General features: G+C 31.8%; 4 protein-coding genes, 1 non-coding gene and 1 pseudogene across 5 annotated transcripts; 4 read left to right on the forward strand and 2 right to left on the reverse strand.

Moving 5' to 3' along the window:
- Positions 1-1,110: 1,110 nt before the first annotated feature.
- Positions 1,111-7,333, reverse strand: LOC137810496 (formin-like protein 3). The gene is made up of 6 exons (XM_068611805.1): positions 6,470-7,333; positions 4,784-5,489; positions 3,906-4,488; positions 3,601-3,794; positions 2,825-3,060; positions 1,111-2,717 (listed from the first exon to the last, which is right to left on the reverse strand). Exons 1-6 carry the CDS (start codon positions 6,614-6,616, stop codon positions 1,845-1,847), a joined length of 2,739 nt encoding a protein of 912 aa, XP_068467906.1. The 5' UTR covers positions 6,617-7,333; the 3' UTR covers positions 1,111-1,844.
- Positions 7,334-17,926: 10,593 nt separating this feature from the next.
- TRNAA-AGC (transfer RNA alanine (anticodon AGC)) lies at positions 17,927-17,999 on the forward strand. The gene has a single exon. It is a non-coding gene; the product is annotated as a tRNA-Ala (tRNA).
- Positions 18,000-18,026: 27 nt separating this feature from the next.
- Positions 18,027-20,821, forward strand: LOC137828051 (putative pentatricopeptide repeat-containing protein At3g11460, mitochondrial). Its single transcript, XM_068634461.2, has one exon. It carries the CDS (start codon positions 18,111-18,113, stop codon positions 20,211-20,213), a length of 2,103 nt encoding a protein of 700 aa, XP_068490562.2. The 5' UTR covers positions 18,027-18,110; the 3' UTR covers positions 20,214-20,821.
- A 994-nt stretch (positions 20,822-21,815) lies between these two features.
- Positions 21,816-24,769, reverse strand: LOC137828056 (beta-amylase). The gene is made up of 7 exons (XM_068634475.2): positions 24,528-24,769; positions 23,994-24,392; positions 23,301-23,465; positions 22,928-23,191; positions 22,643-22,852; positions 22,289-22,528; positions 21,816-22,187 (listed from the first exon to the last, which is right to left on the reverse strand). The coding sequence occupies exons 1-7, from the start codon at positions 24,588-24,590 to the stop codon at positions 22,035-22,037; spliced, it is 1,494 nt and encodes a 497-aa protein (XP_068490576.1). The 5' UTR covers positions 24,591-24,769; the 3' UTR covers positions 21,816-22,034.
- An 18,299-nt stretch (positions 24,770-43,068) lies between these two features.
- Positions 43,069-43,609, forward strand: LOC150023073 (uncharacterized; annotated as a pseudogene).
- Positions 43,610-60,439: 16,830 nt separating this feature from the next.
- LOC137827209 (putative dehydration-responsive element-binding protein 2H) lies at positions 60,440-62,251 on the forward strand. Its single transcript, XM_068633443.2, has 2 exons — positions 60,440-60,718; positions 61,369-62,251. Exon 2 carries the CDS (start codon positions 61,433-61,435, stop codon positions 62,030-62,032), a length of 600 nt encoding a protein of 199 aa, XP_068489544.1. The 5' UTR covers positions 60,440-60,718; positions 61,369-61,432; the 3' UTR covers positions 62,033-62,251.
- The last annotated feature ends 9,838 nt before the right edge of the window (positions 62,252-72,089 follow it).

Below are 72,089 nucleotides of genomic sequence, written 5' to 3' on the forward strand. Positions count from 1 at the left end.
AGATTAATAACTTCTTGCTTAATACATAAATTAGACCATAACTTGGTTATAGATTACTAGCGGTTATAGGTTACTATTATAAAATCCATTTATATCTCATGATAACTATTTAATGTATTTAATATTTTTCTTAATTAATGGTGTGAGTCCAATCAGACCTATAAATAAGTTATATATGACTCTCATAGTAAGGATACATTAATCACTTCATATTCTTACTCTCTCCTACTCACAAATATTTTATATTTTATATTTTTATTAATTTAAACATCAGATAATTTTTTGCAAGTGGATCTTCCTTCTCTACTTGTGATCGATCAACAGTACAAAGTTTGGTCTAGATATAAGTCTCTTCTACACCTCTTAACTCTCTTAATCCATTTTTAAAGATCAACCTTTATTTTAAGAACCACTTTTTAGAATACACTTTGAAAAATACATTTTTTTATCTTTTCAGAATACATTTTATTAACTCAAAAATTATGTTTCAAATAATTCAAAAGTCGTCAATAAGAATAAGAGTAAAACAATTTTTTTTTAAAAAAAATTGATGGGTTACAGTAAGAATTGATATTTGCAGGAAGGAAGACCCTTCCAAGATTATGTTTACACCTTTCCTACAAAGAATGAATCTTTCGTCCCCGATTAAATTACTTTTTTTTCTTCTGAATATTAGATTCTTGAGAATAGCATTCTTAAAAGAATTTTAAAATGTATTTGTTTGTTTTTAAAATTTTTAAAATACAATACATTTAGCATAAACGTTCTTGAAAAATGTTAGTAATTTTATATTCAATTATTTTGGAAAAGTTCAATTTCTATCTCTAAAAGTACAGTTTTTGGAGAGGAAAACAAATATTTATCCTTTCGTAATATTGTATTTCATGATTCTCGATCAGCCCCTCCAACATATAACTTCTTATTTTATGCCTTATATTTGAGATGGATTATGCTGTTTGTGTTATTTTTTTATTTTAGTAAGTTGTATATGTAAAAATTTTAGTTAAGTACTTAAGTATTCTCATATATATTATTCTTTATTATTGATTAAAAAAAAACATAGAACTTCTTATTGCTGGGATGAAGTACAGTCCGTGAAATACAATATTTCAAAAGAAAATGTTTTATGAACATTCAAAATAATATCTATAACTGTTGCAATGACTAGAACATTCTCTCGTTACAAACCCAACATATATGGAGCAACTCATAATAAGATAATGAGATGCAGGAAAAGGACAGAACAAAGGGTTTATTGTTGCCACTCTTTTTGTTTAGATTTTTCAGACAGACTAATACACAAGAAATCAAGAGGTGCCACAACTATAGACCCGAATGCTTCTTTTTCAGTGTGTTTGCTTCCAACATCAGCTAAACAATATCATTTGAACAAGTGGAGAGAGAAAAAGAAACAACAAATTCACACCAGAACTTCATTCTTGTAATCTTGTTCGCTTTCCATGTAAAAGGTTAAATAAGGAAAACTTTTGAACGTTGAAGAACAAGACCATGCTAAGCATTGATCAGGAGTCCACACGGAAATGTTATGATGATCATTACACATGTCCCTTGAGATAATCAGAGGCAACTTGCAGCACACATGAAATAGGCTTTGTTTCCTTAACTTTCCATGTCATGAAGCATTACAACAACATGCTTTCTAATCAAAGCCACTTACATAAGCATAGAGCCACAATCACCCCTCCCCTTTTTCCATCCCTCAAATTACAAAACAACACCACAATATATAAAAGCAAAAGACCAACAAATCCTTGAACTGGTGTCATTTTGATGTGATTTTAGATCATATGCATACCAATATGTGAGAGCTATGGAGGTGGAAGTTAGAAGTCCTCATCATCAGAACTAGAATAATCCATTCTCCTCTCAGCTATGGCAGGGAAGAACTTTCTGTGGAAGTCAGAGGGTGGATTTGGCGAGTGTTGACTGCGCGCGTCAGGTGAAGAAACCGAAGAAGTCGTCCTAGTCTCCTTCTTGCTACTGCTGGAAGCCTTGGCCTGCTTTATGATGGCGTCCTTCACTTCTTTGCAAACCTTGTCTAATATGATCAAGAAATCACGCACGATCAAGAACAAACGCAACCCTTCATCCTTCCCGGCATTGCCGTGAAAGTAATCGGCAGTGCTCTTAACCAGCGTCATTATCCTCTTCTCCTCCTCCACCATCCACACCACCTCCTTCCTCGCGTTCACCATGAACCGCTCCATGCTGCGTTGGAACTCGCTCTCTTCGACCAGGTTCTTCATGTCCTTGTCAAGAAAATCCTGCGTCTTCACCAACGAGTGCCCCAGCTTCGATACCGCCGACGTGAGTGCGTCGCCGTCTATCAGCGCCGCCTTCTTCACGTCCGCGAGTTCCGTGCTGAGGCCCGACACCACCTGGAGGCCGACGCTGTGGTAGTGTTCCTCGGACTCCTCGCCGCCCTCGTTGATGTTGACGCTGCTGGTACTCCGGCTGGCTCTTTTGTTGCGCACGGTGCGGATTCCCTCGGAGCGGATGATCTCCTCGACGACGAAGTGCAGGAGTGTGGTCTTGCCGTCTGTTCCCTTGACGTCGGAGAGTTTGAGGAGGGTGTCGAGCCTGAATGCTTGCGCGCCACCGCGGTAGGTTCCATCATTCATACGATTGCCGGTTTTCAGAACTGCTTCTAGGAGTTTCAGGAACAGCCTGCTCTCTCTCAGATCATTGCAAGCCACCTGCCATTCTCATGCAACAACTACGTAAGCCTTTACCACTTACATGCATGAACTTGTAACGAAATCACATGAGACAAATATCACAAACATGCCTTGCTTGGTCTTACCTCTAATGTGGCAAAAGAATCCTTAATGCTTGAGAAATCTTCTTTAAGGTTATACACGAACATCAGACATTCAAGACGTTTGAAAGCGAATGGAATTTCAACCAACACTTTGAGAAACCTCTCTGCTGGCCCTAGTTCATGCAGTTGTCCTGTGAACAGCCTTAGCTTTAGTTCCTCGTCTTGCGTAGGTGCCATCTTCAACAACGTCTGGATCAGCTCCATGGGAATCTCATTACCTGATTCAACCAACATATTGTAAGTCCTTCCTAAGAAATGCAAATCCTAATCTCATAGAAAAATGCTAAAAAATTTAATACTTTTGGATTCTTTTTATGCTAAAACCAATGAAGCAACTCATAACGAGAGAACACCCTTATGAATGTAACTTCAATATGTGAGTCCTGACACGTTCCCCAAATAATTATCATAGATTCAAAGTCAAAGTATAGTCCTGTCCTAAGAATATATAAATGAAAGAGAAGAGTATTTCAAATTATTGGTATCATGAACACATGTGCCAAATGAACAGCGTATATAGTTAATTAACAGAACTGAGTGGCCTTAAAGTGATACAAGACCTTCCTAAATTGAATTGATCAGGGGAATAAACTAATTTATCAGGAATATCAACCGTGTGCCAAAAGAAAAATACCAATCCATATATGAATTAAACTCAAAAGTTCAACAGAAATTAATAACAATACACATAAACCCAATAAAATATTAATTAGAGCTAGTCAGCTAAAGAGTTAGTCGCAATAGACAAAGAGAGTCACCTTCTATAAGAGCATCGACAACTTCTTCTGTCGTCACATTCAGAGCTCGCAAAAGAATTGATAAGTTTTGTGCTTTCCTAGGATCAATAATCTTAATATATTGCACTGAATTATCTAATGATGTATCTCTTCTGCGATCATTCTTGTTCTGGTTGGCGCAGCCAAATAAAGACTCCATCATTTCCTCATTGATCCTGAGAAGTTGTTAAAAAGATAAATCAGTGCAAGCAATCTTTCTGGTATATACGTTCTACTTTGTTCATTCAAATTATATTTTGATCTTCGACAAGAGTTAATGTTCTTACACGAATGATCCTGAACTGATCTCATGCCACACCATTGTTTGGCCAGGTTTTGCATTAACCTTGTCCCAGAAAAATGGCTTTAGTTTTGGTTTTGGAGCATCACCCTCATTTGAACTTCCTTCTTTAGAATGTAGTGGTCCTTGATTCTTACCTCCAATTGGAGGAGCTGGTGGAGGATTAGCACCTTTTGCACCAAACGGTAAACGAGGGGCGGGAGGTGGCTGTTTCGGAGGAGGAGGTGGTTGTGGTCCAGAAGAAGAAGAAGAAGGAGGAGGAGGAGGAGGAGGAGGAGGAGGAGGAGGAGGAGGTGGAGGAGGAGGTGGTGGTGGTGGTGGTGGTGGTGGTGGTGGTGGTGGTGGTGGTGGAGGAGGAGGGGCAGGTTTTACACTAGGAGATACTGTTAGTTTTCGTACGCCTACTGATGATGATGATGATGCTGCTGTGTCAACCATTGAGACTTTGATATCTCCACCCTTCCTAGCGGACAAATTTCTAACATTAGAAACATTAGAAGGGTTCTTTCCATTGCCAATGTCATATTCTTCTCTTTCAGAATCTCCCAATTGAACAACCTTCTTTGAACCTGAAGAAAAAAAATTAACGATTGATCCAAGTATAATGTTTCAAAATCATGTGTAACTGGATGATAACAACATTAAAATAATTTAAACTGATTCAAGTCTTGAAGAAATTGATTTGTCAACTTAAGAGTTTGCTCTTCACTCTTCAGGTTTCATATATTATAAAGAAAAAAATAGTATATTTTACACTGTCATGTCATAAACTGTCACGATTGATTAGTTTATCAATTTCAACAAACACTACTATAGAAGTCATAACATAACAAAAATCATGTAGAAAGAACAACATGAGCATACCGCCAGGATAATCATTTGAGGTTAATACGAGCAAAGGCCTGTCATCGCTATCAGTTTTGTTGCTTCTGGCCTCACGATAGCACAGGGCCAAGCCTATCAAGATTACAACACCTGATAAAGCGGCAGCTAAAATAGTTGTTTGCTTCTTTTTCTCATCATTGCTAGTTGGTGGAGTAACAGGAGTCTGTAATTTAGGTAGAGAATTTTTGGGAAGAGAACGAGGCATAGGGGGTGAAGGTGGCAATGGTGCGAACATATCTGGAGGGAGTGGTAAATCCTTTTTGGGAGTTGGAGTTGGTGGTGATGGTGATGGTGGAGAACTGGCTGGTGTTGGACCATGACTTGGTGATAATGGAGGACTGGCTGGTGTTGGACCATGACTTGGTGACAATGGAGAACTGGCTGGTGTAGGAGAATGACTTGGTGCCATTTGATTATTTGGTGAATCAGCAAGCAAGCTTCTTCCATGACCACTTTCTGCACCCAAGGTTGACCCCGAATGCTCTGTTGACAAATATCTAAAGCTACCCTTTTCTGAAACAGGACTACAGTCCAAAGTTTTTCTTTTTACTTGAAGAGGCAGAGAATTAGTTTCTATGTTTTTGCTACTTTTTATAGTCTTTATGTCACCACTCCCTTCCAGGGGATGCAACTCATTGTTCCTCTCTATCAATTGTTTCCTGCACAGTGTCCCGTCATTTTCTACCTGTATCAACCAAATACGAGAATAGCGCCCTTCATTCAGAGTAGTGTGAAAAAAAAACAGATTAACTAATACGTCTACAACAAGTTTCACTTGAAATTTAGAACTACCTATCACTGTCATACTTTATCAAAATTAAAGTAACAAGGTATGCTCCTTTATTCTATCAATGTATAGTCAAAAGCAGTATTTTAAACATAATTGGATCATCTTTTATGTGTGGTATTCCTGTTAAAATACAATGGTATAAACATTCTTGGGTTTCTTACCAGTTTTAAGATAACATACAGTAGGAATGTACTTAAAAGTGCTTCATTTCTTCTAATCCAACTTCAATATGCAGAGGCGAAATGGTGGTATTTAACAAATTTGAATATTTAGAATAAAAATATGACCTTTTTATACTCGTAGCATCCTTTACTGAATCCTATAACCACAGGCTGATATTAAGGTGTTTTTTAAACAAAACATGCATCCATAGTTTTCCTAAAATTAGGCAGAGATATCCTTTTCTGTGATACTACTTTTCAGTCATGCAACTCAAACGAATGGATTTCTTCACTGTGATTCCTTTCTATGAAAGAGATCGAAAGACTGTGTATGAAGTGATATTGTAGACCTTGTGTGTGAACTTTGATATACAAACAGGTAACTCTATGCAGCCAAGTAATCACATAATACGCATGTAGTTCGCAAAGCTTGAGCCAGTTTAACATACATGTAAAACCAGGGGAAGTTCTACATAACCACAACCCAAAAACAAATAGAATTACCAACCAAATTAGCCTATTACTATGAAACCAAACAGAAGAATATGGTACTCAAAATTAAAACCACTATTTGGTAACAAATTAAAAAGGGCCATTAAACATTCATTCAGAATAGAAAGAGGAATCATGAGCAAACAAAAACCCAGACAAGAAATTCCAAAGAAAAACGACAAAGAAGGGACACGAATTTCGATAAAAAAAAAAAAGCAATACCTTTGTTCTAAAAACATAAATGGCTGATGCCGCTCCACCATCTCTAGGAAACTCCTCTTCTCCCCCTTTCCCCTCTGAGCCCCCTTGGGCCAACGCACAAAGGAGAATGACATAAACAACAGCATAACTGGGTCTTGTCAATTCCATTATATTTTTCAACTTCAGCAATCGAAAGGCAAAATTCCCGTCTCATCTCTCATTCAACATGAGTCCTCCCAAGTTTTCTAACGTGCAAATCCAACACCTTGCCAAAGAGCTTCCTTGCCTTCTAAATCAATAAAAATAATAATGTATCGCTCGTTCCAAACTTCGTGATCGCTCAACTTTTCCAGAAACCCACGAAGGTTGGAGTTTGGAAATTCAACTGGATGGATCTCAGAAACTCGGGAATCAGGTTGGAACGAGAGACAATATAATCACAGAGAAGGAGAATGAGGCAAAATTTGACGAAGCTGAAGAATGGGTTGGTATTTGATAAGATAAATATTACGAATAACGCACGTTGGAGAAGAACCAATGAAATGAACGTTACGTACTCAATTCATGCAAAGGTATAACAAGTGTTGAACCCACGTTGAAAGTTTGAGTTTGATATTTGGTGATCTTCTTTTGTTTTTGCTTTCGTTTTTCTCTTCTTTTTTGCGTTTTGCTGAAAAATTCTATAGAATTGTAATACCAGTACAAGAATTTGCGTCTCTGGGAATTTTGATCATTCAAAGGTTTGTTTCTTGTGCTGGGTGTGGGAGGGGGCGTCAGAGGAGAGAGAAAGACAACGATGCATTGAAAGTCCTAATAGGGACGTGGGGAGAACAATGTGGGACACCCATTCATCAACCACCATGCCATGTCTTGGATCCTTCTTTTGCTTTCCTACCCTCCAACTATGTCTTTTTTATATATGCCTCCACCACCATTTTTTTTATTTTATTTTATTGTCCCTCTACTCACTTTATTTAATATCATCCTCATTCTTCCACTGGTTTGTTTCTGATTTTTTAAAGTATTTTTTTTTTTATGTTTTCATCTAATCTACTTATGTAAAATTAAACCTTTTTACTTTATTTTCATAAGTAAATTGAAAAGCGATTTTTTAATTATTTATTTTATACAATACTTACTTTAAATTTAAACAATTTGATTTATAATATTGAATAAGTTTCGTTGAGTTTAACATAAGTGTTTTCGAAATAAGTAATTTTAAAAAAAAATACTTATTTAAATTTTCTTCTTCAAATAATGCAGTTGTCGGAAATACAGATAATTTCTTGTTTTTAAGCAGTTTAAACGAATCCTAATTTTTGTTATTTTTATTATAAACACCTTTTTAAAAGGGTAATTAGAAACGAACAATAAAAATATTTTCTTTAAAAAGTGCAAACAAACTCACCTATTATATGAAAGTGATATTTTGTATAAAAATATTATGTTCATCCATGAATTTTTGTAGAGACTTGTAATATATGCTATATAAGAAAAAAAAAAGAGAGAAGTTAATCTTTGCATAATTATTTTTTGTATGAAAAAAAAATACCAAATGATAGTCGAAGGCTAATTCTTTTAAGTGTAGAGATTATCTAATTGTGTTTTACCTCTCTCTTTTTTCCATACACATGATCACAATTTGAACTTCTAACCATGTTCAAAAATTCGAGTTATATATCAATTACAATTGATATAAGACTTTCTATATATATATATATATATATATATATATATATATATATATATATATATATATATATACTCTGTTCATAAAATAATTAACTCTAATACAATTTCTAATTACACTCTCACATACAACGTGTATTGTAGAGAAAAGAAACGAAAAAAAAAGAATTTATATTTTTCATGAGTTAATGTAAATTCTTAGATTATTTATTTTCCTTTTACTGTATAATATTCTTTCATTAAATTAAACATCAAATAATCTTATCTATATAATCTCCTCGCTGTATATATAACATATATGTAAATTTTAACATTTAAGAGAAAACTAATAATATTTAATAAGTTTTAAGAAAAACTATAGTGGCCTAATGCTAATACCACCTAACACTACCAGAAAATCATGAAATAGAAACCAATTTGTAGATACCAAAATAATTAGTTATAATAGGAACTAAAATAGAGACCATATTAGAAACTAAAAAAAGAATTAGTTTCTAAATTAGTTTCTATTATTTCCTATTATTGTTAAATAGTTTCTAAATTGATATTTAATTAGCAATTAAAATTTTAACTACCAATTATTTAGTTTCTAAATTTGGTAGCAAAAACTTTGGTTGGTAATTAGATACCAATTTAGAAACTATTTAACATTAATCAAATTTCTTTTTAGTTTATAAAATAATCTCTAATTTAGTTACTTAATTATTTTTGTTTCTACAAATTGGTTTCTATTTCATGATTTTCTTGTAGTGTAAAACAAGTTTTTAACATATTCAACTTTTATATTATTTTTAAAAGAAATTCTAAATTAAATATGAAAATAATTTCTAAAGTTATTAATTAAAAATCAACAATTTTAGGACGTTATCTATGATGGGATGTCAATATAACTTTTATATGTTATTAATATATTTAAATAAATTTCTTTTTAAATACTCATGATATGTCAAGAAAGTATATATTTTAACATACTAAATATCAATAAAATATTATAAAATTTTAACAGTTGATAAAACGTGTACGACTAATAATTTCAAAAAAATAAATTAAGTATGAGTTAAATTATTTTGATGGAGAAAAATCAACAAAATTAACTTGACGCGTTAAAATTTAATAGACTACCATCGTTATCATATATGAAAGGGTAAATTATGCTCTCTCTTTTATTGTAATATATGAAAATATCTCTTTAAAATTTTTGTATTAATTTATTTTATGTAAAATTTAAGTATGACTTTTAGATTTGATTTTGTAACTTTACTATAATGGTGGATTATATGATGGACCAAAATAATGACATGTATTTTTTTATTTAATTTAATAGAATTTGTATTTTATAACTATAGATTTTTTTTAGTTTGTATCTTTTATTTCAAAATTTACGAGAATGGATCGAGGTTTTATTATTAAGTATTTGTGATTGTGAGGTACAAGATTAATGTTTCGAGAGTTAGTTTATCATATGAGTATGAGACAACGCGAATATGATGAGAATGTTGTGTTATTGACGTGGAATAGTGTAAGGAATCTAGGTAGATAATCTTGATAATGATAAAATTAGAATGTAATTTGTTTTGTGAATATTTGTTTCATGACCAATAGTTTAGGGATTTTTTTTGTTACTTAGTTGACTTGCATTTTGGTTTTATTTAGGAACCACATAGTTGTACTTTTATCAGGTTGGTTGATTGATGAAGAAGAAGGTGAAGAAAATGACATGTGTAATGAAGAATATGTTATGTGATACATTGTTGTAGTGGGTGCGATATCAAATGAAACTAGGGGAACACAACAAGATTTGGAAAATTGCAAGGAAAAAAATTAATAATTTGCAAAACAAATTTATGATGGAGGGGAAATTTTTTTGTTACTGTTGTTGTTTTAGTTTAGCAATGGTCCTTATTTAGTATTGTTGGTATATTGTATTTTTTAGAGAAAGAACTTAGTTAGGTATTTTGTATGGTTGGTGTATTCTTCATTACAGGCATTTAGGTTTGGTCATATCTATATAACAATACTTCAAATGGGTGAGTTAAACTTAAATTTTATTTTTATAAATGTTATCATGGTCATTCAAAGTCTATCCTAATGAAATTAGTTGAGTCAATCATGTCACCTGTTATTAGGCTCGACTCTCCACATTCAATGTTTTCAACATGAAATGATGTATTAGAGATCCCATATTGTCTAGATATATGATCAAATAACAATATATAAACCTCATATTACTAAGCCAAATTTGTAAGATTGAGTTAAACTTAAAGTTCACTTTTAAGATGATATCAAAATTTATTAATGATTTATCCTAATGAGATTTATTGGACTTACTTTATCACCTATTACTGGACACCTATCTATTTCCACATTCACAGTTGGAAAACTAAGCGTGTAATGAATTTTTGGTATTTTGTTGCTCCAATATTGGTTTTGATTTGACATGGGACCATATGAGAAAGGAGAGGTAAACATTTATGCATTCTCTCTAGAAATATAGTATTGAGTGAATATAAACAAATTTCTTTGTGCTCATATTTCAAATATTAGTAGAAAAAAAAGAAGAGAAGTAAACATTGTCACAAATATAACATTTAAAATTAAGGATAACAAAATGAGTCTCAACTAGCTCATCACTAACATGCTTTAGCTCGCTTCACCTAGTCTGCCAAATTAGAGGAACAAGGTGGATTGACCACTCAACTTACTATTTTTAAATTTAAAATAAAAAATAGTTTAGAAGATTAACTTTTTTATATTATATTATTTGAATGATCCAAATATGTAATAGTATTATAACTTAAATCATTAACACTTACAAATTAAGTTTCAATCATCAATTAATTAATTAAAAATTTAGAAAATATTTATATAATTAAATGAGCTTTTAAATGTGTTTTTAATACAAAATTTTAAAACACAAAATTTGAAAAACAACATTTTAAAAAGAAGTTGGCAAGTTGGCTAGCGAGTCTAACATTTGTAGAACAACCTAAGATTTTTAACTCGCTTTCTTATAAAGGGTCAACTCGTCCCGTCCTATTTTTGACAAACCAATACCTTATCAAGTTGATTTGTTTTGTTACCTATGTTTATAATAATGATATAATTATTCATTTGCATTTGTATAATATATATATATATATATATATATATATATATATACTTTATTTATTGTTCTCTGTTGTATATATACATTACATATATGATAAAAGGGAATTAAAATATTTATATTTTTTTATTTATTTAATTTTTAAAATTTAATGAATGAAAAACTAATACTAGAAATTATCTTTTTTTAATTATATTATTATCATTATTATTATATTTCCTCATTCTTTATATCTTACAATTTCTCATTTTCAAAATTATTTTAAAAAATGAGTATTGAAAATGGTAATATCTCAATATCATTAGTAGTTGGTGACATTTGCTTTTTATTTATTGGAAAAATTAATTAACTATAACACTTTAGATAAGCTTCTATTTTGTATTAAGAATGTACATAGTTCTGGACATTGTGTTTATACGAGATTTCAACAAGATTAAAAAATTTAATAAGAATAGGAGTAACGTTCAAATATATTATAAACTTATGTGTAACATCAAAACAATTAAGTACTTAAATGTTTCTAGAGGTAGAATATAGTTTAAACCATATGAATATATTTTTTACCATCATTATTGTTATTAAAAAAATTGTCATTTTGAATCTTCATCCTCAACAATTAAAGTTTGACCTTCATACTTTGTTTTCATATGTCATTAGTCAATGCAATGAAATGTGTACATTTCTTAATAAATATGTTTATATAGTTGTTCAAAAATACATTAAGGGATCCAAATCTTGGTTGCAAAAGTAACTTTGGTTTGGTAGTTGAACTTTGTAAGTATGGTGCAGGTTGTGTTAGAAAAAACGGGTAATTTTCCCACTAAAACAGAACCCTAATAGAGCTACCCGACAAATAATATTGAATAAATAAAGCGGAATAATAAAAGAGATAAAGAGGAAAAAAACACACCAGAAAATTATTAACGGAGTTCGGCCAATTTAGCCTAATCTCCGAGCACAGCAAAAACAGCTCACTTTTATTATTATAGGAGAAAATATTACAAATTGGGATATATAACAGTGAAGGAGGAGCGTTTAATTTATAACCCTCAAACCTCCTTCCCAAACAATGAACTCACCGATGTGGGACTCGGGATTAAGCTAAAATCAACAAATCTCCACCTTGGCTTAATTTCAAATCTCACCTAAAACAAATATTCTCAAAACATAACAAAAACAAACTTTGCAGTGCTTCAAATTTGCGCTTCCAGGCGCCAACTTCAAATGTGCAAGATATTAACCAAGTCTAAACAGTGTTCAAACTTGGTCCTTGTAACTACCTTGGTGAGCATATCTGCAGGATTCTCCGTAGTGTGAATCTTCTGGAGAACAATCTCCTCTTCTTCGAGAATCTCACGCACAAAGTGATTACGAACATCAATGTGCTTCGTCCGTGCATGAAAGACTTGATTCTTTGCTAAATGAATAGCACTTTGACTGTCAGAATATAACTCAAGTTGTTTCTGACCAACTCCCAAGTCTTTAAGCAACCCATGAAGCCAAATTGCTTCCTTCACAGCCTCTGTAATCGCCATATACTCTGCCTCTGTCGTAGACAAAGCCACCGTAGACTGCAAGGTAGACTTCCAACTAACTGGCGCTTTTGCTAAAGTGAACAAATAGCCAGTTGTAGACCGTCGCGCTATCCAAATCACCTGCATAATCAGAATCACAATATCCAACTATGCATTGACCAAGTGATTCATCTTGCTCAAATGTCAATCCAACATCTAAGGTATTTTGGAGGTACCGTAGAATCCATCTCACAGCTTGCCAATGTCCCTTGCCTGGATTATGCATGTACCTGCTAACAACACTCACAGCCTGTGAAATATCTGGTCTTGTACACACCATTGCATACATCAAGCTTCCAACTGCATTTGCATATGGGACTTTTGCCATGTATTCTCGTTCTTCATCAGTCGTCGGAGATAAACGACTACTCAATTTTAAATGAGCAGCAAGTGGGGTACTTACAGGTTTTGTATCTTCGTGTATACCAAAACGTTGTAGTACCTTCTGCAAATACTGCTTCTGTGACAGCCAAAGTTTTCCCCTCTCCCTGTCCCTATTTATCTCCATGCCGAGAATCTTCTTGGCTTCCCCCAAATCCTTCATCTCGAACTCTTTACTCAACTGAGCCTTTAACCTGTCAATCTCAACTTGGCTCTTTGCTGCAATCAGCATATCATCAACATATAAGAGTAAGTAAATGTAGGAACCATCTTCAAGTCTGCGCAAATACACACAGTGATCATATTTGCTTCTCTTGTACTTCTGATCCTTCATGAACTTATCAAATAGTTTGTACCACTATCTCAGAGATTGTTTCAGTCCGTACAACGATTTGCTAAGTTTAGAAACCCAATCTTCTTTACCATCAACCTTGTATCCTTCTGGTTGAGTCATATAGATTTCCTCCTTCAAATCACCATGTAGGAACGCGGTCTTTACATCAAGTTGAGCAAGCTCCAAATTCAACTCTGCTACCAAGGCCAACAAAATTCTAATGGAGGAATGTTTAACAACTGGAGAAAATACCTCATTATAATCAATTCCCTCCCTCTGAGCAAAGCCTTTAGCAACCAACCTTGCCTTGTAGCGAACATCTTCTTTATTAGGAAATCCTTCTTTCTTTGCAAATACCCATTTGCACCCAATTGCCTTCTTACCTTTTGGTAATTGTGCCAGCTTCCACGTCTTGTTCTTCTTCAAAGACTGCATCTCCTCTTCCATCGCACCTGCCCAATTACCACTCTCTGAACTCAGAATGGCTTCTGGGTAAGTCGATGGAATGTCATCAACAACTGGAAGTGCATAGGCAACCATATCCATGAAACGAGCAGGCTTCTGAATATCTCGTCTCTGTCTTCTAACTGCAATTGGCGCTGATTGCTGTTGAGATTCTTGGGTAGGAACCTCTTCCTCATCTGACTCTTCTTCTACCATAGGAGAGTCACTTGTGGTATTTCGTGTTGGGATCACCACTGTCGGCTCAAACTCCACCTGCTTCCGGGCACACTCCACCTGTTGTGGAGTACTATTAGCTCATTCTGGATTTACCTTCTTTAACATGGAAGATTCATCAAAGGTAACATCCTTGCTGATAATCGTCTTCTTTGCCTCTAGACACCACAAACGGTATCCCTTCACTCCAGGACTAAAGCCCAAGAAAAGAGCCTTCTTTGCCCGTGGATCCAACTTTGATTCAATCACATGATAATATGCAATAGAACCAAAAACATGCAAAGAATCATAATCAGTTGCAGGTTTTCCAGACCATACCTCTAACGGAGTTTTGCCATCTATAGTAGATGATGGAAAACGATTGACGAGATGTTGAGCGTATGTCACAGCCTCAGCCCAAAACTCTCAGCCTAACTCAGCATTAGACAACATACAACGAACTTTCTCCACAAGTGTCTTGTTCATACGCTCCGACACCCCATTCTGCTGTGGTGTTTTTCTAACAGTGAAGTGCCGAACTATGCCACAATCTTGACATACCTTCAGGAACGGATCACTCTTGTATTCTCCTCCATTGTCTGTTCGGAGAACCTTAATCTTCCTTCCTGTCTGGTTTTCAACTTGAGCTTTCCACTTAAGGAAAATTTCAAGCACATCATTTTTGTTCTTCATAGTAAACACCTAAACTCTCCTGGAAAAATCATCCACAAAAGTGACAAAATAATGCCTACCTCCGATTGATGGAGTCTTGGCAGGTCCCCACACATCTGAATGCACATAATCCAGAATACCCTTGGTATTGTGAATTGCAGTGCCAAACTTCACTCTTCGTTGTTTTCCCAGAACACAATGCTCACAAAATTCAAGTTTGCAAGCCTTCGTACCTTTCAACAGTCCCTCCAGCATGTCCCAACCTCATATGCCACAACTTCGTTGCCTCGACATCCTTCTTAGTGCTAGAAGTTGCTACCGCTACTACCCCCACCACTGTACTACCTTGATAGTAATATAGATTGTTCTTCCTCACGCCTTTCAACATCACCAGTGCTCCTGAAGTTGCTTTAAGAATTCCATCTCGCATCGTCACAACTAGGCCTTTAGATTTTAAAGCCCCCAATGAGATGAGATTCTTCTTCAACTTTGGCACGTACCGTACATCCCGCAAAATTCTGGTGGATCCATCATGATTCCGCAACTTGATTGAACCTATCCCAGCTGTCTTACATGGATTATCATTACCCATGTAAACAACCCCGCCATCGAGTTCTTGAAATTCAAAGAACCATTCCCGAATGGGACACATATGATAGGTACAACCTGAATCCAATATCCACTCATCTGGATACGATGATGCTGAAAGCGAGACAATTAAATAGATATCTGATTCCACATCATTTTTGCATTCTGTAACATTTGCATCTTGCGGAGCTTTCCCTTTCTTCTGCAGTTTTGGACAGTCTTTCTTCCAGTGTCCTTTCTCATGACAGAAAGCACACTCATCTTTGGCAACGGCTCGACCTTTAGACTTAGACCTTCCTCTTCTCCCCTTTGTCTGGCTTTGCTGGCGACCTCTTGCCACCAATGCTTTTTCTGATGTCGTTGATTTGGTTTTCATCTTATCCTGCTTTCTCAATTCATGACTATATAAAGCAGAACAAACAGCATCTAACGACACATTCTCCTTCCCGTGAAGGAGCGTAGTCTCCAAATGTTCAAATTCATCAGGAAGAGATGATAACAACATCAAAGCCAAATCCTCATCCTCAAACTTCACATCTAAATTCAACAGGTCTACTACTAATTGATTAAACATAGTGATGTGTGCATTCATAGTAGTACCTTGTTGGTAGTCAAATCGGAACAACCTTTTCTTCATCAGGAGCTTGTTCTTACCACTCTTCTTCAGAAACTTGTCCTCCAATGTCTTCCACAGTTTGTGTGCAGAAGTCTCATTTTTTACAGCATACTTCTGCTCTCTGGACAGGCAGGATCAAATAGTTCTGCATGCCAACCGGTTGATGATGCTCCAGTCTTTCTCCTCTACCTCTTCTGGTTTCTCTCCTTCAATAACAATATCAAGACCCTGCTGAAAAAGAGAGTCCAAGACCTCTCCTTGCCACATACCAAAATGTCCAGTGCCATCAAATATTTCCACCGCCAATTTCAAAGTGGACACCGGGAACCTCGACCATGATGACGAGGAGCCTGACACTTTGGATACATCCTTCGCTTCTTCTTCTTGATTTGCCATTACAAACTCAAAATATAGTATTCAATATTACAAATAATTTCAAACAACCCAAGGCGAACCTTCGGCTCTTGATACCACTTGTTGGGAAAAACGGGTAATTTTCCCACTAAAACAGAACCCTAATAGAACTACCCGACAAATAATATTGAATAAATAAAGCGAAATAATAAAAGAGATAAAGAGGAAAAAACACACCAGAAAATTATTAACGGAGTTCGACCAATTTAGCCTAATCTCCGAGCACAACAAAAACAACTCACTTTTATTATTATGGGAGAAGATATTACAAATTGGGATATATAACAGTGAAGGGGGAGCGTTTAATTTATAACCTCAAACCTCCTTCCCAAACAATGAACCCACTGATGTGGGACTCGGGATTAAGCCAAAATCAAGAGGTTGATTCTCCTCAATTCAATGTTGTAACTCCATAATTGAGAGTACTATTTTGTAGCATTAGCTTTTACCATTGCTTATGCAATCTTTCAAAGAGCGGCAAAATTATCTATTATAATACTAACTAAAAATCTTTTTTTAAAATCATCTATTATCTCTGTCAATTTTATTCTTTTCTTTAAATTGAATATATCCATAAGAACTTTTTGTTATTCATTTTTTTTTGCATTTTGATTCTCAAACACCATTGCAAGAGTGTGATTGAGAACATAAGTCTTTAAAGTAAAAAGCATAAACTCCCCTTATGTATAACTTATACTATAGTTTTATATTTTTTTTTTTATAAATTACACTTCCTTACTATTTAGAACAAAATGTTCTAAAATGACATATTTTTTAACTTTTAATACATTTTCTTAGTTTTAAATAACTTTGTTGTAGTCTTATACCCGTATGTTTCTTCTTTATCTTTATTAAAATCAAAATCTATAACATCAGTCCCATAATTCGTTTCTAACTGAAAACATTAGATTATAAAGATATAATTTAACATCTCAAATTTAATTTATATTCGTCCTCTTTTTGTCAAATGCTTTCTTCTTTAGGGGTAACTGTTCGTAAATTTTGACAATAGAACTTCTCATTAGGACCAACAACATTTTGAACATATATCTCAAATTCACAATTTCCTCATGTAGAAAAACAAGACAAATTCAAAACAACTATTGCATTAACTAACTCCTTAAGATTATCAAATTGTTCATTGTTTCCCTTTCCACTATATAAATAAAATATATATACTTAATATATATACATAGTATATATAAATAATATAATATAAATGAAATAATCATAAATAATATTAAAATTAATTTTGATTACACAACAATTCTCAACCCACCTCTGAATACGCCAAATTCTATTTGCATTACATTTTTTTTTTCATAAAAAATGACTTCCTTCATTACACATCAAAAGTGTTCTTTAAGTATAAAAAACTAAAAAAAAAAATCAAAATATAGATTGTTGTTCTAGTATTATTAAACTTTACATGTAATAAATATTACATGGGGATGTAGCTCAGATGGTAGAGCGCTCGCTTAGCATGCGAGAGGTACGGGGATCGATACCCCGCATCTCCAATTTTGTATTTCATTTTTTTTTGTATTATTTTCAATAATCCTTCATTACTCTTGTTCCTGGTATTTGTTCCTCTCCTTCTTTTGATTCATGGAAGAACACCCTGAATCTCAATGTCACTACTCAAGACAACAGCTCTTCTTCCCAAACCTTGTTCCACCACCACCCTCAGTTCTCTACAATGTGGAATCTTGCTGCAATCACTCTCCAATTCCAAATCCTTAACCCAAGCTCAGCAACTCCACGCCCAAGTGACCACCGGCGGCACCCTCCGCCACAACACCTATCTCGCCACCAAGCTCGCCGCATGCTATGCCGCCTGCGGCCACATGCTCCATGCCCAACTCATCTTCGATCAAATTGTGCTAAAGAACTCGTTTCTCTGGAACTCCATGATCAGGGGCTACGCCTGCAACCACTCTCCCACCAAGTCCCTTGTTCTCTACGGTGATATGTTGCGTTTTGGACAGAAGCCTGACAATTTCACCTACCCTTTTGTCCTCAAGGCCTGTGGGGACCTTCTGTTTCGCAGAATTGGTAGAAAGGTTCACGCTTTGGTGGTGGTTGGTGGGTTGGAAAAGGATGTTTACGTGGGGAACTCGATACTTTCGATGTACTTTAAGTTTGGTGACGTGGCAGCTGCGCAGGTGGTGTTTGATAAAATGCCTATGAGGGACTTGACTTCTTGGAACACCATGGTGTCGGGTTGTGTGAAGAATGGGGAGGCTGAGGGTGCTTTTGAGATTTTTGGGGAGATGAGGAGGGTTGGCGTTGTGGGAGACGGGACCACCTTGCTTGCTCTTCTCTCTGCTTGCGGGGATGTTATGGATTTGAAGATGGGTAAAGAGATTCATGGTTATGTTGTTAGAAATGGTGGGAATGGGAGAGTGCATAACGGGTTTTTGGTGAATTCAGTTATTGACATGTACTGCAATTGTGAGTCTATATCTTGTGCCAGGAAGTTGTTTGAAAGGTTGATAGTGAAGGACATTGTGTCGTGGAATTCTTTGATATCCGGGTATGAGAAACGTGGGGATGCTTTTGAAGTTCTAGAGCTTTTTGGCCGGATGGTTGAGGGAAGTGCAGTGCCGGATGAGGTGACTGTGATTTCAGTGCTTGGGGCTTGTAATCAAATCTCGGCTTTGCGGTTGGGCACGTCTGTTCATTCATATGTTGTTAAGAGGGGTTATGGAGTGAATGTAGCTGTTGGAACTGCACTTATTGGCATGTATGCTAATTGTGGGAGTTTAATTTGTGCGTGTTGTGTGTTTGATGAGATGCCTGAGAAAAATTTGGCTGTTTGGACTGTTATGATTACTGGCTTTGGAATTCATGGAAGGGGAAGAGAGGCCGTCTCCATTTTTTACGAAATGTTAGGTACAAATGTGACTCCAGATGAGGGCATTTTCACTGCAGTTTTATCTGCTTGTAGTCATTCTGGATTAGTGGATGAGGGTAAAGAAATTTTCTATAAAATTACTAGAGTCTATAATGTAGACCCTGGACCCACTCATTATTCATGTTTAGTGGATCTACTTGGCAGAGCAGGGTACTTAGATGAAGCATATGCAGTAATAGAGAGTATGAAATTAGAACCCAATGAGGATGTGTGGACTGCTCTTCTTTCAGCATGCAGATTGCATCGAAATGTCAAGTTAGCAGAGATCTCGGCACATAAGCTTTTTGAATTGAATCCAGATGGAGCGAGTGGATATGTTTGCCTTTCCAACATCTATGCTGCTGAGAGACGGTGGAAGGATGTAGAAAATGTGAGGGCATTGGTGAAAAAAAGCAGATTGAAGAAAGCACCTAGTTACAGTTTTGTTGAGCTAAAGAAGATGTTTCATCAATTTTTTGTTGGGGATACTTACCACCAACAGTCGGATGATATTTACGCCAAATTGAAAGACATGAGTGAGCAGCTGAAGAAAGCTGGATACAAACCTGACACTACTTCAGTTCTTCACGATGTTGAGGAGGAAATAAAGGAGAAAATGCTTTGGGATCATAGCGAGAGGTTGGCACTTGCTTTTGCTCTTATTAACACTGCTCCGGGGACCACAATCAGGATAACCAAGAATCTTCGTGTGTGTGGAGATTGCCATACAGTAATTAAAATGATTTCTAAGCTCACAAATCGGGAGATTATCATGCGAGATATTAGTAGGTTCCACCATTTTAGAGATGGCATATGCTCATGTGGTGGATATTGGTGAGCTGATGCAAGTTTGATGAAGTAGTAGATAAAATTCAAATGAAAATACAAAATTTTGGTCCATGGAAATTTGATAGCTAGAAAAAGAAGCTAATTATGAAAGGAAGTTGATAAAAAAATTCAATAAAAACTGAAATGTATTCTTCCCATTGTTAAGGAGGCCGACTGTAAATTCGCTGACAATATGTCTACGCTAGTTCAGATTCAGCTTGGTGAAGAATTTGCCCATCCACTATGAAATCCTATGATCCATTTAGATGAAGTTGCTGATTTGTTATCTGATATGAAAAGATATCTTTGGATGTTTTGCAATTACAAATGTGGCATCATCAATTCACCATTGGCATTGCAGATGAAACAAAACTGTCTCCGTAATCTGAAGTGTTTGTTTTGCCTCAAAGCCCCAATACTAGGAGGCACTTTCTAACTATAAAAGAAGCTCAAGTTTCCAGTAGTTGGACAGAAGAACTCAACTCCCTCCTGGCTGTTGTACCAAGCATGTCAAACTCAAATTCAACCAGACATCGTACCTTAACATCCAAACCGTTTTGTCTTGTGCTCAAATAGATGGATATGATATATTTATTACTAAATCATTTTCTGTGTGCTTCTCTAGAAGTCCTAACAACAGCCACACCCAAGTAAGTTCTCAAATAGTTGTTATTCACAAACAAAATGCTCTTGAAGTATAGTAACCGATTACGGCGACAACTGAGATGGAAAGACCAAAGAATGGAAGGATTTTAGAATACAGGAGGTGTGTTAGGAATAACAGACGACAGGAATAGAAAGAATGACAGATTAAATAATGGAGTAAAGGAAAACTAAAATAAGATGACAGTGAACCATTAAAATGGAATGCAGCTTAGAAATTCAAGTACATATAATCTATAGTGGAATCAAACTTATATAATGAATTGCAATTGAAGGCAAAATCATCCCCTTCCAACCCCACCCCACCATCTAGACCAACCAGGAAATTTTAACCTGATAGTTTTTTGCAAATATGCCGGAACCTTTTATTTAAACTAGTTGTGCGGTTTCACTTCTAGAGAAAAAACTTGAGGAAGACAAGGACTTTAAGGAAATAATGTCTTGTAAATTTTAAATAAATAGCAATGAAATAGTCTACACATAATAAAACCCAAATTCCATATAACTTCAATATGTATGCGTTATCACGTTATCACATCGGGATGTGGTATGCCAAAGCATCATTGCTAATATATGTCATAAATTTGTTACTTGCCTGTAGTTATAGATCTGTCTAAAATTAGTTAATCATGTGTTCTAAGCTCTAAAATATTTATTCTTCTCGTAGTTAGAGACTATATCTGAATTTATTTGTCATGGAAAGCTAATTTGTAATAGGATTTTATTCCCCTGGATAAGGTACTTGTGATATAATTTACAGTTATTTGGATTGGGCCATATAGTTTTTAAAAGATTAAGTTTCTTTTAAACACTTAATCACATTTGGAGAATAATAATAATAATAAGGGTTTAAGATCATTCGCAGGTGTCAGTTGATTCTCAAATATGTGCTGCATGAGCAAGTTTCACCATTTTAGAGACAGATAATTTTGGGTTGCAATAATCAGCATTGATGCATGTTTGACAAAGTAGTTTATTAACTTCATACATAGGAATACACACATGAAAAGTACACACACGAGTACTGCCTCTTAGATGTTTAGACATTGCTACTTCATGGCATTATAGTACTGCTGATTTTAGTGGCTGGGTGCTTTATTTATATCCTGAACGGTATCTATTATTTCCAGCAGATTCTTCTTTAATTATTCTTAGCACCATTGGGAAATCAACCATCAATTTTCATGTCTGTCTCTGGAAGCCAGGGGAATGGCGGTATTGGTTTAGTCGCTTCAAGAAGAACCTCAATGGGAATCTTTGGTGCCAATGGCTTCAATGGTGTTGTGCCAGCATTGTAGTTTTGAGGGTCTTCACAGTGACCCTGTAATTTTAGGGGAACAGGATTAGGAGGCTACAAGGTAGTTATGCATTTGAAGAAAGCTCACATATCATCTTATAAGCACATGCCTAACGGCTTCTCACCTGATCTGCATGCATCTTTAGCACAAATTTTTTGAATGTATCATAATTTGATTGTTGCAGTAGATCATCTGATAGACGAAGATATGTTACTCCAAACATCTTTGCTTTTGGAGGGCCATTTTTGTTGACGCCTTGTGGCCTTGCGTTCAGTATGATTTGGTTGTATGCTGTGGAATCATACCTGGGAAGTGCATTTTCTCCAGCAACTAGGATGTCTTCTGTCCAACCACCACTCAATACCTGTGCATGTGTTCATGTTTGGCAATTTAACCACTCTAATACAGAGCATTTACACTTGGCATCATCTTTAGAAGCAGAACAAGCTTTAAACTTATGAAAAATTTAATGCATTACCTGCTGAACGAGCTCCGCTGGTCCACTTTTGGCATCTGAGCTTTGTTCTGAGTCCCTCATCTCAAGACAAGTAAAGTTCAAAATGGCATGATGGCGAGACAGCATTCTTGCAATGGGACGATATCCGTCCCTATCATTAAGGTTGTAATATCCAGCAGTAAGCTCAGCAGCGTGATTTTCAACTTTGTACCACCAGTGGATTCCAGATACCTGTTATCAAGGTCAGAGGTTAACCATCTGGTAGAAAATGAAGGAGACTATTAATTGAGGTTCTATGAAGTTTACTTTGATCGCTAATTTGACTTTAGAGCCCAGGAAAGCTTTGTTGGCTTCATCTAGGATTTGATCACCATGATTCAGCAATTTGTTTGAATACCAAGTCAAGAAGAACTTCCCTTTCTCAGTGACATATGTGCCATTTGATTTGAAGAATCCACTAGATTCTGGTACATCATTGTACTGGCCTGCGTCATCTGGTAGTTCCCATTCAGGATGGCCAGCACTTACTACAGCTTCTTTATAATCAGCCTTCAAATATTTGTCATAGCACTGCAGATTGCACAATTTCGTTCTTATTATGATGCTTCAGTTGTTCAAATAATCAAATCCCAGTTTGGATGAAAAACAACTTTGTTTTGAAAGCTAAGACCAGACTCACCTGAAATTCTCCAATACCAGGAAATTCCCATCCTTGATTTTGTGGATAAGAGGGATATCTGAGCTCTCCTGCTGGGCCAAGCCCTACTTCAATGTCTACAATAAGCCCAGATTCTAAAAAATCTGACATGTTTTCTCTGAAACTCTTCATGTAGTCACTGTATATCTGCATATAGCAACAACTTTAAACATGCTGTGTAATAATCAAGATCATTGTTCCTATATCTAAACATGTAGAAGTCTATCTGAAACATGTCTAGCCTATTGTTACACAATAAAAGATTGTTCGATGAGGATTTGGACTTTCCCACATAGAATGAATATGTTTATCTTCTTTTATTGACATTTTTTCCTTCATATGATGGAAAGAGGATTGCGTAGCAAGGCTGATTCAGTTTAGTTAGCATCTTTTGGGATTAGATTATACAAGTTAAACAGACAACTGACAAGTTCAACGTAATAGACTGAATCAGTTTCCTTGTTTTTTAGCATGTCATTATTAGTAACACTATACTTCTTAATTTTAATACATGTTGGTGAAAACTAGATTATGAAGCAGACCAGGTCCATTCTTTTCGATGACACGCATTTATGGTAGGCAAATATACACATGATACGTTCATACGTTCCTTAGGAGTTGACAACAAGAATGCTAGTTATAATAAGAATGATAATCTTAGTTCTCTTAGTTCACCTCAATGGCTGTTCTTCCATGGAATATAGGCTCGTCGTCCACACCAACACTTAGATACTCCTTATTCCTTGTGCCTGAACGGTTGGTGTAGAAGATATCAGGATCAGATTCTCCAATGTCAAGCACCCACTTGGGAATTGGGATGTTAACTACATCTCCTACATTCCCTCCACACTGATGGAATGACATAATAGCTTGAAGTTTCAAGCCACATTCCTGAACCAGCTTAAACAAGCTCCTATAGGCACTCCAATCGTACTGCTTAGGCCCCTTTAGTTCTACGATCCCCCACCACACATCAACCATAACTCCATCAATTTCTGTTGCTCTTAGCTTCAAGAGCTGTTCTTTAAGACCATTTGGGTCTCCAAAAACACTGTCAACAGTGACAACTCCTAGCTGCAGTAGTTTGAAAGATAAATAACAAAACAAGATATAATTAGCTTGTGCAAATACATGGTATAGTCATTTATTATGTTTCCATGCAAAAAAACTGGTAGCTTAGAAACACACTAGTTTGTGTGCATGACTTACAGGGAGCATGACATAAACTGGAACGTAGTTTTGTAACATGTTTCTGTCCGAAGTAATAACCATCTTGCTGGTTGCGTTTTTCTCTTAAAAAAGCCTAAGTTGTCTGATAGCTATGGAGATCAAAGATGAGATGCTAGGTAGAAGTTGCTGGTTGTTGAAGTCACGACAGAAGGAGGCTTTTTATAGACAAAGGAAAGAATAACTGTGTAATTATAACCAGAACAAAGTGAAAAGAATAAAGTAATAAAGAACTTGTCGTTGCTCACTTTTTATGACTTGTAGTCTAAGGAAAATAATTTTAGAAATTAAAGTGAGCAAAATAATTGTTCTGTTCCTTTTCTGTACCCGTTGAATTTGTATTATAGTTGGATGGTACAGTGGAAAATGAAAATATAAATGAAAGTGGTTTTAAATAAAAATGATGTAAACATAGTTCTATTATAATAACTTTTTATTGTTTATATCTTATTATTTTATTTAATATATTTTTAAAAATTGAAAATAAAAGTAAAAAATATAACTCATAATTGATTATGTGATACTTCTAATTAATTTATTGTAGAGTATTTTTAATGTGAGTTGTTGCTAAAAAGAAAATTCAACATAATCAATGAGAGAAAAGTTTCTCCTACACCATTTTTATATTTTCACCATTTTTTTTTTCTTTCTAGGTTTTAGGATATGTTCTGAGCTCAAATCCATTGAAAGATAACATCAATATAATCAATCATTATATAAAAAAAATAGTTTGTTTTGAAGTTAAAAGTTTCATTATAATTTTGTCTCTAAGGCTGCATTTGTTTCAAAGTGGAAAAAAGGCATAGAAAGACTGTTTGCAATGAAAAACCAAAGGAATCCACCTAATAAAAAGTTATATATATATATATATATATATATTTTAATTAATTAATTTTAATTTACTTTTTTATCATTTTTATTTTAAACTTAAATTATTATTATTATTATTTAAAATATAATTATAATTTAAATATAAAAAACATAATCAAAATTATAAAAAAATAATTATTATAAAAAACATAATTAATAATATTATATATAATAAATTAGAAATATAATAATAAAAATAAATATATTTTTTAATAATTAAAAAATAAATTTATCTAATAATTATATTAATTAAAAAAAGTAAAGATAAAAATAATATTATTATTAAATATAAAAATAAATTTTTATCAAATATTTATAATTATAAATATTTAAATAATATTTTAATTAAAAATAATTATAATTTATAAATAAATATATCAAATTAATTTTTAACCACTTTTAAATATAAGGATAAATATGTAAACTTAAATTTTTATCAATTAAAAATATATAATTTCAATCACACTCATTACATCATTCACAAACTTTTATAAACTTTCTCCACACTTTTCACTTTATTTACCTTAATTCAAACACCCCACCTTTGTTTACACTTTCCCTTCAAATCATCTCAAATTCACTCCTTCATTTCTACTTCTTAATTCAAACAAAACATAAAAGATATCTTAGATGATTAAAAAGAAAAAATGTATTTAAATTGTCATTAACCTTGACTTTTAAACATGAGGACTATTACCTAATTTTCTATATAATTATAAAAAGGAAAAATATAGATAATTGTTTTAAATATGCTAAAACATTTTTTTTCTCATCTTATTTTCAAGTCAATTTTATCCTTTAAATTTTAAAAGACACTTTAATCTTTAAATTTTTGCATAAGATTGTTTCATCATTTCTTTTATTTATTAACGATGATAATATTAGTTGAAGCGATAAAAGTCGTACTTTATTGAATTGATCAACATAGTATAGTAAGTTCAAATTAGAATCAATTTAGTATAAGAAGATGTTTTAAGAAATTAAATATAAAATTTCAAAATAAAATATGCATATTTTAACTTTCAATTTATCACCATGCTAGTTTTCTGCTGATAAAAAAACTATGCTAGTTTTGTGTAAGTGACACATTCCTTTCCCTTTTAGCTTCATTCAAATCCTTGTGATGTTTTGATCAAATCTTTGTGATGTTTTGATCATATCCTCACCAACACACACCATTTTGTTTTTGGAAGTAAAATATTTGTGTTAACATACTTATGTTTATCAATTAATTGTTATGAGTCAGAGTAACATCTTGATTTTGCAAGGCAATGAATGTGGTTCTGAATGGAGGGACCCTGACTACGTGGTCAATCTTCCTTCAGGAATTGCTATTTTTCCTGATGGGACTACTGCACAAGCATTGATGTCACAGGATATGGTGGATCTCTTTTGACTGTGACCTTTCAAATCATGGTTGATTCAGTTCCAACATCAAAACTCTCTTAGATCTGTTGCCACTATTAACAACCTTATTGCTTGCAGTGTTGAGAGAATTAAAGACAGCTTTATCTAATTGAAGTTGCAATGCATATAACTGGAAATTAGCATGCAGAATTCACTCTGTCAAAAGGAACTTGGCATGGTGAATTTTGAAGCCATCATAGGAAGGTGCAGGGGGTATGAATGCATATACTGCAGTTCATTTTCTGGAATTCTGCAGATGCTTTCAATGCTTTTTTAGATGTTGATTTTGATGTAGATGAGGGATGGGAAACTGCAATCAATATAACTTAAGTTTGTTTTTAGCAAGATGCATTGTCTTACTTTGATGCATAATTATACAGTAAAAATTAGACATTCATAATCATTAGCTTTCGTCTTGTTAAATTATGTTTTAAGATTATTATGTTTCTGGTTTTGCTAGTAAGATGGTCAAGAATTTTTATAAGGATTGGAATACTTTTTAAAGTATTTTTTTTTAATTAATTAATTAATTTTTTGTTGATAAAAAAAATAATTATTATAAAATTATGTCTTTTCTTATAATCTAGTTGAAATTAAAAATTTCTTAATTATTGTTTCGATTAAATATCATACAGTAATTCATATATAAAAATACATATAAAATTAAAGTTATTACTCAAATAAACCAAATTAGCAACGGTTATTGTGATGCTCTTTCAATTTAATTATTAGAATTATAAAGTTAGTTAAAATCATTTTAAATACACTAATTTGGGTATATATGAAATTAATTAAAACCATTTTAGATGTACTCCTAATTTAGTTTAAAATTAATTAAAATCACTTCAGATGTAATTCTAATTTAGTTATATAAAAATTAATTAAAATCATTTTAAACGCATTTCTAATTTGGTTACATGAAAATTAATTTAACTACTTTAAATGCATTTCTGATTTGGTATAAAAATTAATTAAAAAAATGTAGATACACTTATAATTTATTTTTTATTTTTTATTTTTTTTATTTTTTATAAAGTTTTCGTGTTAGGCATCACTATGCAACTTGACATCTCAGCTAAACTGACACCTCAAGTAACAACAATCATCTACCATCACATGAAAAAAAAAATTATTAAAAAAAAAAGAAAGAAAATACAAAAATATGGGGGGACTAGACCAAAATCCATATGTTAACACAAACGATACATAGGTAGATTATACCTATTCATAAAGAATTCTAAGAACAGACTAGCTGGGAGTCTATTATACCAATGAAAAGATTCTCTATGAATAAATCCTAAATTAGCCAACTTATCAGCACACGCATTCCCTTCACGAAAAATATGAGTTACCCTAAACCTGATTGTCCCACAAAAATTAAGACAAGTATTCCATCGATTCTGAAGCATCCACGGAACATTAGTCCTAGCAGTAAACGCAGCACAAACCAAGGCAGAATCACATTCAAGCCAGACATTAGTAAGTCCCATTTTTTGAGCTTCCTCCATAGCATGTATAACTCCATAAAACTCAGCAACCAAAGCAGTTTGAACTTCAAGAAACGCTGAAAAAACACCAATAAATTCTCCCATACTCCCACGAAAAATACCTCCACAAGTAGCAAGACCAGGATACCCCCTAGCAGCCCCATCAGTATTAATTTTGACCCAGCCTGGTGAAGGAAATTCTCATCTAATAGGAAGAGGACGAAGAACTTTACCACTACGAGTCTTAATACCGAAAAACTTAATCACGTTGAAGTCCAACATATCATTCTTCATTGAAGCTTTAGACGAATTTCCCACTAGACAAGTTAAATCTTTAATTATCGAAATAGTCTTAGAAACCCCAATCTTATCCTGAAATCTAGCATAATTCCTCATACGCCATATTATCCATATAGAAAAGGTTATCGCCGCAAGCTTAATCAATTTAACCAAAGGACTACCATCACTCTTAATAAAAGAAAGTAGATCATCCTTATTAGAGAAATGAGAAATAAGAAAAATTTGTCGTACCCAACTCCAAATATGCAATGCGTTAGAACATTCAAAAAATAGATGTTGAATAGATTCCTATTGCTTTTCACAAAACGAACACATAGAACATATATGCAAACCCTTATTCTGAATATGTTGATATGTAATTTGAACATAGATACACTTATAATTTGATCATACAAAAATTAACACTTATAATTTGATTATACAAAAATTAACTCTTTTAATTTGATTATATAAAAATTAACTAAAATTACTTTAAATGTACTTTTAATTTGATTATAGAAAGATTCGTAGCGCAACTTTATACTTACTTTTAATTTAATTGCTATAGTAACACAATTAAATAAAAATTTAAAAATAATTATCGCTCACAAATATTTGAAAAGGCTATTATTTACTGTACAAGCAAGACACCACCGTGTAAAACTAAAGGTAATAAATTAATATAATAATTTTATATTAATAGTATTTAGTTTTATAAATAAAAGGTGGATAAAGTATTCTTGTGTTGTATGACGGATAAAATAAATGTTTTTTTTAAGTTAGCTAAACTTTCACATTTTATTAGGGGTAAGCCTTTAAGGATGGAGGTAACAGGATACTAATACATTTCCCATAATTGACTTTTAAATCTCCAATATGTTCTTGCATATATTTTTAAAATATTTTCGTTATATTTTTCTTAAATAAATATTTATGTTGATTCAATTGTTTTTTAAAATTAATTTTATTTTCTGACTCGATTTAATATACTTTTTATATTTCATGCTCATTAGACAATTATTTTTCTTCTCATAATTTCAATTGGATGGTAGATTTCCTTTTTTAAAAGATGTCCTTTATTAATGAAATAAATATGTGAAGTTTTTATTATTTCACACATTAATTATATTTAAATCCATCAACCTTAATATTACCGCTAGCAAATGTATGAAGTTAGTTAAAATAGATAAGACAAGATTTTTACATTAGACATATTTTCATTCGTGTGCACTCATACAAAAGATTCAACTCCAATATTTCAAATCATATACTCCAATTAGTCTGTCTATGGTTGAATAAACTTTCTCATATTGCTACGCACTTATAAATATAACAGTTTACACAAAATATGCTCTCTAATTTCTATAACATGTAGTCTTTTTCATTCAAATAATTTATACAAGGGCACCCAATTCTCACTCCATCATCACTACTACTTTGCGTAAATTGTATAAATATTTTATTTATCTCTCGTAACCCTCACTCATTCAGGAAAATTCACTTTTTATAGTTAATTATCCCATAAATTTTAATCAATATTTCTTACATTTCATAAAATTTTGGCAGCAATTTGTATTAGTATTTAGGTGACTTGAAATAAAAATGGTGATGTGAAATCAACCACAATTAAATATGTATCCAAAATTCAAAACAAAAATACAACTTAATTTCATTAAATATATGAAATATAAATTAAAATATATGTACTAATGAACTATTAAAAAATGAATAATTTTTTCAAATTGTCCAACCACTCAGTTCAATATTTAATATAATGAATATCAATACTTCTTATTTTTTTTTATATAAAACAAATCATACGAACAATTCAAATTGGAGGTGATACATACATATAGAAACAATTCGAATTAGAGGTAATACATACATATTGAATCTTTAAAGCAAGCTAAAGTTAACCAAATGTAATATAACAATAACACACATATTAGTACATAAATATCTACGGATACATGTATATGTAATTACCTATGGATAAAGTCGTACATAATTTAGTGTAATATTACCTACGAATACATCAATAGGAATTTATTTTTTTAAATTTTAATATAAATGAATCTATACATATATACAAAACTTGGACATATATGAATAATAAAACTTTTAAAGAAACCTCAAAAGACAACTAGCCTTGTGTTAAATTTGTACTAACATACATTTTCTCATTATACATAATAACAAAATTCTACTTAACCTTAAAACAACAATAGACTAAAAGAGATCACAAAAAAGGTACACAATAAAAAAATATTCCTAGACGAGTAAAAGATTAAACCTAAACCCTAAAAAATCATATTTAGTTTAATGATGCAAGCCAAGGTCACCGAAAGTCAAGTACACAAAACATATAATTCAAATTTGAAAGGGAAAAAATTCATTTGTTGAGAAGACTAGTAAGAAACAAAGAGGAATCACATAGAGAAAGCCAACAAATTGTCTACAACATTAACAATCAAGATAATACAACCTCCATTGTTTCAGAATAAAGGAAAACTAAAACTCCACACAAATTGTTTGCATAATTAAGAGCACAAATACCACACATAAATTATTGGAATAGGAAAGAGAGGAAGTTTTTACAAGAATACCACAATGAAAAACTAAACTTACATAGGGTTAAGTTGAGAGAGTGTCAATGATACCTATAACCAGATTCACCAGTCCATTTTGTTCTTTAGCTTGGTTTGTTTCACGATTCTACAAACAACAAACTACGACAACGAACAATCACCTTGGATAATGACTTGCAACCTCCGATAATGAGTGCCTACCTTCGAGAATGAGCGCCTGTCTCCGAAAATGAATGATGATCTCCAAAGTGACTTTTCTTTTAGATTTTGTAAACTTGTTTTCCTATTTGAGGTTAGGACATAATAACAATAAACAATAATTTTTTTTTCTATTCCATATTGTTTTAAGTAAAATTTTAATTTTTTTTAATAATTATTATTTTACCGTTCATATGTAAAATTTGTATATAAAATGTTAACTTTATTACTTACGAATCCTCCTTGTCATACATAAGAATCATTGACGCCTAAGCATACATACGAATACAAATTTGTATGTTATATCCTATACAGATAAAAATCCATACATAAATATATATAGGTAAACACATATTTTTCTTATAGTGAATCAACTCAAATATTTTCTGTCAACATCAAGATAAATTTAAATAATATACACAAATATGAGTTTTTTTAAAATAAAAATAAATAATAAAGTATAACAAGCATTGTCATATAGATTGTTTTAGATGGTAAAAGAAAAAAAAAACTATGGTGCCCTATATTACACCCCTAATAATATCATGTACTAACCTTGTAACCTTTAAAAACGGAGGTACTTTAGTCTTAAAGACAAATTTTGAAGGAATCCTAAGCCAACACCAAACCACACCCCTGTTAGTCAATCCCTTACCCTTTGCAATTAAGCCACAACCCTTACAGTTTTGCTTCTATAGAAACTAGTTTAACTCCATCACTACAAAAAATCGCGTATGTGGTGGTGGTTATTTTCGTATAAAGTGATGTTTATAAACGCCACAATATACGCATGTGGTGGTTTCCCCAAACCGCCATAGAACTGACAGTCACAAAGTTTAAAATAGCGGTCTTTTGCGACCCGTCACAACACCCGCCATTTAACACTTTGTATAAAGTGACAATTTTTTTATGTAATTGTCAGTCAAAATTGTCAAAACTTATTTAATTGAAAAGGATTTCAGCGCAAAATACGGCACATGTAAACGCCATTATATACGGTATAATGTGATGTTTTTAACTTCAGTATTATAATAAAATTGTAAAAAAATAATACATCAATTTTAACTCACGTAATTTGAATACTAAATAAATGGAATTCAACCATCAATTTTTATAATCTTGTTATTTAATAATTTTGTTTGCATAATTAAACGACTAAACATATTTAATTATATAATTAAATTTGTTTTCATAATAAAATAATTAAATATTATACAAAATTATAATAAACATTCATTCATTGCATTGAAAAATAGAACAAAGTTGATACATAGGTATTCAAAAGCACACCAACAAAAATACACAAAATATTTTTAAATATCGTAACATGTTCAGACTATTACAACTATTTTTTCTAATCAGTTTGCTTCTCCATCTTTCTTAATCAGTTTTGTTTCCAGAACTTAATCCTATTACTTGATTAGGTGGTGGAACATTGTTCAACATTTGACACAATACAAGACACATCTTAATTTGTCTTGCTCACTCCGTTAGATCCTACAATGTTTTAATTTGGTGATAGAGCACAATTTCCAACATTAAGTGCCTGAAATAAGTAAACAATAGTTATAAGTTATTCATTTTCAATTTATAAAATAAATGAAGAGATAAATATTATAATAAAAATTTAAGTATAGTAAGTTATACCTCATTAATGGAGTTATGTATATCAAACTAGTTGTCATTGCACCATTTATACCACTTAACCTTGTTGTGGATCTTAAAAGGAAAGCTAACACAAGCTCCATATGCCTTCTATGCTAATTTCACTTCAAAAATCACATTAACAAAAAAAAAGTCATTAATGTCAACAAAATATATAAGCAAAAATCAACAAAAGTCAAATATAAGTTTCCCAAAAATAATTAATTATCATCTTCTAATTCAAGTCTTCTTCAGTTTTACTACTATTACAATTGTAGAATTATGCTATCAATATATATATATATATATGATTAATTATTTAATATATAAAAAATATTAGAGCAGAGATCATTCCACTGTCCAAAATTGACTACTATGATTGAATTCATTTTTTCAAAATATGATTTGATTTTGCAACTCACTCTATAACACCGTATAAAGTTTAGATAGCTTTCACTACTACATGCACTAGTTTACAGCAAAAGTTCTATTGAAGGAAGAATGTAGTATGTGTATTATCATTCTTAATTGTTATCGGGTACAGATAGGTTAAATTTTGATAAAGGCTGATCTATTTTAAAGACCTAATATAACATGTATGTCTTTTTAAAAACCTATTTTATTATAAAAATATTATAAAAAAAATGGATAGGCATTGAAAAAAAAAATCTAGTGATGAATACACATTCTTGATATTGGTAGGTTGGATTAGGATTCCTCAATCATATAATAAAACGAGAATAATGATGATTAAATAATACCTGGTAGACCCGTGATCGTATGGCTGAGGGACGAAGACATGATCTTGATCGGGTTCCCCTTTAGGGTGTATCGCTTAGAATGGAATTATGTGAGTAGAGAGACAAAGAGATGAGAGGCTCGAAAATCCCTTTAGGGAATGAGTTTCGGCCGTGTGATGTTAGAATATGAGGGTGTCTCTTTAGTTGTCTGGTAATCTCTATTTATAATACACCCAAGGGAAAACCCTAATTATTTATGGTAATAGTAATTACGTCCATCAAGTAATTACCAATAATATAATAGGATAATTATGGTAATTGATCAATTAATAAGATAAATAATCGTGAGGTGTCACATAATATTCTTACATGTTATGCATTACATATATGCATTATACAAATACATTGAGAAGAAATTATGTAATTAGAAATAATTACACAAGAGAAAATGGTTTTAACGAGAGTTTATTTTTACATTATCCAGGTTAAAACTTTCATTAAGTCATTTATCTAGGATTGCAATTTCCCTTACTAAACCATTTTTGGGGAAGTTCCTCAAGTTTTTTTAACCTCAGGAAAAGCCTTTCAAAATCCCTGTTAAATACCATGAGTTTCAAAATCTTCATAAAGTACCACATGTTTTAGAACCTTCGTAAAATACCATGAGTTTCAAAACCTCCATAAAATACCATAGGTTTCAAAATTTCCGTAAAATGTTTCAAAAGCTTCAAATACCACAAGTTTCAAAACCTCCGTAAAATACCACAGATTTTAGAATCTCCGTAAAATATCATGGGTTTTAGAACCTCCATAAAATACCATGGGTTTCAAAACTTCCGTAAAATATCATAGGTTTCAAAACCTTCATAAAAGATCATAGATTTCAAAACCTCCGTAAAATGTTTTAGAACCTCCATAAAATACCATAGATTCCAGAACCTCCATAAAAAATACCATAGATTTCAAAACTATGAAAATTTGATTTTTTTATTCATTTATCATTTAGACATTCATGTGTTTTTTAAACCATAATTATTTACATCTATTATATTTATTTATCTATATTTATTAAAAGTATTTTTTTAATAAATAAAACAAATAAATAGATATAACATTCAATCGACAAAATATATCAAAATATTTATAAAAATATAATTCCCTTTCACGTTTTTGTGCTAGGTCCTCCATTTTAGGTTAAAAGATTCGAAAATATGTGCAGCTGCACATAATGTAAAGACAAATTATGCATAATTACATATGGAGAACGAAAATAGAAGATTAGTGAGCATGTGATATTTGAAACAATAGTAGGAAAGTATAGCCATTATTGTTATGAAAGCACACGCGTGTGGGGATGAAGGCGAAAATGAATTATGTAGGTTAAAAGAATTAGTCCCCACTCCACGCCCTAATAATTGCTTTGTTGATTGCCTTTATGCCCTACTATTCCACGTGACTCATTGTTTTGGCCATGCATTGGGGCCATCAAATGCAACGGCTATCAATGCGCCATTCTTTAATATCTCATCATCATTCATAAATACAACTTCATCTTTTACTACTATCCGTCAACTTTTATCCACACATAACTTTCAACTCTTTTCATTTCACACCTAATCACTTTTCTTTTTCTCTTTACACGCCAAAAATGTATTATTGGGAGTGCAATCTCCAAATTCAATAATATTACAGTCTTACGATAAAACAAGAAAAGGTTTTGAAATACATAAACGACAAGATACTGATATTTTGACACGCGCCACCATACAATTCTTCAAAAATATTAATATTAATATTTTAATAGTTTATAGACCTAGATAGATGTGTTGAAATTTTTTCGTATAGTTTTTGTTTTGTTTTGTTTTGTTTTTTTTAGTTTTTATCTATATTTGCAATTTTTTCTTTGTGCAGTGTTTATTTTTTCTCCTGGCATTTGATTCCGGTTTTAGTTTATTATTATTATTTTGATATTATTATTAAAACTAATAATAATAATAAATAATAATAATAATAACAATAAATTACAATAATATTAGTAATATTAACAATAAATTTAAATAATAATAATATTATTATTATTAGTAATAATATTAATATTAATAGTAATTACAATAAAAATAATAATAATGTTAATATTAATAACAATTATAATAATAGTTTTTCACTTTGTTAGTGTTATCTATTTATTTTCATATCCTTACAATTCCAATTCAGTCTAGTCAAATATGTTCTTGAATAAAATGAATGTTTATAGTAAACGTATCTTTGAATTGGACTTTCTAGACATAATTGTTATAATTTTATTCAAAATTATTTTTTTATGCTTAAATACATATTGTGACGTTAATGCATTGGTCATTGAAAAAAAATGGTTTAGGAAATGGTAACTTGGTCTAAGTTTTTGCACAATGATCAGGGAGAATGATGAATAAGGTAAACTCAGTTTGTTTATTACATGTGAAATTTATTTATCAAATGAAAAATGAAATCGATTACATTAAACATTTTGAACAATGTAACATTGATAACACAAACCCACTAACTAATAAAATTGTTCAACCTAAATCATAAATTATAAATATTACACAACCACAAGTTCGACTAGTCCACTATGATAATTGTAAATAGATAACAGTGACATTAGAGAAATTCACCTTGACGTCCTCCATTGGGGTCACTTCACACATACCTCATGCACCACCCCACCGAACAACAATAGTAAACTTAAAATGTCAAAAATTTGTTTAGTGTACAAAAAGTTGATAACATGTCTCCACTTATTCCTACACAAGTCACCACTTACTGTGACTAACTACATTGATACTGAGATTAGAGAACTTTTCCTATGTGTCTTCCACTAAGTTCTCTTTACAAACACCCCATGCACTACCCCACCCAATGTAAGGATCTAGAAAATAACCTTAGAGTAGAAGTGGTATATTTTAAATGATACCGGAAAATTTTATTATTAAAATGAAAATGACATATAAATAGAAAATTCATTTATTCAGGTTTCATTTTAAAAGAACCACCATCTCTCTAAAAGTTTCCCTTTTCCTTTCTCTCCCTTCTCTCTAAGATTCTGATCTCCTCACTTATCAGTTTGGCGATCGGAGTCTGCCATTGGACTCCTGGAAGCGAAGACTACAAGACTGCCCGATCAAAATCTCTTACAGAGTAAGTTCAATTTTGTTCCTCTTTTTCCTTTTCTCTTCCTTCTCTCTAAGATTCTGATCTCCTCACTTATCAGTTTGGCGATCGGAGTCTGCCATTAGACTCCTGGCAGTGAACCTATAAGATTTCCTGATAAAAAACTCAGATAGAGTAAGTTCATTCTTGACCCCTTTTTCTTTTGAAATTGTGATCTTATTTATGCTTTGCATATGATTATTCTTTTAGCTTCAGGGTTAATTTTGTTAACAAATGGTCTGAGTTATATAGTTAGATTTTTATCAGGATTCTGTGGTGCAGGTTAATTTACCTTTAGGCTTTTGGTAGATTTGGAGTTCCTAGTGAGCATCAGCTATAGTTCAGGTAAGGGAAGCTAGTTTTAAATTGCCAATAGAACCCTAGGCTAGAAGATCTAGATGTGCGGGTGACGTGGTCACCAGTTTCAAATTTTCTTGCAGGATCTCTTGTTTTGTGTAGATTGGAAATTGTTTGAGATTGAACTGAAAAAATTTAGATATAGTAGATGGTGTAGAATGTATATAAGTTTGGAATTGAATGAATTACTGAATGTATTTGAAAAAGGTTTGTGATGATTTTTCTTGACAATTTAAGAGCATATATTTTGATTATTTCATGATGATTTAGTTTATGAACTAAAAATTGTTTGTGACAATTTTTAAAGTAAATTGTGAGTTGATTATTTGTAGAATTGCTATGTTGATTGTAATATGAATTCTGGTGATTTCGAGATAAATTAGTTGTTGGGTTTAACAATTGGTGATCAAATTTAGTTTTCATGTTGTGGCTTCCCCAACCTTTTTATTAAATAATGTTGGATACGTGGTGCTAGGTATATGTAAAGTAAAAAGAAGAACATTTATTGTTCATGCTCTTTTCTTTCATTCTATAAATGCTATACAATGTTGGATAATACTTTTCTTTTCTCCTTTTGTAATTGGTGTAACAATCTTGCAATAATTCTAAATATTAAAGTATTACAATACATGTTGGAATTAGTTCTTGCTTGTCCAAATTTGAAGAAGTTGAGAGATGTTGGATATAGTTGTAGTTGAGAGACAATTTTCTTTCATTCTCCTTTTATTGTCTCTCTTTTTGGGTAGTAAAACTTGATGTTATTTAGATACACTTTGGAGCCCTTTTGATTCAAGACATTTATATGATTAGTAAATGAATTGTTGTGTGTTTTGGAAATTCTAAAATTTGGAATGATTTGATTGTTTGATGTTGGAGATTGTGATGTTTAGAATATGAATTTTAATCAAAACATAGTATTTTCAGGAAAGAAAATACCGTGTTAAGATTGTTTAGGATGTGCATTGACTAGGGATTCTTCTAGAAGGAGATATCTTGACTCTCCTGAGATAATGGAATCATATAGATGAAGTTATTCAGGTGGTGAGAGTCGAAGGAGGTTCATATGAATGGGTAAGTTGTTTGAAAGATAACTAACTTGATCTGTTATATGAGTTAACCCTGTCATACTAGGAGAGATATGATATTGAGATTATTTATGCGCATAGTTGTGTGGATTTCACAGTGAGATAGTATGACAGGTGCAAATCTCTGAGTCTAAGTCAACGCACGAGTCTTCCAGAAGTAGAGTCAAGTGTCTATGTGTTGTGAGTCAGTAGAAGTCTGACATATGAAAGATGAATTTTATGAATGTAATAGACACTTGATGGTTTGAGAAATCATATGAGAATTGATAAATTATGCTTATTAATTTGAAATTTAAATTATATCAAAACATTTTATATAGATAGCTTACCCTGTTTCTTTATCTGTGATGATCGTGTTTTACACAGGAGCAGATGAGATTGCAGGTAATAGAGCTCCTTAGTGAGCAGTTGGAGGATGAAATAGTTTTATTTGAATGTTTTGTTTTATTGTTAAAACTTTTGATGTATATGTTAAATCCCTATGAAGTGGGATATTTCTTTTGAGATACACATATGAGAAAGTAGTATATGTTTATTTGTAATTAGATATTGCTTGTTTTACTTTTATTTCATTATATATGGGTAAAATTAAGGATGTTACATTATGGTATTAGAGCTATTTGAACCTTAGGAGACCTAAGGGTTATAGGGTTGGTTATGTGTGCTTTAGTTGGTTTGTTAGTAAAACTACATAGTTATGATTTTTATTTTTATTTTTTTGATTTATCCTAAATCTTTCTTTACTGTTGTATAGCATGGCTCCTAGACCTCCTACCCCTCCCCAACTATCTTCTGAGATGAACCAGATTGCCAGGGCTATTGATATGATGGCAAATGCTATCCAACAACAGAATATGGCAATGGCTCAGAATCACCAGGGAGCAATGCATCATTGGGAGACTGCTAGATCTGCTGCAACAGCTTCCCATGTCAGTCAGTCTCAAGAGCAGGTGGGACTGACAGAGTTCATGAGACACAACCCACCTAAGTGCATTGGGAATGCCACTCCTGACCAAGCAGACCAATGGATCAGGGAGTTAGAGAAGATCTTTAGGGCAACCTCCTGCCCTGAGGATAAGAAATTGGTTTTTGCTACATATTTGTTGTCTGGAGAAGCAGAGTTTTGGTGGATGGGAGCCCAACAGATGATGGAAGCCAAAGCTGAAGTATTAGACTGAGAGAGTTTCAGAGTGAGGTTTCTGGAGAAGTATTTTCCAGATAGTGCAAGGTTTGCAAAGGAAGCTAAATTTCTCAGGTTGGAGCAGGGAGGGACGTCAGTGAATGCATATGCTGCTAGGTTTGAGTACCTAGCCAGATTCTACACCCAAGCTACATTTAAGGCTTGGAGGTGTAGGAAGTTTGAAGAAGGTTTAAAGCATGAGTTGAAGAAGACCATAACACCTATGTGCATTAGGGAGTTTCCTGTCTTAGTAGAGAAGCGAAGATGGTGGAGACCTTGGAAAAGGGTGATTCCAGGGTAATCAAATCACAACCAGGAGGGTCTTCCAGTGGGAAGGCCAAGGTGCAACATCAACAACACAAGCCTTATGCTAGACCTCCACAGCATAGGGCAGGAGCAATTCCACCCCAGTTTCAGCAAGAACAACCATGGAAACCTAGATGTTTCCATTGTGGTGGGCCACATACCACCAATGTGTTCCCCAAGGGGACTCTAGAGAAAAGATGATTTACATGCTAAAAGACGGGACACTTTGCTAGAGATTGTCCTAACAAGAATAGGATGACTCCATCAGGTGGTTCTCAACAGTTTAGGAATGAAGGCAACAGACCTCTGGCAGCAGGGAGAGTGTTTGCTATGTTAAGAGCTGAGACATCTCATTTAGGTAACTTGGTACAAGGTGTTTGTTATATAGCTGGTAGATGTGTGAAAACTTTGTTTGATTCCGGAGCGACACATTCTTTTGTGTCAAGTTTGTGTGTAGCTGAGTTGGGTCTTCTAGTGAAAGAGTTGTCGTTTGAATTGATGGTCTCTACACCTGCATCAGGAAAAGTATTGACCTCTACAGTTTGCTCTGAATGTCCAGTAATAGTAGAGGGACGCAAGTTCAAAATAAATTTGATTTGTCTACCTCTTCAGGATCTGGATGTTATCCTAGGAATGGATTGGCTATCTGCCAATCACATTCTCATAGATTGTGGTCAGCAAAAAATCGTGTTTTCAGATTTCAAAGAGTCAGATGTGATATTTGCTCAACATGTGTGGTCAGAATTGAAAGAAGGATCAAGATGCTTTGTAATCTTAACTCAGATGAAAGTGAAGAATGAAGAAGAAATGAGCAGTATACATGTGGTGAATGATTTCATGGATGTATTTCTAGAAGAAATACATGGATTACCTTCTAAGAGAGAAGTGGAATTCTCTATTGATTTGGTACCTGGAGCTGGACCAGTGTCAATGGGACCCTATAGAATGGCTCCAGCTGAGTTGATTGAACTAAAGAAGCAAGTTGAAGATTTGTTGGAGAAACGATTCATCAGGCCCAATGTATCTCCATGGGGGGCTCCGGTGCTTCTAGTTAAGAAGAAAGATGGAGGGTCTCGGTTGTGTGTAGATTACAGACAGTTGAATAAGTTGACCATCAAGAAGAAGTATCCTCTACCCAGAATTGATGATTTGATGGATCAGTTACATGGAGCCTCAGTGTTCTTAAAGATTGATCTGAGATCTGGATACCACCAGATTTTGGTAAAGGCTGAAGATGTTCAGAAGACAACCTTTAGGTCTCATGGACACTATGAATATGTGGTGATGTCGTTTGGAGTAACAAATGCTCCAGCTCTGTTCATGGATTACATGAATAGAATTTTTCGTCCTTTCTTGGATAAGTTTGTTGTAGTCTTTATAGACGACATACTTATTTATTCAAGAACCGAGGGAAAACATGAAGAACATCTGAAGATAGTGTTGGAGATTCTGAGGAAGAAGCAATTATATGCTAAGTTCTCTAAGTGTGAGTTCTGGCTGAAGGAAGTCAACTTCTTAGGGCATGTAATATCAACTCAGGGGATCTCTATGGATCCAGTCAAGGTAGAGGCAGTGCTTCAGTGGGAACGTCCTAAGACAATCACTGAGATAAGGAGTTTTGTGGGTCTAGCTGGCTACTATCGAAGGTTCATTGAAGATTTTTCCAGGGTAGTAGCTCCTTTAACTCAGTTAACCCGCAAAGATCAACCTTTTGCTTGGACTGACAAATGTGAGCAGAGTTTCATAGAGTTGAGGAAAAGGTTAACTAGTGCTCCGGTGTTTGTGATTCCTGATACTGGAAAACCTTTTGAAGTTTACTGTGATGATTCACATCAGGGTTTGGGTTGTGTCTTGATGCAAGAAAAAAGATCAGTTGCATATGCTTCAAGGAAACTCAAAGTTCATGAGAGAAACTATCCAACTCATGACTTAGAGTTGGCAGCTGTGGTGTTTGCTTTGAAGATTTTGAGGAATTATTTGTATGGAGCTCAATTTCATGTGTTCAATGACCATAAAAGTTTGAAATACTTGTTTGATCAAAAAGAGTTGAATATGAGACAAAGAAGATGGATGGAGTTTTTGAAGATTATGATTTCCAACTGATGTATCATCCAGGGAAGGCTAATGTAGTTGCAGATGCTTTGAGTAGAAAGTCAGTACAAGTGTCAGCCATGATGATTGAAGAACAAAAGTTGATTGAGCAATTCAGAGATCTAAATTTGGGAGTGAAATTTCATGTTGATGACATTAGTTGTAGTAAGTTAACTATAACTAATGATTTTCTTGGAATGATAAAGGAAAAACAGTTAGAGGATCCTAGTCTGAAGCGTACTGTGGATTTACTAGGTACAAATCAGGCTAAAGACTTTGTGATGGAAGAAGATGGGATTTTGAGATTTAATGGCAGAATTTGCACACCTGAAAATGAAGAGCTGAAGAGAATGATTCTAGAAGAGGGTCATAAGAGTCATCTTAGTCTACATCCTGGTATGAATAAGATATACCAAGATTTGAAGGAGTCTTTTTGGTGGTCAGGCATGAAGAAAGAAATAGCTCGGTATGTTGTTGCTTGCTTAACATGTCAGAAGGCAAAGGTAGAGCATCAGAGACCTGGTGGTTTGTTGCAGTAGTTAGATATTCCTAAGTGGAAATGGGATAGCATTGCTATGGATTTTGTTACTCATTTACCAAGATCAATACGGGGTCATGATGAAGTCTGGGTAATAGTTGATTGACTGACAAAGAGTGCTCACTTTCTCCCAGTTAATTTAAGGATATTTATGGCCAAGTTGGCACAGTTGTACATCAAAGAGATTGTAAGATTGCATTGAGTGCCTTCTAGTATTGTTTCGGATAGCAGAGTCTACAAGATTCTTTGGGAACTAGATTGAGAATGAGCTCTGCATATCATCCTCAAACAGATGGGCAGTCTGAGAGAACGATCCAATCCTTAGAAGATCTGTTGAGGACATGTATCTTGGATCATCTGGGAAGTTGGGATGAGATGTTGCCTCTGGTGGAGTTTACTTATAATAATAGTTATCATGCCAGTATTGGGATGGCACCATATGCAGCTTTGTATGGGAGGAAATGCATAATTCCTTTATGTTGGTATAAGGATGGTGAAACAGTTTTGCTTGGGCCAGAGTTAATTCAACAAACCACTCAGAAGGTGAAGCAGATACAAGACAAAATGAAAGCTTCTCAAAGTAGGAAGAAATCATATGCAGATCAGAGGAGAAAGCCTTTGGAGTTTGCAGCTGGAGATCATGTGTTCATGAGAGTGGACACCAACCAAGGGTGTAAGACGAGCTATCAAATCAAGGAAGTTATCTCCTAGGTTTGTTGGACCATATCAGATCCTAAAGAAGATAGGTCCAGTGGCTTATGAGATTGCTCTACCTCCTTAATTAGCAAACCTGCATAATGTCTTTCACGTATCATAGTTAAGGAAGTACATCCCAGACCCTAGTCATGTGTTGGAAGTGGATAATGTGCAAATCAAGGATAATTTGTCTTTTGAAGCAAAACCAGTTAGGATTGAAGACCATCAGAGTAAACAGCTTAGAGGCAAGACCATCAATATGGTGAAGGTGGTGTGGGATGATAAATCTGGTGATTCAACTTGGGAATTAGAAGAAACCATTCGAGAAACCTATCCATATCTCTTTTCTGGTAAGACAATTTTCGGGGACGAAAATTTTTTCTTGTTGGGGGAGAATGTAAGGATCTAGAAAATAACCTTAAGAGTAAAAGTGGTATATCTTAAATGATACCTAAATATTTTATTATTAAAATGAAAATGACATATAAATAGAAAATTCAGTTATTCAGGTTTCATTTTAAAAGAACCACCATCTCTATAAAAGTTTCCATTTTCCTTTCTCTCCCTTCTCTCTAAGATTTTGATCTCCTCACTTATTAGTTTGGCGATCAGAGTCTGCCATTGGACTCGTGGCAGTGAAGACTACAAGACTGCCCGATCAAAATCTCTTATAGAGTAAGTTCAGTTTTGTTCCTCTTTTTCCTTTTCTCTCTAAGATTCTGATCTCCTCACTTATCAGTTTGGCGATCGGAGTCTGCCATTGGACTCCTGGCAGTGAACCCTATAAGATTGCCCGATCAAAATCTCAGATAGGGTAAGTTCATTCTTGACCCCTTTTTCTTTTGAGTTAATTTTGATCTTATTTATGCTTTGCATATGATTATTCTTTTAGCTTCAGGGTTAATTTTTTTAACAAATGGTCCTAGTTATATAGTTAGATTTTTATTAGAATTCTATGGTGCAGGTTAATTTACCTTTAGGCTTTTGGTGGATTTGGGGCTCCTAGTGAGCATCAACTATAGTTCAGGTAAGGGAAGCTAGTTTTAAATTGCCAATAGAACCCTAGGCTAGAAGATCTAGATGCGCGGGTGACGTGGTCACCAGTTTCAAATTTTCTTGCAGGATCTCTTGTTTTGTGTAGATTGGAAATTGTTTGAGATTGAACTGAAAATTTTAGATATAGTAGATGGTGTAGAATGTATATAAGTTTGGAATTGAATGAATTACTGAATGTATTTGAAAAAGGTTTGTGATGATTTTTCTTGACAATTTAAGATCATATATTTTGATTATTTCGTGATGATGACAATTTTTAAAGTAAATTGCTATGTTGATTGTAATCTGAATTCTGGTGATTTTGAGATAAATTAGTTGTTGGGTTTAACAATTGGTGATCAAACTTTAGTTTTCATGTTGTGGCTTCCCCAACCTTTTTATTAAATAATGTTGGATACGTGGTGCTAGGTATATGTAAAGTAAAAAGAAGAACATTTATTGTTCATGCTCTTTTCTTTCATTCTATAAATGCTATACAATGTTGGATAATACTTTTCTTTTCTTCTTTTGTAATTGGTGTAACAATCTTGCAATAATTCTAAATATTAAAGTATTACAATACATGTTGGAATTAGTTCTTGCTTGTCCAAATTTGAAGAAGTTGAGAGCTGTTGGATATAGTTGTAGTTGAGAGACAATTTTCTTTCATTCTCCTTTTATTGTCTCTCTTTTTGGGTAGTAAAACTTGATGTTATTTAGATACACTTTGGAGCCCTTTTGATTCAAGACATTTATATGATTAGTAAATGAATTGTTGTGTGTTTTGGAAATTCTAAAATTTGGAATGATTTGATTGTTTGATGTTGGAGATTGTGATGTTTAGAATATGAATTTTAATCAAAACATAGTATTTTCAGGAAAGAAAATACCGTGTTAAGATTGTTTAGGATGTGCATTGACTAGGGATTCATCTAGAAGGAGATATCCTGACTCTCCTGAGATAATGGAATCATATAGATGAAGTTATTCAGGTGGTGAGAGTCGAAGGAGGTTCATATGAATGGGTAAGTTGTTTGAAAGATAACTAACTTGACCTTTTATATGAGTTAACCCTGTCATACTAGGAGAGATATGATATTGAGATTCTTTATGCGCATAGTTGTGTGGATTTCACAGTGAGATAGTATGACAGGTGCAGATCTCTGAGTCTAAGTCAACGTACGACTCTTCCAGAAGTAGAGTCAAGTGTCTATGTGTTGTGAGTCAGTAGAAGTCTGACATATGAAAGATGAATTTTATGAATGTAATAGACACTTGATGGTTTGATAAATCATATGAGAATTGATGAATTATGCTTATTAATTTGAAATTTAAATTATATCAAAACTTTTTATATAGATAGTTTACCTGTTATTTGTTTGTGTTTGTTACACGGGAGGAGATGAGATTGCATGTAATAGAGCTCCTTAGTGAGTAGCTGGAAGATGAAATAGTTTTATTTGAATGTTTTGTTTTGTTGTTAAAACTTTTGGTGTATATATTAAATCCCTATGAAGATGGATATTTCTTTTGAGATACACATATGAGAAAGTAGTATATGTTTATTTGTAATTAGATATTGTTTGTTTTACTTTTATTTCATTATATATGGGTAAAATTAAGGATGTTACACCCAAGAACAACATAAAACTTGAAATTTCTATAATTACTTAATTATACATAAACTTGGTAGTAGGTCACCATTTATTCCTTCCTAGGTCACCACTTAGTGTGTCTATCACTAAATACATTAACATTGAGATTACAAAACATGGCCTTGGTGTACTCCACTGAGGTCACTTTACACACACTTCATGTACCACCCACCCAAGAACAACAATAAGCTCAAATTTTAAAAAAAATTGATTAATGTAGAGAAACTTGGTAGCAAGTCACCACTTACTGTGACTAACTACATTCACATCGAGATCAGAGAACTTGGCATTGGTGCTCTCCATTAAGGTCACTTTACACACATCTCATGCATCAACCTACTCAAGAACAAAATAACAAAAACTTGGTAATATGTCACCATTTAATGTGTCTGTGACTAACTACATTAATAGTGACATTAGAAAACTTGACCATCGTGTTCTCCACCGGGATGACTTTACACACATCTTATGCACTGCACCGCCCTACCTAAGAACAATACAAAGCTCAAAATTTCTAAAAAATTTTCCTTGTGTAGAAAGTTGGTAGTCGATCACCACTTACTCTGACTAATTAACACTGAGATTAGATAATTGTACCTTGGTGTCTTCCATTAAGGTCACTCTACACACAACTCAAACACCACCCCCACTAGGGTTACTTTTCACATACCTCATGCACTGCACGACCCTACACAAGAACAACACAAACCTCAAAATTTCTAAAATTAATTAATTATGCAGAAAGTAAGTTGGTAGCAGGGGTCACCACTTATTCCTATACAGGTCACCACTTACTTTGACTAACTACATTAACATTGAGATTAGATAAATGTACCTTGGTTTTCTCCATTGAGGTCACTTTACACACACCTCATCTACCACCCCGCAATAGGACAACGCAAAGCTCACATGTTCACATAAGTGGTAGCCCTTCTATAGGATTTTACCTTCTTGATGAGACCGTTGAAACAAGGAACACCCTAAAATATGGTTGGTTAAATTTTCTTGGAGTATAATTGACGTTATAACATATTTAGCTATGAGAGGCTTGTGGTGGTGCTGACAGAGAATGTAAACCCTACCAACACTACAAGAAATTTGTTATTTACATACGGATTCAAATCTGTATGTAAATTGAACATTACATACGGATTTGAATCCGTATGTAAAGTGACGTTACATACGAATTTTTACATACGGATCTTGATCCGTATGTAAAGTCAGCGTTACATACGAATCTGGATTCGTATGTAAAGTGAGCATTACATACGGATTTTTACATACGGTTTTGGATCCATATGTAAAGTCAGCGTTACATACGGATTTTATATACGGATCTGGATCCGTATGTAAAGTGAGCATTACATACGGATTTGAATTAAATATTTTAATAATTATAATAATAATAATATTGATATTAGTAATAATACCAATTATATGTAATACCAATTTTTCTTGTAGTGAAAAGGGTTGTCAAATACTAATGAATTCAGAGAAAACCTCTTGTATAAATGATTATGAAATTCGTAATCCATATTATCATTTTGTTATTTTTTAATACTTCTTTTATTTATATGTAAATTCTATGATTCTTTTGATTATAGTATTTTGTTATATTGCATATAATTGTTGTATATTATTATGTATATGTACTTTATTAATCAGGTTACAATGTCAAACTTTGTGGACTTCTTGCAATAATTTAGGAAACGCTTCTAAAGAATATCTATTAACATTCTAACAATAAAGAAATAAGAGTGTATCAATAAGAAATACTATTAAGTTTTATTATAAGAATAATATAACTATTTTGCCAATTTATAACTTTCATGCTGTTTTAAATTCCAAATTATTTTAAAGAGACATTAGGTATTCAGGTTTTTTATGCTTAAAAATTATGAATCTCATAAATTATAAATTTTATAAATAAATAATTGAAGTGATAAAATATATTATAATAACTTATGACTTTTATTATTTTTATTTTTATTGTATTTTGAGAAAAAATAGTTTTTCATGTTTTATAAAAATGATTTTTTTTAATCATAACATAAAAAATTCGAAAAGGTTAGTTTTTTTTGAAAATGTTACTTTCTTAAATATAGCAATTATAAGATACTTTTCAATTTTAATTTGTTTGAAAAATTAAAAATTTCTTTTTACAAAACATCTCTCTGTTTAAATTGAATAAAAAGACTTTAGTATCTCAAAAAATCAATTATTTCATAATTCATAATATCAAAATTTTAATTATATTTTTTAGTTTTTTAAATTTAAGTATGATATATTTTATTTTATATACTTGTAAGTATTGAAAATGGTGATATTATACTGACTATTTCACCCAAAAAAAAATTGTATTAGTTAAAAATAATCAATATGTAAAATTGAAAAAGGAAATTATCAAAATAATTTTTTTAAAACATCAAAAGAATATTTTCTAATTTCATAATTTTTTAGAAAAATTGTTACATCACGATGGTCACGTAAAGTATGCTGTCAAACAAATATTTTTCGTTAAAATAAAGTAGTAAATTATTATAATTTAAAAAATAAAATATATAAAATTTCTTTATTTAAAAACTTTAATAGAAGTGGGTAGATTTATTGAAGGATTAAAAAGACCTTCAAATATTGTTATAACTTGGAAAATTGAAAAAGCGGGTGTCAAATATTCATTTTTCCAAGAATAATATCCTAAAATAAAAGGTAATGATATCCATATTTTTTATACAACTCAATAATATTATTTTAATATTTTCTTATATTATTTAATTATTAAATTTATCTTTTATCATATATATTTATATTTAAATCCATTAAGAGTTATATAAAAAAATAAAAATTTGGAAATACATAACAAAGGACAAGATATCTGAACACGATTCCAATGGTCATTCCTAATCCAACATTTCCCTTTCTTGCTCGTATCCTAGCCGAGCTCAAACTCCTCACAACTGATGTTGGTCGGATAGCAATGTCAGCAACTGCTGTGAATGATGTTGCAGCATGGATACTACTTGCTCTTGCCATAGCTCTCTCTAACTCATCCCCTCTTGTTTCCTTATGGGTCATACTTTGTGTTGATGCTTTTGTCTTCTTAACTATCTTTGCCATAAAACCCTTACTTGGAATAATGGCCAAGCATTCCCCTGAGGGTGAACCGGTGCAAGAGATATACATATGCATCACTTTGACACTAGTCCTGGCTTCAGTTTGATCACAGATTGGAGAAACAAAATGTGGTGCAGTGAGTGCAAAGGGTTGATGTTACAAACACAAAAGAAGCCTATACTCTTGTTCCAAACAGTGAATCTCTACTTCTATTCACGCCCACAAAGACCAGTCCAAGCCTACCCAGCCAACCTATTGTTCTTTAGCAGTTAATTCCTGAATTTTCACCCTGCACTCTCTGCACCCCTGCGTTACACCTATCATCCACATTACTTAATTTTGCCTTCAAACAACGGCATTACTTAATTTTGCCTTCAAACAACGGCCCAACCTAGACTATCACACAATCTAACAGCTTTCATCATTTAACGCAAATTCAAATTCATTGCCACTTTCATTCTACATTACACCACTTCTTCACTTTTGATATTTCTACCAAATATTTTATCTATTTTTATACTTTTCTTCACTCTATTCATAAACCATCTCAATATCCAGATCAAATTAGGCATCACCCAACAAATTCTATCATAGTTGAAACCAACATAACAGAAAAAAATGGCACCAAACAGCTTCGAACAAATAATCCAAAATTTACATCTTCAACTAACTTGCATTTGCATAGAACCACCGCGACAGAGAATGAATCGGTGTGTGCAGTAGAACTCTCCAATTTTGAACAGAACCACCGCAGGAGATGCACTATTCCGATCAATTTTCACAGGTTAACTCAAGTTTTCACCATTTCAAGATGAAGAAACCTCACCACTGTTCATCGGAAATCGCAAAATCCTCTGTTCGCGATTCTTCCTAAACCACACCGCTTCAATGTTCTCCAATCTAAGAATTTCAATAAAGCTCACAGAAAATGAAGAAGATTTGGTGAATGAAGCACAAAACGCGGATGAAAAGGCACAACGAATTCAAGTAAATATGAAAAACGTTTCAAATTCCTATTTGAACCTCTATATTTACTGTTTGCACCACTGGTTCAATGAAAAAAATTGAAAAGTTTCGTTTGATATTCTCACCTAAGGATTCTTCTTTCTCCACCATGAAAAATTTTCGAAAAAGAATTTTTTTAGAAGATGATAATGGAAACCTAACTTTAAAGAAAATTGTTAAGGACCTAGTAGCAATTTATGAGATCATGTTCCAACCCGTTTCATCACGTTTGCATCAAAGTTTCATAGTTGAATAAAACTTTAGACTTAGTTTTATTTTTCTTTTATTTTCGTTTTTCTCATGGAAAACTAAACCTTTTGGGTTGATTCCTTTTGTAATTTTACATTGAGTTATGAGATTCTGATCAATAGTAGCAGTTTAAGAACTTAAAAACAAAAATTAAAAACACTCAAGATCTCTAATCTATGATGAATTTGAAAACAAAATCAAAAAGTTCAACTAATGGAGTTTATGACAGACTAAACATGACTCTAGACAAAACATGTATGATTATAAGATCAAAATGACTTAATTTGTTGAGGTTTAGAATAAACCTTGAAACTTAACAAAGGTTAAAAAAATCTCCATTATTTTGTCGAGGTTTTAAAATAAACCTTTGGAATTTAATGAAGATTAAAAAAAACCTTTATTATTTTGTTGAGATTTTAGAATAAACCTTTGGAACTTAACGAAGGTTAAAAAAACCTCTGTTATTTTGTTGAGGTTTTAGAATAAACCTTTGGAACTCAACCAAGGTTAAAAAAAACTTAAGTTATTTTGCTGAGGTTTTAGAATAAAATTTTGGAATTTAACGAAAGTTAAAATAACCTCTGTTATTTTGTTGATGTTTTAGAATAAATCTTTGGAACTTAATGAAGGTTAACAAAAATCTTTCTTATTTTGTTGAGGTTTTAGAATAAACCTTTGGAAGTTAAAGAAGGTTATAAAACCTCTATTTTTTGTTGAGGAACGAAGGTTAAAAAAACCTTTGTTAATTAAATCAATTTCCTAAGGTTATATTAACCTCCGCTAAATAACCTCCGTTAAAACCTTTTTTTCTCGTAGTGACATCTGAACTGGTATGTCGAAAACTGATTGCAGTACTGTTGATAGCAGTACTGTTGTCGGCACGAGATATGAGGGCAACAAAGCTAACATGCAAAACTGATTCAAGTTAATGGTGTGGCATATTAAAGGAAAGTATCAAGTGAAAGATCATTTGGTAATGCAGTATTATCACAAGGTTAAAAATATCATGCAACAATTTAACATGACCGTGATAGAGCACATACCAAGAGAGAAAAATACAAAGTTGACTTCTTATCAAAGTTAACGAGTTGTAAAAAGAAAGCACACCATAACTCTGTTATTCAACAAACATTACATTTTCCAACTATAACCGTTAATGAGTGTTTGGCAGGAATAGAAGAAGAGGAGGATTGGATGTTACCAATTAAAATATTTATATTACCACAGGAGAAAGGGGAGGTGGGAGAGATAAGTTTGGCAAATAAAGCTGCAAAGTATACTATCATCGGTTAAGGAGAATATGTTCTTAAGGAATTACATGAGGGCACGGATTTTAAGAGCATGATATTAATGGTTGACAATCCAAGACTGTAAGAATTTTGTTCAAAAGTGTAAGAAATGTCAAGAGTTTATAAGCTTTAAACATCTTCCCTCATATGAGTTACAAGAAATACATGCACCATGGTCATTTTCTAAGTGGGGAATGAATATTGTAGGGCCATTTCCGTTAAGTCAAGGACAAAACAAATTCCTTATTGTGGCTGTTAATTATTTTACCAAATGGATATAAGCAAAACTGTTAACAAAAATTACTGTTCATCAAGTTGAGAATTTCGTATGCAAAAAAATAATTTGTCGTTTTGGGATACCAAATACCATTATAACTGATAATGGAAAGCAATTTATTGACAAGAAACTAGCATAATTTTTCAAAAACCTAGGAATCAAACATCTTACTAGCTTAGTGGAGCATCTGCAAACAAATGGACAAGCAGAATCAGCTAACAAAGTAATTATAATATAGTTGAAAAAGCATCTAGGAAATGCAAAAGGATTATGGGCCGACAACTTGCCATAAACATTATGGGCTTACAGATGCACATCTCAAACAACAACTGGGGAAACACTTTTCAATCTGACATATGGAATTGATGCAATGATACTAGTGGAAATTGGAGAACCAACAATCTGTCCTCAATTGCAAGACTTGAAAATGAATGATGAATGTCTTAAAATCAAGCTTGACTTGCTCGAGGAGTTGAGAGATAAAGCAAGAATAAGGGAGAAAGCAATAAAGAGAACAGAAGCTAGAAGATATAATGCCAAGGTGAGACCGAGAGCTTTCAACAAAAACGATTTGGTGTGGAGGATGAAAACAGAAGCCTGAAAAGATGCAACACACGGAAAGTTCGCCTCCAATTGGGAAAGACCATTACGAGTTACTAAAAACATAGGAAATGTAGCATATTGACTTGAAGAATTAAATGGCAAGCAAATACCATGTACATGGAATGCTAGTCATCTAAAACTATACTTTACTTATAAGTTTAATATATTAAAAATATGAATGAAACATTTCCTTGCAAAGTTTCAGATCATTCTATTTATTGCCAACTATCTTCTTTCTCTTTCAGTTAAGGAAGTTTTCACAACTTAAGTGAATCACTGCCGAATGCAAGCAATTCTCTCATTTAAGGAAGCTTTCACTCTAAGTGAATCCCTTTCGAATGCAAGCAAGTCTCTCAGTTAAGGAAGATTTCACTTTAAGTAAATCCCTGTCGAATACTAACGATCCTCTCGGTTAAGAAAGCTTTCATGATAAATGAATCCCTACCGAATATTAAGTGATTTAAATTTACTAGCAGGTTGAAATCTTAAAAGCATAAAAACCTTTAAAATACCGAATATAAAGTTACAAAATTCATTACAAAAGATTAAGTGTATTACAAGGTCTATCAAAAGATGATACACTTACATAATAAAAAGAAAAAATTACGTTAGTCAATGTCAAAAAGTTCATTTTCTTCACAGTTTTCATTGTTTTCGACAACAGTATCTTCATTTTCATCAGGAATATCTCTGATAGGCATTAGTTGTCCTTTGTGGAAATCTTTCATCACATCAAAATTCCCTTCATTAATAGGAATTTTATAAAAGTACCCGGCCTGTTGAAGAGCATTGGTAACCAAGCTTATGTCTTTCCAAAACATATTGTTGAGATAGTTCAACCTCTTTTTCAACTTTCTCTCGGCAAGTTTTCTTAGAATAATGAGAGTTCGTCATTCTTGATAATTATCGACGAATGTTTTCCATCTAACCTCGAACTCGGCTTTGCTCAGTAGATAACTCTTCAATTTTCACATTGAGAAATTGCTTGATTGGTCCACACAAGGAGTGTATGTCCAAAATTTCCTTCATCTTCTCGATCAATGACATATTGCCATTAAGATTTGTTTCAAGAGTTTTAGTTGAATTAGCCAATTCTTTCTTCATACGCTCAAACTCTGAAGTTGGTACACCCTTTATGGTCTCTTCCCCAAGTCTTTTACAAACCAAGAGAGTACAAGTCGAGAGCTCGAAAACAATGTTAGACAGTTCTTTTGGAGAGGAGTTTCGAAAAAAGCTCCTTCTCATAACTACTTAAACTAAATGATAAAGATTTTGAAAGCCTCAACGTGGAACCGAAAAGGTCGTCAAGTAAAGGCAATGAAGATCCACCATGTCGACCTCTTCTAGGAGACCGATTAAAAGAATGAGATCGACAGTTTGAATGATCTCTCTTTTTATGCTTCTGAGAGGTATTGCCTTCACGAATAGCTTCCGATTGAACTTGAGTAATAGAAGTCACAACAACAACAACATCACGTTCATCTTGAATGTTAATATCATGAGTGATGCCTGTTCATTTTGTAAAGCTATGTTATGAAAGTAGTTCTTGCCCTTTTAGTTAGCAACATCAGGTTCATCTTGAATGTACCCAAGTCTGGAGATTCTTCTTTAGTCCCAACACTCCCTTGATTCAGAGGAGATGAATTATTAGTTGACTCCGTATGAGAAGAGCTATCGGGAACCATTATCGGTTCTCTATTAACCTCCCGATCACTATTACACGAGAAATCCTCTGATGTGGAAACAAAGATGAAAGAAGACATTACCTAATAACTCGAGAACAAATTAACAGTCAAAATTGAAAGCATATTCAAGAGCTCTTGAATGATAGAAGAATAGATGTGGACCAAATTGAAAACGAAATCCTATTTATAGAAATGTTCAAGCATTTCGAAGATCAAACGATGGGAAAATTCAACCGTTATATCTTTTAGCATCAAATGCTTTAGAACTCAGGACCTTTCAAATCAATTAGAAAAATTTGTCATTAATGTGCACGAAGCTCAAGGACGAAAACGACTGCGTAAACAGAGATCACTAAACCCAATAAATCAATCAATAACGGTTACATTTTTCTTTTAGGATCTTTGTCAAATGATTTCCTTAATCCTGGGGGGGCAAGTGTGTTGAGTTTATGGGAGTCTAAGTTCAAGAGAGGGGTGAATTGTACTTAGGATAATTTTCACAAATGAATTAAGCAATGCTGACAGTAAAAACAAATTGTTTTAAGAAACAAAAGAATTCAAATTTCTCAATCAGAATGCAATATCAGAAGAACAATTTATTAGAATTTAAAACAACTTATTGTAATTTCCACAACAACTTTACTTAAACAGAATCAGTTTACAAAATTCAGAAATTTAGAAGAATATTTTTAACAGATTCAAAATACTAAACAATATTCAAATATTGAAAAACTTTCAATCACATGGTCACACAATCAAAGTTAGCTAATTGTGATTAATTCAGATTTCAGTTTTCCTAAATCAGCTAATTCACTTAAACAAATTCTATTTTTGAATTCAGATTTAGTACAAAAAAATCAATACAATTTTTAATATTTGATGACTTACTAGCTACTTGATTCACAACATGAAAGATTCAAACATCAAAATACTTTGCAGTTATAAACCAGTTAAGCCTTTAAGTATTTTATTAATCAAAAAGCAGCAAGGGAAGAAGTGCAGTAAAACAACAAATTTAACCTTGAAACAACAAGTTCCTTTTTATACCAATTTTAATGTTTTTCCATATTTTAAAGGTAGTGAATATGAAGACAACAAAAGCACACAAGAATTTATACTGGTTCACTCAAAACTGAGCTACATCTAGCCTCATCTCACACTAAGATGAATTTCACTAGATCACCACAATCTTTTATACAAGATTACACAAGAACAGTTATTGAACCCTTTAAGATCATTAGGCACACACTGAAAAACATTATTTTAGCTAAGCATATGCTTAAAGAAATCCTATCTTAGAAGCATACAATCACAACTTTACAAAGAAAATTGTATGGAACAAACACACCTTGTTTACAGACTTAGAAGACTCAAACTGGACCTCCAAAATGCAGCACCTTGATGAAGCTCCTAATCACTAGTCAATGTGAAAGTGACAGCACAAGAACTTTAAAAAGATTTTCAGAAAAAACTTCCAAAACTGAACTCTCTTAAGAACCTCTCAAAAACTCTTTGAAAACAGTAAGCAAATGTGTATTCAAGGGGATGATACAAAACAAAACTAATTTGCTAAAATAGTTTCAAAACTGTTAAAAAACAATTTATTAAAAGTTAAGAAAACATATTGTATTTTAAAAATAGACTTGGTGGAAACAAAACTAACTTTTGAGAAGTTGAAAACACAATGTGGAAACAAAACTAACTTTGAAAATGAAACTGATTTTTAGGAAAACAAAATTGTTTTAGTTCAAAAAAGTTTTAAATCAATTGTTTCACCAAAAAAAACAATTGAAAAAACAGTATAAAGTGTAAACTAGAAAATAAAACTGGTTTTAAAAGATTTTAACCGATTCTAAAATTTGTAACAGTGTTAAGACAATTTTAAAATATTCTTTTAAAAACACTTGTGCTTAGGCTCATTATCATGGCTTTGAGATATGGAGTTAGATCAAGATACTAAAAACACTTAGACTATCTCTATCTTAGCTAATATGACAAAATACATGACAACATCCACATTTATATATCTTCAAGAAGATTTTCTTTCTCAAACACATCTTCATTAAGCACAATAGTTGGGTAGGATCTTCAAGATCTCCAACATAGTGAACCGGTATGCCAAAAAGTCGAGAGTCAATCGAGAGACTGAGAAGTCGAAAGGACAAAAGTTAATCAACGAAAGACTTATATGAAAAAACAAGTACATGTGTTAGCATAAGTAAAGGACACGTAAAATAAGTAAAGAACACGTAAAATACAGTAAATAAATTAATTAAATATTAAGGTCAAAATTACAAGATAAAAATTAATTAAGAAAAAATAAACATAATATTTTAATCTAAAGTGAATTAATGAGTAGTATAAATAGGTAACACGTTTAATTCAATACTTAAATTTTAAATGAATTACTAATTTACAAATATTAACTTAAATTCCGGAAAATTAGATATCACACCTCATACTTATTGTGTCAAAAGATAATTTGCTGACAAAGAAAGTTGACGGAGGATAAATTGGAATAAAGTGAAGTATATAAAAGGGTAGATAGTAAAAGTTGAAGTCGAAGAAAGTGTCCCCAATAAATTGTGTAAGTACAACATCTCATTTTTATTGTTTGTTTTCTTTAAATTTAATAGTTTATTTTTATATTAGTATGAGATGAAATTGATTTGGATAATTTTAAATTGGATGAGATTGATTGCTCACTCGTTCAATTGCTAGGGAAAAAAAAAAAGAAAAAAGATGTGAGATTATCGAAGCCTAAATTTTCTGTTTTAACTAGAGCTGCAGAGTGGAATAATAATGGAGTCCAAGTCCTAATCGAAGCAAATATCTGAAGCTTTTTCAGGTCGCCGCTTCATGAATGGCTGTGCTAGAGGTCCCCCTCCAACTTTTTCCACTGGTGCTATTAACATATCATTGAAAGACACGTGGAAAAAATAAAAATATATGTATATAGAACAAGAAGATAAAAATATAAAAAAATTATTGTATGAATAGATAAACGGAAAAAAAATTGATTGTATATTTGGATAGACATTTGTAAAGGATAATTTATTTGTATTTTTTTAAAAAAATATTTTATTGTAAAATTTGTTTTTTTATAAAAAAAAAATTAATATTTTAAGAATTTATGAAAATAATTTGATTATTTAAAATTTTACAAATAATATAAGATTTTGAAATTCTTGATACTCTCATTTTTTAAATATATATTTTTTCTTTAGTTTGACTTTTGTCAAAATAATATTCACTTAACTTTGATCGAAACTTTATTAAGTTGATTAAGATCAAAGTGATTGAGGATTACCAACAATGTTAAGAATGATAACTAACATTAATTATAATCTTGATATCAATTAAGATTGTTTTTTTGACTCATATTCATTAAAATTTATGTGTACATTATTTGTCAATTAACATTAATAAAAAAATTCAATATATTTTTTATGTGAATCAAAGTTTTTTCTTAATGATAGGAAAACTATTTTTTCCCTATACAAATCAAGATATTTTTAGTTAAACATTGATAGATATTATTTTAACATTAAGATTGATAAGATTACTCATCTACTTTTCTTTAACACCATTACAATTCTCCCCTTATCGTAATAAATGTAAGTGTAATATTTTTAAAAACATAAAGAAATGAACGTGAAACTGAGAAAAAACAAAAGAGTTGCCAATATAAAGTTTTTAGCGTAAAAACCACATTTTTTTTTGTATAATTTTAAAAATACTATGGTCTCGATGTAATTAGATAAAATCTAAGGGAGTCTTAACATAAATTATTCTTACCTTTTGTTTTTGTTACACATTTTCTTAAATCCATATAAAATAGTTTTCAATAAAATAATTTTAAAAATATTTTTTTCAAAATTATTATTAGTTATATTTTATAATTTCTTTGTTTGCAATTATAAAATAGGTTTCTTTATGGTATTTCTTTTCAATTGTAGTTGTAGTTTAAGGTTTGCTATTACGCATCATACATCACCATTGAAGACCATAAATGATTTTTTTGTTTGTTTACATACATAGACTGTGTCATCCTCTTGTTCTTAGAGAATGATAATATAATTATTTAGGATTTCACATATAGTTCTTTAGTGAATTTTCTTAATAAGACTTGAGGTTGCTCTATAGTATAATGTCATTATTGCCTTATTCTAAAATAATGCCATTAACAATAGTTTGAACATTTTTTTTTATTAACAATAACAATAGTTTGAACATTATTTCTGATTATTGAAGTTGTATCTTAGAATAATACGATTAATAAGACATTCTTCGTCAAAAACAATTTCTTTACTACAGAAATATATTATGTAAAATTTGTCACACATAAAGAAATAAGTCACATGTTAACAGGAAACAAATTTTCACAAATAACGAAACAATTACAAGAAAATACTTCTAACTAATGGAAATTTTCATGTTTTTGTTTTTTTTATAGAATTTAAGATTTTATGGTTTTAAATAATTAAATTCTTCTAATAAAGTTATATAATTTTATCTTTCTTAAAAGAAATATCCAAAAAATATATTTTAAATTTATAAATTTTTTCATTTTTTCTATAGAATAATTGGCTTCTAAAAACTTCTTATTCAAAGACAGTGGTATTTCAGACAGAAGAATATAATTAATGTTAACATACATTGAGTAAGTAACATGACATTGTAATCAGTCACATTTCACCAATTATTAAAGGTGAAATTAGAATAAGGACCAAAATTATATTACTAAAATGTATACTAGATTCTAAAATTAAAAAGGTGAAGGTACCAAATTTGTTAAACGAGGACATTATGCTATAAAAATGTAACTTAAAGTCTTTAAATGTTTGTGTAATGCAAAATTTGTATATTGACAAACAATTGAAAATAAATTTATATATGACTATCTAAATAACGGTTACAATACTTTATTTCTCATAAGTTTGGGGTTGGTTTTTCTTTTTACATTATCAACTTATAAAAATTTAAGTATTTAAATATAGGTTTTAAGATCATTTTTATATTTTATTTGTATTTTTTAAATATTTTAAAAGCTTGTGTTTTCTTTTGTTATAAATATTGTATTATAAATTTATAATAATTAAAATTTTATTGAATTAATTTATGAAGTACATTTAAAATATCATTATAAATTTATATATAAGCGAAAATACTAATTTAAAGTATGTTATAATCTCGTAAAAAAATTTCTTAAATAAAAAAAACAAAAATTGGTGTTAATGAGTTTATATAAGCTTACTATTTTTGCTAATGAATTTATTTATTAAATAAGGTCTATTTGAACTTACTTATAATATTTGTTAATAAATTTATTTATTAAATAATAATATCAATGAAGTATATTTTCTAATGATAAAATATTAAAAGATAAAAGTTATTATTCTTATATATATATTTATTAAATAAATAAATAAATTATTTTTTTTATTAAAGATGAATAATCTGAATATAGTACACTTTTTTCTTTTTACAAAAAATTATTATTATTATTATAATTATTGAAATAAAAATATATTATTAAATTATAAAATATTTTTATTAAAAATAATTTATTTATTTTAGTTTGTTGTATGTAATTTTTTTATTGTGTAGGTGATTATTTATTGAAAGAATTATTTGAATTTTTTTAAAAAAAATAGTTATTTAAAGGGTAAATTATACGGAATTTAGTGTTTTTTTTTAAAAAATAATCAAATGTTTCTATAGAAGAAAAAAAAATATCCCCTTAGTTAGATAACAAGCTTTTATGCTTTTAATAAAATTTTAAAGTACAATTGGTCCAGCCAAAATTTAATATTGGAGTAAACTTTGATCGATAGTATGAACTGAGTTATTTTAAGATTTTGAACACAAAAGGTTAATTTTTAATTTCACACAAATAAGGCATTTTTATATTTTTCATTATAAATTTTGTTTGTTTATCTTATTATTTAATTATAAAAATTGTCATATACTATAATTTATTGATTTTTATGAAAGTCATTTCAAAATTCATATTTTTTATTGATTATGTTTACATTTTTATAAGAATATGAAAACCAAGATAATTTATGGAAATGTTATATGCCATTTGACAACTCAATTATTTATACAATCAAATTATAATTTTCAATTTTCATATCATTTAACTCTATACTTATTTTTTATTATATATATATATTTATTTCAAAACTAATCAACTCAATAATTACACAACTCTAAAAATTCTTAAAGTATCCTTTTTCCAATGTTATAACATGTAGAAAAAGAAAGGCAGAAAAAAAAAATCTATTGATAGAATATTTGTAATTAAAGGTGTCAAAATTGTTCATATAAAAATAACTGATGCTGTACAGAGGTTTTGATGTTGTCGTTCGTATCGCCAGTAGAATCTTTGGCAAAGTCGACGACAGGTTAACCCTACTTCGGTTTGCCCCAATTGAATCATGCCATGATTGACGCTTCCCTTAATGGTTCCCTCTTCTTCAAACACCAACTGGATATCGCAAAGTTTCCAAATTGAACTCACAAACCGAAGCTCCTTCCTCAAATGCCATCTGGGTCGCTCTTATTTAGATCCAGATTACGAAGATTTCTGTCGCCACTGAGGTCACTCATTCACTTTATTCATCCCAGTTTTTTTTACTCCTCAAATTATATTCACTCTTTCAGAAAGAAGGTTACTTTTTGTTTTTTTTTTGGGTACGATGATGTTGTTTCAACTGTTGACCTTCAAACTACTTTCACTAACATTGGTTTGCATTGCATTACATGCGTTGTTTCTTTTCTCAGTGAATGTGATGTTTCTTTAAATTTTAGGACTGATGAACCTATAATTAGTAATTACTAATTACATGGGTGAAACATTTAAGAGTTGATTAAACATTGATATGGAAAGGGCTTTGGAATGGTTGTGCTTGCGTTGTAATTAGGCATTCCTTGTTAATCACTGTAACTAGATTAGCCATTTGGGTTATCTATATAGAATATAGTTTGGATGTGGTGTTGGTGTAGATGTTTTTGAGAGTGCTATTCATTCGCAAATTATTCACAAATAATTCAATATGTACGGTCAATTTGTTAACTTTTATGCTTACCATTTTTGAAACCATAACTAGGATGGATTATGATTGACAGACAGGGTAAAACTCCTTACACTGATAGTCCATGAAAATTAAACTTGTTTATTTGCTGTTCTCTTTTCAGATGAATATAGTATATTACATGTATAATGTTTGGTCTTGTTTCTAATTATGCAGGTCTGTGATTCAAGTGCTGTTTTAGCATTTTTCCTGGAGGGTAAGGAGTGCAACTTGCATACTCATGTTAGTGAAAAACCACAACAAAGGGGATGGATCCAAGTCCCTGGCCGATACACTGGCGAGATGGAAAGAATATAATGCTTGGCTTGAATCTAGCAATGAGGCTGAGAAGGCAGTTAGGAAAGTTCCTGCCAAAGGATCAAAGAAGGGGTGTATGAAAGGTAAAGGTGGGCCTGAGAACTCGCGTTGTAACTACAGAGGAGTTAGGCAAAGGACTTGGGGAAAATGGGTTGCTGAAATCCGGGAGCCAAACAGAGGGAGTAGGCTATGGTTGGGTACTTTTCCCACTGCCATTAGTGCTGCTCTGGCTTATGATGAAGCAGCTAGGGCTATGTATGGTTCTGGTGCACGCCTCAACTTCTCCAACGTTGAAGTTTCAACTTTATCTGAGGAATCATCAAGAAACTCTCCAGCTGCTAGTCAATCTGGTTCTGCGTTGATGATATCAGAGAGTTCTGAATGTAAGATATTTCCGAACAGCTCTGGGGGAGACACACCTAAGGATGATGACATGGAAGGCCTTTCCTTATCCTTAAGTGTTAAACATGAGGTAGTGGAGGGTGAATCCGGGACCAGTTTACCCCATCTTTCATTGTCTTGATGTAAGTTTTGTACACTCTTATTTGGCCCTTGCTAGAAAATCTTATCCTTCATAGTAGTGGATGATTAGATTAGGATGAATGAATCTTGATACTAGTACCTGGAGAATATCTGTTGTAAAAATTAACGTGGTTGAAAAGTGTTCATTCTGTTAAATGTAAGATGTGAAATGTTCGTTGCCTTGCATGAATCATTATAGATGAACTGTTTCTTGCGTGTCTGTTTTAGGTTAGATATTGTCTTGTTTTTGTTTCCTGCTAAAATATCAGTTTGTTAAATGTTCTTTCCAAAGTAAATTTTCTATTTCCAGTACTTTGCATCTGCCATGGATGGTTGGATGATGCCAAGATTGTACCACAACACCAATTACAACACCAAGATTTCTATAGTCTTTGCAACATTTGTGATCACAGGTAGCATTAGTTGTATTGTTATGAGTATTGCAACAGCAAATAGTGTCCCGAGACTGGAAGTTGACACAAAGTAGGATATGAAATATTTGTTATTTTGATTCTTTATCTGCAAACCAATATTGCTATTAACCTTTTCCATGTATCTGTATCTGTAAAACATGATGCACTTTGATGTTGAAGGTGCATCCATGCTCTAACTTTTTGTTGCTGGATATTTTAGGAAAAAAGAGTTTTTAATCAAAATAATTCCAAATACAAACTTATGTGTTCTCAGTCAACGATTACAACAATATTATTAACACATTTTTTAATATGTTCTTATTGTTTTAGTGGACAATGCTGCTACTTTTAGAGTACTGCTTAAAAAATTAAAATTAAAACAATTTTATTAATGAAAGAATCTAATACCCCTACTGTGATTTTCAAAACAATTTCATGGTAATTTGTAATGAAAACATTATATTTATTAATTCTTTAGTTGATTCCCTTAAAATATTCATTAACATATATTTTAAATATTTTTCATAGTGTAAACTGTATGAAATGGAGAATGAGATTCTAAATAAGGACTGGTTTCAATTGGTAAGACAAATGCCTAAACTAGTTGTGGCTTTCTAAAAAGCGCAACGTTTGCCAATTATACATGCTACTATCGTAACCAGTCTATTTTTTTTCTTTCAAATAATTTAATAATCTTTGCGAAAGTAATTATTATTTAGTTAACCAATAATGAAAAAATAAATGCAAGGAAGTCTTTTTAGAATAACCCTACAGAAATAACGAATATGTGTTTTTTACACTTTAAATTGCATTGTAATAAGATATGAAAGTATGAGAAAAACAAAAGACTGAACTTAAAAAAAATAATACATTATATTATTTATAAATAAAAATGTATAATGAGGAGGCATTGTCTTACTCTATTTAAGTTAATCAACCCTTTCACAAACGGCATTATTGTTGATAAGCATTCGTATGAGATGGTATGTGGATAAAAAATAAAGCCTTTTTCCTCTCTTTCCATTATATGTAACTAATCTTTTGTAATTAGAAAACGATAAATGATTTGATTTTGAATTTTATTTCTAATCTAAATGCGTTTATTTTAAATTAATTGTTTCTTCCTTATTTCAATGTTTTTCAAACTTGGTCACTTATGTTTAATACTTTGTTTGTTTTAGAGAATTGATTACACTTGTTTCTTTAATTCTTTGTTTGAATTTGAAGATGAAGTTGAACCGGATTAGAGATCTTAGTGTCTTGTTTGGACTTGAAGATGGATTTGGGTAGATCTTAGGTGAAAATAAGTGGAAAATGTAGTTGTTTGGATTAAGGTAAAAATGATAAAAGAAATAAAGGAAAAGTTTGCGAGTGATATGATAAGTGTGATTGATAAAATAATTTTTATAAATAGATAAAAATGTAAGATTATAAATTTACTTTTGTGGATAAAATAAAATTAAAATGAAATATGATTAAATTTTTTTATAAAGAAATTAAAATTTATATAAAAATATTTTACAAATTGACACATATTTTACATAAAAAATTCCTAAATATTTAAATAAATACAAATTCTAAATTATTTAATGTGCTACTTAAATAAAAATATGAAATAAATAAAATTCTTAAATTATTTAAAATCCTAAATAAATATAAATCTAAATTATTTAATGTCTATTAAAAATCAGAAATAAATAAAATTCTTAAATTATTCAAAACATTAAATAAATAAAATTCCTAAATTATTCAAAATCTTAAATAAATACAAATTTAAATTATTTAATTTCATATTTAAAAATATGAAATAAATAAAAATTCTAAATTATTTAATATCCTATTTAAATAAAAATCTAAAATAAATAAAAATCCTAAATTATTTGAAATTTTAAATAAATACAAATCTAAATTATTTAATTTCATATTTCAAAAAATATGAAATAAATAAAATTTATAAATTATTCAAAATCTTAAATAAATACAAATTTTAAATTATTTAAAGTCTTGTTTAAATAAAAATCTGAAATAAATAAAATTTTAATTTTTTTTTCAAAAATCTTAAATAAATATAAATCCTAAATTAATTAATATCATATTTAAATAAAAATATAAAATAAATAAAATTCCTAAATTATTCAAAGTCTTAAATAAATTCAAATCTAAATTATTTAATTTTATATTTAAAAAATTTGAAATAAATAAAACTTCTAAATTATTCAAAATCCTAAATAAATACAAATCTTAAATGAATTAATTTTTTTATTTAAATAAAAATTTAAAATAAATAAAATTTATGAATTATTCAAAGTCTTAAATATATACAAATCTAAATTATTAAAATTTTTATTTAAAAATATATTAAATAAATAAAATTATTAAATTATTCAAAACTCTAAATAAATCAAAGTTCTAAATTATTTAATGTTATATTTAAATGGAAATCTGAAATAATTTTTTAAATAATTTATTTGTTATAATTATTATTTTTAAGATAATTATATTATCTCAATTACTATAAGTAATTAAATATTAAATCTTAATTTTATTAGAATTATTATTTTATATTTATTTATCTTATTATAATTAATAATAATATATATTATGATTGTTTTTAGCTTTTATTGTTTATGTATATTAATAATACTATTAAAGTTTTTTATTATATAAAAAATTACGTTCTCCTTCTTTCTCTTTTTCTCCCTTCCATTGTGATTCTTCTTCTATTTGAACAACGCTAATTAGAATTAAGAGCACAAAATATCCTCCATAATTGATTCTCTTACACACAATATTGGTTATGGAGCCATATATAATTGATTACCTAATACAAAACACACACAGCATCGATCATAATTGATTATCTACTTAAAAACAACTCATAATCAATTATCTATTAAAAAATAAACCTGATAATTTCAATATGTCATGGATAATCAATGTGTATTTTTCGGTGACATACACATGTAAAAGAAGGTTAAAATCGTATTTTAGCACGTACATATCTAGCATTCATTGTCTACTAAACAGTAATCATCCTTAATCATCCTGCTTTTCCTCACTCATTTTGTTGCTTATCAACGGATTCAAACACGGATTGAAATATATCCTTAAAAACTTAAAGAAAGATATTATTCGGCACCATATCATGCACCATTTCCCAACTAATTAGTAATATAGTGTTTTTGATACTTGGTTCGGACTCTATTATATCTCACAATCGTCTTTCTAACTCATTGAATCTGAGCCACCATTTGTATCTCAAGTCATAACATTGCAACTAATTAGTGACATAAATTTATAGATACTTAGGAATGACTTTATTACGTTAAGGTTGGAGTTGTGTAATTGGGTTGTTCATCTCATAGTTCCCCTTCAAACTTGTTGAGTCGGAGCCATCTTTCATATGCGAGGCCATACCAATTGATCATAAATGTTGATTGATAAATATATAGGAAATTGAAATAGGGATTTAATTTGAGATAAATCAATGTGATTAAAGATATTCAGACAATATATATAGTTCAATAATTTCGATATTTTAAATATTCTTAAACCTATTGCTTCCTTAATTAACAGTATGTAAGGGGTCATGTTTTTTATTCTAAAAAAAAATTAATGAAAATATTAGCATTTAGCTATATTAATAATTATAGACAAATTTTTGTGAGGAGTAGGGAGTAAATAGTTACCTTGAGTGTTATGTCTCTTCCTCTATTTATATTACTATAGATGTGTTCTGACTCTTATGGACCTGCTTTTGAGTCCGGTTGAAGACTCAATTGCACCTTAATCGTGCTTTGCGTTTAATCTAGTTTATTTTCGTCTAATTACGTATTTGTCTGTAATCTTAGTTGGCTATCGGGACATCCAGTATTACATATTTTATTAAGAAATAGAAGGTGCTATTTTTGTATATATGCAAGTCCTTAATTATTACACTAATCCTCGTTCAATGTTTAATGAAAGCAGCATGCAATGGAAGTTTATGAACAGGAACACTTGGGTGTGTCCAATTTGCAAGCAGAAAAAAACATCAAAACTGAAACCACAACCAACACCAAAATTGATTCCCTCAACAGTATCACTTGGAAGTGTTATCTCTTCAACCACCCGTGGGAAACAAACTGACAGTGACAGTGCCAGAAGACTCCTCAACAACCACCCCAACACCATGCTTTTTAGCACAGCCCAATCTGAAACAGTGAAAGGATACCTGAAGTTGCTTGCTTGGGCTGCTACTGACAAGCAAACATATGTGGGCCCAGTGATACGGCCCACGTGAGCCCAATGGGGAAGAAAATGTGAGGACATTTACTTCCAATGAACTCTAGGGCCCTTGTTGGAGGCACATGTCTCAAGCTGGAGTTACAACACCAAAACATGTGGAGCAACTACCATGCCACTTGTCAAGGATTCAGCCCAATCTAACCCTCATTCACAGAATCTAAGCAACTACTTTAATAGTCTATTCATCGAAGAAGATTTTTGTGATTTTTCCATCAAGAAAAATACTAAGCTAAGAAATTTTTGTATGTTTATTCTCGGTTCAATAAAATTATAAAAAAAAATAGAGAAGTTATTTTTGAAGAAATTAGGATAGAAGATGCATTTATCGAAATAAAGGTCACAAAGAACATGGAAAGTTAAAAATGAGAGGCAAAACACTTTGTGGATACATGCTGCTACATGTGGGACAGATACACCCCCGAACAGTTTACTATAGGGGTTATGTGTAGTTAGTAATGTAAGAAAACAAAAATATGTTGAATTAGGTCTATAAGTATGTACAATAGTGAAAAAAAATAGACATAGTTTATGCTCGTTGAGTTTTTGTCAACAAAAACAAAAATAATGTCATAAATATTTGAGGAAAGGGATAAATGCTTTTTTTTAGAGATTTATTTTTTATGATTAAATTTTAATAAATTGAATATTTATAAATATCTTTAGAAATAAAGATATTTTAACAAGAAAGCCATAAAGTGTTCAAATGTAAATAATTTAAATAAAATGGTTGAGAGCATTGTACTAACTTGTCCATTTGTAATTATTTGTAATTGTTTCTCTTACTTAAGATTTATATGGATAATTACAGGTTCTAACCCGTATTTCATAATCATAATAACACACATCTTAACTAGCCGTACCTTACAAATAACTTTCATTAATATTTATTTTTATAGCCTTGATATGCATTCTCCATCATTTGTGATGCTTTGATTTTTGTTTCATTCTTTTAAAAATTAGACATTTAATAATAATGTTGATATTTTGAGGGATCCAATAATATTGTCAGTGTTAAGAATATATGAGCTTATGGTATGAAGTAAGTTTTAATCTTATGTCATGCACACCCATGACAGCAAATAATTACATAGTTTGATGTATCTATCTACTTGTTTAAATATGAAAAAAAAAATATAAAACACAATCTAATCTTACTGTAATAAGTCATTTCATTAAACACTCTGAAAACATTTTATAAAACTTTTGAGTATCACAACAAAATGTGTCAACCAAAAGTTAAGTATGGTCCGATAAGACGTTGATAAAAGGAAAAAAAAAACACACAAGTCTCTAGTTCTTTTTAGGATGTTTATAAAAGGAAACATATACATGAATATATGAGTAATGAATTGAAGTGAAAAGCGCATGTTCTACATGATTCTTTGCATGTAAAGCTAAGCCTTAAAGCTTCTAATTCCTAAGAAATTGTAGTATGTTGATAGACCACTTAGAGAGAACTCATTTTTGTAAATCCTTCATCAAGTAAAGTTAAGACTCTAAAACGAAGGAATGTTTCTTTATGAGAGTTTCCTTCTAAACACGAAACAACTTATTGTTGTATAGCCTTAAATACTTATCTTGTAGAGACATGGTTATGTAGTGCTTAATCTTAGGGAAAAAAAATAACAAATAATATGAAGAGATTTTATGTACTCCTATAAGGCAAAAGAAGTCAAGAGTAAAGAACATTACATATAATAATTTATGATTAATATAACTCTCTACAAGTTGCAAAAGAGAATTAAACATAATCAAAATTAAGGTAAACTAATATAAATTGGGGTAAAATAGTTGGTTGATAAAATGGTGGATAAGGAAAACAGGCTGATGACAAAACAAGAAGGTGAAACCGTTAGCCAGGTGGAACATACGGATGAGGACAAAAAACACTTCCAATTGAAAAGGTGAATGTAAAAAGTTAGCCAATTAAACCCTGAATGAATTCTTGTGTTGAGGTTGTTTTGAGGAGTAACAATGGTAGCAGAAAAAGGGGAATCCATTTTGGAATTCTCTCTCTCTCTGGCCATCAAGGGATTTTTTCCATTCTAGTATATGTATCAGCATTCACTGAGTCAATGAATGTTTTCCTTTTTCATTATAAGAAATTTGTGATGTATATTTTCAATAATACTATACAAATACTATTTTTCTTCATTCTCTCTAGCTTGTTATTGTACATGATTTATAACATTTGGTGTTTTCATCATAATAATGACGGACGATACAAGATTAAAAGAGTTCAGAAATTATGTTAAGAAGATTTCAAAACTCGACATGCAATGCTAACTACGAGTATCACTTCTAGCAATTGGAATTTGCTATGAAAGAAATCTCGATGACGCACACTAGTGGTAGTTCACACACTGATTCAGACAGAAGTAGCTCACACACACACCACCATTCCAGGTCCGCAACATAAAAATGGATTTCCCTAGGTTTGATGGTTCAAATGTATTTCAATGAGTATTCCAAGCTGAACAATTTTTTTAAGTACTATGCAACACCAGATTTACCATGCTTTACTATAATTGCCCTCCACCTCTACAAAGATATTGTTATGTGGTTTCAAATGATGTAGAAGAACAACCTGTTTCCATCTTGGCAGAGTTTCACTCGCGCCTTAGAGGTGGAATTTGGTCCCTCCCCATTTGAATGTCCATGATCTATGCTATTTAAATTGACACAACGAAACTTTGTTGTTGAATACTATATGAAGTTCACAACGTTGGCAAATAGAATCACTAGAGTCACTGAGATCTTGCTTGACTGTTTCATCAGTGGGTTAAAGTTGGATATTCATATAGACATATTATCCCAAAAGTCCCCACTCCTTATTAAAAGCCCTAGCCAGATTGTTTGAAGACAAGGATACAACTACCTTCTTTTCACCCTTCACAAAAATTGTCACCTCCCACTAGAAACCTACTAACATTCCTAGCCTTCTCTCTTTGCCCAATCAAAAACCAAACCCACCACATGCTAAACCACCCAATATCCAAAGATTCTCCCAGTTGAATGCAATTATGATGAGAAAAAGGCTTGTGTTATACTTGTGATAACAAGTTCACACCTACACATAATTGTTCCAACAAGCAATACTTACTCTTATATTTTGCAGATTTAGAGGCTCAACAACCTAACCTACAATCCCCTAGTTTTTATAATGAGAACAGTCCAACCAGTGAACTACAAGATCATTTTTCATACAATGCTTTAAAAGGATTCACAGGATATGTGCTATGAGATTCCAAGGGTCCATCAATGGTGTATATGCAAATCTTATTAGATAGTGGTAGCTCTGACAATTTTTTGCAACCTCAAATCGCTCAACATTTAAAGCTATTAATGGAACCTATTCTTAGTTTACATGTCTTGGTTAGCAATGGTAATGCACTGCTGGTGGAAGAATTAATGAAAGAAGTCATAGTTTTGGTGCAAGGCCATAAACTAACACTACGAGTATATGTACTGTTTGTTATGGATGTTGGTATGGTATTGGGAGCTTCGTGGCTGGCAACCTTAGGCCCACATATTTTCTACTACAGTACTCTCTTACTGAAGTTTTATTTGGGAGGGGCATTTATTACGTTATGTGGAGAGAAAAAATCCACATTACTTACACTAGCACAATATCATCACACAAGAAGATTTTTGTACATCCAGGCCAGAGCAAAATTATTTGTCATTCAGCTCCAACTTCCGGATGTTTCAGAAGATGTGGGGTCAACCTTCCATCCAAATATTCATCCTTGCACACCAACAAGGAGGTATTTGAGAAACCTTCAGGGTTTACCACCTGATCATAACCAAAACCATGTGATAGCCAACCAGTTAAAGTGAAACCATACAGATACCCCCACAACCACAAAGTGAAAAGATGGTTGTCGGAATGATTTAGGAAGGTATTATAACTCCTAATACTAGTCCTTTTTCTCTCCTATTCTTTTGGTTAAGAAGAAGGATGGAACATGACGCTTTTGTACAGATTATCGGGCTTTGAATGCTATTACTGTCAAAGATAGCTACTATATCCCCACAGTAGATGAACTATTGGATGAGTTGTACAGTGCCAATTTTTTTTTAAACTTCATTTATGATTGGGCTACCATCAAATCTTGGTTTCTCTTGAAGATAGATCCAAAAACGACATTTAGAACTCATTAAGGCCATTTCGAATGGCTTATTATGCCTTTTGGCACCACCAATGCACCCGTCATCTTCCAAAGTGTGATGAATCAGCTCTTTCAAGGATTGCTAAGAAAGTTTGTACTAGTTTTTTTTTATGATATCCTAGTTTTTATTTCTTCTTGTTCGCAACATCTTCACGACTTGTTTGAGGTTTTACAATTATTGTAGCACAAAAAACTTTATGCTAAACTATGCAAATGTCAATTTGGCTTAATTGAGATTGATTACCCAAGTCACACAGTATTTGCAATGGAGTGGCAATGGATCAACCAAAGGTACAAGCTCTATTGGATTGGCCTCTTCCACAAACTCTGAAACAACTAAGGGGTTTTTTGGACTTAATTGATTATTATAGAAGATTTATTGAGGGGCATGCTTCTATCGTTACTCATCTGACTAATCTCTTGAAGAAAGATAATTTGCAATGGAACCTTGTAACTATTGTTTCCTTTGAATAATTGAAGTAGATAATCACAACCGTCTCTTCCGTGTCACTCCTAAACTTCTAATAAATCTTCATTGTTAAAACTAATGCCTCAGGAAGTGGTATTGGGGCAATCCTGAGGCAACACCACCACCCTATTACATATTTCTCCAAGAAACTATCTCCCACTATGAAAAGGCAATCGACAAACACCAAAGAATTGTATGCCATCACAACAACCATTTCCACATTTAAACATTTCTTGTTCGACCACAAGTTCAATCTCAGAACTGAACAAAAAAAACATCAAATGCTTGTTGGACCAAACTATCCAAACACTAGAACCAATGTGACTCCATAAATTCCTTGGATATGAAGGTCCATTCACACAATCAAAACACATTTTAGCACCTCGCTTAATATTATGTGGTACCAAACATGTTCAACAACTCCTCATCCAATGGGATGACCTCACTACATCAAACAATACTTGGGAAGATATCAATGTCATCACAAGAGATTATCCAAATTTCAACCTTGAGGACAATGTTGATTTTGACGGCAGAGGAAATGTTATGGGGTGAAAGGGTCAGTTGGTAAAATGATGGGTAAGGACAACGAGTTAATGATAAAACAAAAAGGTTAAACCGTTAGTCAAGTAGCACGTATAGATGAAGACATGAAAAACATTGTCAACAAAAAAAAATAACATAAAAATTAGCCAATCAAACTCTAAAAGAATTTGT

The sequence above is a fragment of the Phaseolus vulgaris genome, chromosome 11 (assembly GCF_051622355.1).
Source record: "Phaseolus vulgaris cultivar YP4 chromosome 11, ASM5162235v1, whole genome shotgun sequence".
Lineage (NCBI taxonomy): Eukaryota > Viridiplantae > Streptophyta > Magnoliopsida > Fabales > Fabaceae > Phaseolus > Phaseolus vulgaris.

What these genes read in the sequence shown, in the direction of transcription:
- LOC137810496 (XM_068611805.1), bottom strand. Translation starts at nt 6,616, where the DNA reads ATGGAATTGACAAGACCCAGTTATGCTGTTGTTTATGTCATTCTCCTT. An exon ending in TTTATGTTTTTAGAACAAAG is followed by an intron (nt 5,490 to 6,469) that starts GTATTGCTTTTT and finishes TGGTTGATACAG; the next exon opens with GTAGAAAATGACGGGACACT. An exon ending in ATTCTTTTGCCACATTAGAG is followed by an intron (nt 2,718 to 2,824) that starts GTAAGACCAAGC and finishes TGAGAATGGCAG; the next exon opens with GTGGCTTGCAATGATCTGAG.
- LOC137828051 (XM_068634461.2), top strand. Translation starts at nt 18,111, where the DNA reads ATGTCACTACTCAAGACAACAGCTCTTCTTCCCAAACCTTGTTCCACC.
- LOC137828056 (XM_068634475.2), bottom strand. Translation starts at nt 24,590, where the DNA reads ATGGTTATTACTTCGGACAGAAACATGTTACAAAACTACGTTCCAGTT. An exon ending in AAGTCAAATTAGCGATCAAA is followed by an intron (nt 22,853 to 22,927) that starts GTAAACTTCATA and finishes CCTTGATAACAG; the next exon opens with GTATCTGGAATCCACTGGTG. An exon ending in CAGCGGAGCTCGTTCAGCAG is followed by an intron (nt 22,529 to 22,642) that starts GTAATGCATTAA and finishes ACACATGCACAG; the next exon opens with GTATTGAGTGGTGGTTGGAC.
- LOC137827209 (XM_068633443.2), top strand. Translation starts at nt 61,433, where the DNA reads ATGTTAGTGAAAAACCACAACAAAGGGGATGGATCCAAGTCCCTGGCC.